This window comes from Pinus tabuliformis, chromosome 3_1 (genome assembly GCF_031772625.1).
Source record: "Pinus tabuliformis cultivar Carrire ecotype Pingquan chromosome 3_1, CPIR1, whole genome shotgun sequence".
NCBI lineage: Eukaryota > Viridiplantae > Streptophyta > Pinopsida > Pinales > Pinaceae > Pinus > Pinus tabuliformis.
This window is the reverse complement of record NC_142301.1, coordinates 275,655,041-275,727,129: the sequence shown is the minus strand read 5'-3', so window position 1 is coordinate 275,727,129 and position 72,089 is coordinate 275,655,041. Positions and strand designations below refer to the sequence as shown.

General features: G+C 36.6%; 2 pseudogenes; both read left to right on the top strand.

Annotated features, from left to right (window-relative positions):
- The first annotated feature begins 31,729 nt into the window (after positions 1–31,729).
- Positions 31,730–42,461, top strand: LOC149186864 (exocyst complex component SEC15A-like; annotated as a pseudogene).
- Positions 42,462–43,034: 573 nt separating this feature from the next.
- Positions 43,035–53,582, top strand: LOC149186863 (sucrose-phosphate synthase-like; annotated as a pseudogene).
- Positions 53,583–72,089: the final 18,507 nt, after the last annotated feature.

Genomic DNA, 72,089 nt, shown 5'->3' with positions numbered 1-72,089 from the left:
CTAGCCCACATAGTTAACTGGGGGGTTGGAAGGAGGGCAGAGCCCCCCCTTCTTTGCGCTGATTGCGTAGTAGGGGGAGTCATAGGGGGTTTGAAGGGTGCAGGTAACCCCACTCTATGGGGTTTGGGGCAGCGTCTCAGAAAATTTTAGTTTTGGACCCTATGTTAGGTTGGGTGGACCCAACTATGGTTTTGTGCATGATTTTCACACATGGTTTTGGACACGATGGTTTTTGGTCCATGGTTTTGGACATGATCGTTTTAGGTCCATGGTATTTGATGCTTCAGTATGTATAAATATGTATTGTAACATTGAAAGGAACATAATGAAAAGTTAAGCTGGTAGTTGCAGTTTTGGGATCTAGGGGAAAATCTCTGTGTATATGTGTTTTATGTGTTATGCTCTCGCATTGTTTATTTTATGTGTTTTAGTATTCGTATGCAAGTAATTTCTGTATGGGGTTAAAACCTACAGGGTGAGGGTCCTGAATTGTAAAAATCATATGTAGATGGGAGACTTTTTTTTTTTTTTTGAAAAAAAAGCTTTGTACACTTGCCAAAAGAATAGGGGTTGGTTTGGATGTCTAGCCATAGAGATGGGTGCCCCCTGATGATAGTAACCTGTGTGAAGATGTAATGCATCTATTGAGGGTGGGGGGGCTATTGGTTGATCTTCATGTTAGGTGGGTGGGTGAGGTGGTACAAATGGGCTATGTGATGTGGATGAACGATAGGCCGAATGTAGGATGTGGAGTTGCATCCGTTAATAATTGTGACAGGGCATGGGAGAATGCAGTGAATGCATAAACAAATGTAGCATAATGAGGCTAAAATTTTAGATATGTATGTGAGATGGTTCCCAAGCTGAAGTGAGTGGTCATGACTCCTTTGTGTGAAGAAGGATCTACAATGATGACGGGAGCCATTGGGGGGGGGGGTGTTATATCGACCGACGTGAATTCTTATCATGTACAAGTGTGAGATGGTGATAAAAATGTTTGAGATGTTGGACCTTATGGCACATTTCGAAGAAATGATATAGGGATATGAAAAGCATTTTTAGGGGGAAGCCTATCATGCTGGGTGGAAAATGATACCTACTCTCTTCTCTCTTGTCAAGGTGTTGGTTGAAGCTGGCCATGTGTGATATTCCTGAAGTGGATACAACCAAAATCCAAAGTGAAAGAATCATTCAAGACATATATATGTCATGAATGTTATGGACTTAGAGAGGTGGAGAAGTACTTGACATATGCAGTAGGTCTCAAAAATGACTTTTTGTGTTTACGAGAATGAAGGGTTCCATGATGAAGATGATGTGGGACTGATCTTTGTGTCTCTTCCATTTTTGTCAATGGAGATCCCAAGCTTCTGCAGTATTCCCAAAGGTATGGAAAAAATGGCGATATATAGGGATATGGGGCCCAAATATCAATCATTTCCATTGTTGAGCTATGGAGGTCAGAGAGATTTCCTAAAGCACTTCTTATCGTTGCAGTTAGCCTGTGTGCCGAGGATTTGCACCGTTAGAGACATGTAGAAGCTTGATCCAATACCTTTGTGATTTTTCAGTTTCCTTGATTAGGTAGGCCATACAAGCATCCCATGTACATATTTTTAGGGGAAAATTTGAGGACTTCTTGGGCAACTTTGGTTGAGTCGCACAATGTTCATGCATAACTGGAGTTATGCATGAAGACCTCATGTGAAAACGATACTTAGACACGCGTTGCATGCATTTGAGTTATGGGTCTGTACGATGAGCCCTGCAAGGGTTCATCACAACTTTCCAAGGAGTTTGCGCGTTGGGCACGCACCTATATGGGATATAGGTGTGCACACCGTGTGATATTATGAAGAACAGGTGCATGCACCATGAGCCTGTTTAGGAAATAGGCACACGATGGGGGAAAAATTATATTTTCTCCCCATTTTTTATCTTTTGAGGACCAGAGGGGTTCTCCTTTCTCACTTGTGACATCCTTGGTGGCAGGATGATTTGGAGAGAGTGAGAATGGAATCTTCTCTGGAATGTTGTGAAACAGGATGCTGGTGCAAGGCAGCAATTAGTGCAGTGGGAGTTGTTGAAGTTTCTTTAGAACCCACTGATGAGGTCACAAGATTGGTTCCTATGATATCTGGTTAGTTGTTTGGATGTAGATCACCAACTAATGGTTATCCGTCATACAGAACACCTGATCCTGGTAGAGGTTGACATATACTTTGTTATCGGGTTGATGTCATGAGGGGAGGTGCTTCCTTATCCCCTTCCTGGAGGTGATGCTGACATGAGGCTTTGGGATGATGGGCATTATCGTCCAAACCCTATTCTAGATGGATGCATGAAGATCAGTGGCTAAGGACCTAGACGGGCGAGAAGTGTTGGCTATGATTGTTAGACTTGTGGGGTCAATGTCCCCTAATCGATGCTCAGGGTCACATATTTTAGTTTTGCAGTGACTTCAGCCGGGGGAATTCTTTGACTTGGCCTGACTAGTCCAGTAAGGTATAGTGTCGCAACTTACCTAGGTTTAGCAATTGTCGCTGAAGATTTCTGGTTAGGGAGTGCGCTTTGCAGCATACTTTATGAGAGGGTGGTTATGCTTTGCCTTGTTCTTGCAGTACTGGTGAGACCTCCTTGGGAGCCTTACATGCACCATTGGGGATGGGCGATGCCTCGAGAGGGTGAAGGAGAGGTCGGTTGGTACTAGACCAACGTGGTACAACATTGGTTCGAGTCAAACCCCCAGCTGATATTGGACTACTTGTACCATGGGGTTGACTTCTAGGGAGATCCGAAGATGGGGCTCCCTCCAAGTGTTTCCTGGGGCTGATTAGGTATATGTTTGTTTATTCTTTATTTATATACATGTGTGTTTTTTCATGTATTTATGATTTATGATGATATTAACACTATGCTTTTTTTACTTGCAGATGCGGGGCCGCGAGGATGTCCATTGGCCTTTCTGGTTGGCCATGATCTGAGACATATGGGAGTTGTGACGGATGTGCCTATTCCTCAGAGATCCCAGGTACCAAGGCCACTGGTTGATCCTCAGGATGATTTATAGTAACTGACCTAGAGGCCTCGGCTGGAGATTGGTGGGCCCGTCAAAGAGGGGGCTATGGTTATAGAGATACTGGTCGCATGAGCTGAGGAGGTTGAGGCACGATGAGATGCAACAGAGGTGGAGTTACAATGGTACCGTGACTCTTGGAGATGTGTGGATACCTTGATCGAAGGTGTGTCCTTTGAGGGATTGGCTCACCTTCCAGAGGTTGTCGTTGAGATGAAGATGTCGCAGGAGCGAGAACATCAGGCAAATTTGTGCCATATTGCTTTGGAAGAAGTTATAGTTGGTCCCATCTTGGCTCCTGATGCACAAATGGCACCACCAGGGCCTTAGGGAGGCTGGTTATGTACCTTTGTTTTGGGTTGAGATGATGTATGCACCAGGGAAAGCACCCATTTATGAGGATGATCCCTTGTATTTTTTGATGACTTATCCTTCTTGGTTGTGGGCCAGTGATTTTTGTACTCATATATATTTTTTGATGTATATACGAGGCATTTTTTGGCGGCTCTCATGATGTGATATATGCATCCATACTTCTTGGTGTATTTTTATGTTTGTGTTTCTAGATGTATCTTGTGTTGATGTTTTTATATATATTGATGGTTATATATGTGTGATGCATCATGCAAGTCTAGGATTTGATTAGTGATGCGATTCACCATATGATTTTGATCTCTAGGTATATGTTTAAATGTGATTTGATCAAAATGTCTAGCTAACCTTTGTGCATGTAGATACTTGCGAAAAAAGCACGAATCATGGCCTTGGAACGTCCTATTTAACTAGGATACTATGAGCTGGGAATCAAGGAATACATGTTGATGACGGATACCTAAGTGGTGGGCATCGACCACGAGGCTTATGACGGCATCATGTTCAGCTTGATTATTGGTGGCTAACCTGATACATAGCCCATTGAAGAGGTGAGGTGCTCAGTCAGGAGAGTATATGGCCCATGGTACGGCAACGAGATTTTGCGACCATCAATATGCGCCATCAACGAACCCATGGTGATAAGCTGGCAGAAGATCCATCTGTTTACATGAGATGAGAGAGTGATTTTTGGAATACATCTATGATGAGGTGATCATCATAAATAGTAATTCATTGTACATACATGCTTACTCTAACATTTTATCAGTGAAATTTTTTGAGGTAGAGACCATTGACGAGGTGTTTTTAGGCAAGTCTCGTCGGGCTCTAATAGTATGTATGCCCCCTTGCAGAGCAAATGTTTTATGATGTGTCGGCTCTTCCATAGGGTTTCTAACTTTCCAGGTCCTATTTCTTCTTGGTCAACATCGTAGTGGAGGAATAATTCTCCCTCGGTGAATGTCTGAGGGGTGATATTGCGGTCAAATGAGGCCTTGACCCTTTTCTTGTGGGCTTCATTGTTTTGAAGGGATTCTCACCGATGTTCATCAACATGGTCTAGCTGGACTAATCTTTGTTCCAATGGTTTGGTGTCTTCTAGAAGCTTGAGATTGAGTGTAGCATGGGGATTTCACACTCAATAGGAAGTATTGCTTCTATACCATATATGATTTGGAAGGGTGTGAATCATGTGGATGCTTTTACGGTAGTGTGGTATGTGCACAGGGATGATAATACCACGTGGTTCTAGTTACTTTTGTGAGTGTTTAACATATGGTGTAACATGAATTTGATGACTTTGTTGACAACTTCTACTTGCCCGTTGGATTGGGGGTAGCATGGAGATGCAAACAAGTGAGAGAAACCAAGGAGTTGGGACAGTTCTTGAAATATTTTGTTTCAGAAATGCTTACCATGTTCTGACACCAACTCTTTGGGAGCACCGAACCGTGTTATGACATGGTTAAATATAATAGCTCTAAAAGAATTTCAATGGTGTTACGATATGAAAGTATTACTTCTTCCCATTTGGTAAAATAGTATATAGCTACTAAAATGTACTTGTGGTTGCCAAACAAATTGAGGGTTACAAGTCATAAAGTCGATGCCCCATTTGCAGAATGGGTCAGCCACTATAATTGGATGTAAGAGGGCATGTGGTGCACATTCCTTATGAGTGTATTTTTGACATCACTCACATCTTTTGACTACTTTTATACAATCATATAAGAGGGTGAGCTAGAAATAAGTAGCGCAGATGATCTTTTGGGTGGTGGCCATCCCGGAAAGATGGTGAGACATCCACGTAGGATGGTGTTGAAACCTTGTCGATAGAGGACATCTCCTAATAGGAGGTAACGAGGGGCTTGTTGGCGTATGCATCTTCGATCGTCATGCATAAGCTGAGGTTTGAACTTTTGAGTTTGTAAAAAGAGTAGGATATCACCGTACCAGTGGTCATCAGTGGAGACCAAGAATAGATGTTTGTTGGGAAGGGCCTCAATAACCAGAGATCCCAGATTATCTGTTGGGAGATCTGTGATGAATTTAGGTAATATGAGCACTTTTTTTCTCTTGGGGGTGATAAATGGAAGGTTAAACTCTTGTAGAATTACCAGCCATCGAGCATATTTGTGGTTCATCATGTGACGAGTATGTTGTGTGGAAAAATGCCTATGCAGGACGATCCTATCCACCTAGGGTGTGACAGTACCTTAGCAACAAACGAATACAGCTACTTCGGTTTCTTCCTTTATGAAATATGAAAGAGAGGAGATTGGTAGACTTACCGTTATCTTCCGGTTGTCCCTCGATCTAGATCCTCTCCTCTTTGGGTGTCCACAGCTACTTGCCTCCTCGCTCACTCAAGAGAACATCTACTCGATTCCCACGAGATCACAAGAGAACAACTACCTGTGACAAGAGAACAACTACTTGCGACAAGAGAAGGACAAAACACAAAGGCAAATATACATATTCATAAATGATTAAGGATTAGAAGTAAATCAAATATACTAATGCAAATCATACAAAATACACCAGCATATAGGAAAGAACCAAGAAGCTTTATTGATTGATAAACAAGGTTCAGGAAGAGATACAACCCATAGGGCTCCAACCCAGCATCTCCTTCCCAGCAGAATGGAATTCCTTCTTTAGCCCCTTTCAAAGCATAAACACCCAATGATCCAACCACAAACCAACAGCAATTCTTTGCAATCACAACATTCCCGCCTCCTTTGACCTCATGGAGAGAGATCTATATATAGGAGTTTTGGAGAGAGGATGAGTCAGCTTGAGGCTGGTATGAAACTGACTAGTGTCCTCTCCCACTTCAGTTCTTGAGTCCACTTGGAGTTTCTTGCTTCCACTTGGAGATTTGGAACCTCTTACTCATCACCAGTCGAATTCCTTGATGCAATTGTCATTTTGGAAGCTTCCTGAGTATTGACACCTTGAAAAATGAGCCTGCCACTTGTCCAGTTACGCTCAGCACAGGTAGCCTTTGTTGCAGTTGACATTCAACGCAGGTAGACAGTGGAGCAGTTGACATTCAGCGCAGATGCTTAGTGGAGCAGTTGACATGATCCAGAATTGGCTTGTTTTTGAGTGTTTTTATGTGGAGAACTTTTGTGAATTGTTGTGTTTGCTGGCCTTGTTCCTCTAGGGGTAGGAACAACATGTTTAGGGACTTTGGATCCCTTAAATTATTGACATTTCATGCTCAGTGATGCAAGGCACAAAAATGTCTATAATAGTTGCCCCCTAAAGTATGAGGCCGTTTATCGGGTGAAATGCTTTATCCAGGGGAGTCCGAAGTTCATCCATTTGCTGGGAGGAGACCTGTAATAAGATACAATACAATACATTATGATTCATTCTGCTTTCATGATCTAGCTAAGGCGGGCATTCCCATGCTCAGCTTTATAAATACATTTTGGTACATAGAACAGACGATCGTCTGATGGTAGACTGATAATTCTGGCGAAACTATCATCCTTTGAGTAGGATGATCATCTGCTGCAATGATGTACATGTCAAATGTCTTTATTTTCCTGAATATATACCACATCCCGGATGGATGAAACTAGATCCGGGGTCTTCAAACTCGTTCGATCTTCACTCTAAGTACAAGTCGATCCATGTGAGAATTGCGCTGAAGTCGAACATGGAAAGACATCGCTTGATTACCGGTCAATGATGTAAACCGTTAACAAGCGCGAGAGGAATCACCGATAATGATAATGACCCTCAAGGTACTGCAGTACAATTCACGTGGTGTGAATAAAGGACTTGGCATCGAACACCACGCAAAATCTCCTGGTCAAAGGTCATTGATGTATACCTGTCGCCGGAAGTGAGAAACTTGCCATTGAGGCATGCAAGCTTCAAAGTACTGAAGGGGTTGTTCCTAGATCAACTTCTTGGATAATGAGCTGATGTCGACAAGAAGCGATCCGTCAAAGGAGGGCCTTAATGAATCCCACATCAGTGACACGGAACAGAGCTAATGATTTTAATGGAGGTGAAAACGATCTGTGACATATGATTCAGGGTGGCGGTCATGAATGGATGAAGGATAATGTATGGCAGTGGATGGGATCCGGTTGACTCTTTCTGAACGACTTCTCTTGAACATATGGCGACACTGATGCGATGGATTGGTAGCATTACCCCAAATATGGATGGTGTGGCAAGACCATGGTGATGTGACCGGTGAATGAAACAACCCAAGCCGATGTGGTACGGAGGAAAAGTGTCATGTTCAAGAGCGACCTGTTACCATCAAAGACTTCTTGATTTTTCCCAATTTTTCCCCAGTCATTGTTGACCAGTACCTCTTTATTTTTGTCAAGCTTGAGGAGGATAACAGATGCTTGTTCTATAACCTGCCCTTCAGGCAAGCCCATCGCTATGTTTTAACGAGCCTAGTGATAGTGAAACTCGTTCTCGTCTAAAGACAAGTTTGTCGCTATTTAATGATTTTAACGAGTCTAACGACAAAGAAAACTCGGCCCTTTTCATTTTTAGAGAGTCTGAAAAGGTACATAAAGTTAACTCCAAAATTCCTTTTTCGTCATCTAATCCCTTAAGTCCGAAAAAGTATAAAACAATACAGAAGGGATGAGTTTTCGGTATTTTTTAACGAGCCGAACAAAACAAGCGCTCGATCTTTTTGTGCAATAATCCCTCAGGTCCAAAAAGATTAAAATCTAGAGGAGGGATAGCTCTTCCGGTCATTTAACGAGCTGGAAGGCCAAAACTCGGCAATCTTTTCATGTTTTACGAGTCAGTTGAAAAGAGCTTAAAGAAGACTCGTCTTTTGAGGAACGAGTGATGAACAGGGTTAGCAGCTGATTCCAGGTACAGGTTGGAATTTTCCAATCATGGCAGTGTCACAAGGATGGCTAGGTGAAATTACTCTTCGCAGCTGTTCCTCAAAATGGGTAAACAATCAAATGGAGGTAAATGATCGGCCAAATGAACGGTGGAGGTGACGGTGCACAAACACGACCAAGGTCTTTTTATGGTTGATCAGGTTACATACTCAATGGTTATTTACCAGGATGGGTTTATTTTTTAACGAGCTTGAATGCGCCGCTAAAACTGCTCAATCTTATGTTTATTTTTTAATGAGCATGAACTATGTGCTAAAACTGCTCGGATCTCGCTTTTCTATTTTTTAACGAGCATAAATTCCACGGTAAAACTGCTCGATTATACCAGTCATATGATAAGAGCGTCTCAATGGAGATTGCTATTTTTTATGGAGCTTCATCTCCTTGCGCTTTACTCCACATCCTTTCTTTATGCAAGCTCGAAGACGACTAATCCTACGATTTTAAAGGGTTAGACCTACAGGTTTAAAGGGAAGGACCTAAAAATTTAAAAAATAAATAGTCGCCCCTTGCAAGCAGTCCAAAAGGTTTGCATGCCCCCAGGCATAAGACAGAATTTCAAGGTTACCTCTACTTCTTTTCCACTAAAACTTTCGTTGTACTGGGAGAGGCTTACCTCTTTCAGGTTACCCAAAGATTGTCTCATTAGACAAAACACTTCCTCGACTTACCTTTTTCAGGTTACCTAAAGATTGTCTCGTTAAACAAAACACTTCCTCGGCATCCCGCCACCTCACGTAACTTTGACAAAAGAATCCTATTCTAGAACAACCCTCTTTCCTCTACGGACGGGGTACGGACTAGTCATATTCTCCCGCGGAAACCTATCTTATACCCAAAGTTCTTCTGCCGAAGCAGACTAGGATGCATGCCCCCTGGGTTCTAGTCATATCTTCCCGGATTACTCGCGCTCATCAGGAGGACGGACCGTGGGTTGAGACACTTCTTGCGTGAATAGACCATTTAGGGATGGTATATGACTATTTGCGATGTGTGATCTGGGAAACGAAAGTTGGTCCACGAGCTTGACCATTCTTCCTTTATGCGGAAAACACATTACTCTAAAGAGTGAGGAGACTATAGCTCCCATGCAATATATATAGTCTCGTCCAAGGAGTAGGTTATAATCCAAGGGTCCTTGAACGACCATCACATTCATTTGAACGGTCCTCCCTTTCAATGTTATCGGCACATTGGGGAGGATCCCTAAAGGGCAACTGGTTCCCTTATCAAAGCCTGATAGATTTCTCATTTCAGGCAAAAGCGTAGGCGAACCAAGCACTTTCCAAGAAATAGAGGAAAGGATACTCACAGATGCCCCTTCATCAATAACTGTACCAGCCATTACCATTCTGTATATTTGGACGATAATTCTGAATGGTATGCTAGCTGGCAAGCGGGGTCTGCCTAATTGGTTCCAGTCAAAGGACACAACCAGGTTGCTTGGTGGTGGGACCAAATAAACGGCCGGATAGTGCTCTGATGAACTTCCTTCCTGCGATAAAGGAATGGTGGCATTGCCCCCTTGATCATCAGAGTCAGTGCTGATGAAGAGAATTTGGACGGTGTCATCTTTATTCTCCTCTATGATGGTGTCATTCGAAGATAGAGCCTCTGAAGGCAAAACCGGGTCAACTGCCGTTTCAACCTTTAGACTTTCGTGAGGTATGGATTCAGAGGGTTCATCTTCAATGACAGGTGCTTCGGCTGACCATCTGGGCGGATCAACCGGATTCTCAACTAGCGAGGGACTTGGCAAGAGTTTTTGATATCCAGGAGGAAGATTCGCTCGTAATATCGGGCGATCTTCCAGAACTCTTTTCGCCTCATCTAAGAAGGGGCAACGATGGATGGCGTGATCGCCTTCACACAGTCTGCAGGGAAATTTAGCTTTCCCGCTCTGTCCTGGAGCTTCACTCCCACTAGTTGATGGTGAATAGTCGACATGGTTATCAGAGGTCGATGCTACCGAATTGTGCAAACGGGGGGACCAGTCTCTTAGTATCCGAGGGATACATGGACAATCTCTATGGAAGTGGTCTCCCTTGCATATGACGCATGGCGATTTAGGCCTTACGAGTGCTGTGTGTGGATTTCTGTCAGATGACACTTGTTTGCCCCCAGTCGCCTTAGGCTCCTTCTTCTTCTTCTCTTTCTGCTTCTTCTCCTTCTTCTCCTTAGGAACTCGGTTTTTTGATTTACCAGCTCCGTCAAGCGAAGAGGAAGGAGGAGAAGAAGATGAAGTAGAAGGCTGGGAGGCAACTCTTGTCTGATCTAACTGTTGACTCGACTGTTCAGGAATGGTGGTATTCTGAACGACATTTGTTGAAAAGAGCCAGACTGGTAGGCCAATTGTTAGTCCTGGAAGCGACAATGTGGCCATGTGGGGCGCACCAACATCTCCCCAAGAGGATAAGGGACTAGGATTTCCACCAAGGGGAATTCCTTGGTTGGTGTGCTCCATCTTTTCAACCTAAAGATCAACGCGGGAATAATGGGTGATTGTTCTGTTTAAAATAAATTGTTAACGACGCTTTAGACACAACTTGCTTTTTCACTTTTAAAGAGTCGAGAAAAAGCTAAAGATGACTCTAGTCTCCTTCGATGTTTTAACGAGCCCGAAGTGACAAATGCTCGGATGGACTTTTTCTGTTATAGAGTCTGAAAAAGGCCAAAAGAAACTGCTCTGGAGATCTAGGCAGAGGGTGTGCCAAACTTTTCGCAAAACCACAAAATACTTTTTACGGTACGGGTGGTCGATCTTCGTGAATGCTGTGTTCACTGCATTGCGATCAGTAGGGCGGCTGACACGGCTTCCTAAGGATAAAGGATATATGCCTATAGGGGTCTCCCAATATATACGCGACGGTACGTGGGAGCACAAGTCCGTACTAGTGCTATCGTCCCTCAGGAGGAATCACCCACCTTCTACGAGATCGACAGTCACTAGGCTTAACGACGCCGGAACACGTCTCTAGCCTAGACCTCTATGTTGTGCGTTATGTTTCAAAGCGTTGTTAGGTTCATTCAGTTTATTTTAAGTTGATCTTTTTAGAAGTTTGTCTTTCAGGATGACCACGAGATGTATGGTACAATTCCTAAATGCAGTCTAAGATGATAAGCAAGCTTTATAATCTTTCAACTTTGAAAATCCTAGCTACTAAGGGAAAAGAGAGCGACTATCTTTTCTCAAAGAGCAATCAGCACACTCTAATGCACTCTTCCTAAATCAAACATACTTATCAAAATGCAAATGCACAATGCAGGTGTTTGTTTTCACTTTCTTAGTATAAATGCCTACAAAGAAAGCTTTTTGTACAACTTTGAATTTGCTTTTAAATGACTGAGAATAGACAAGTTTACTTTTTCCAAAATCAACAAGGGTAGAAGAGATTACAATCACTTTGCGATTTTTCGAAAGGAATACTTGTTTCGACACTTAAAAGTGACAAATTCAAACCAATAAGCAAGAACAAATGTATAATCAAACTGCAAACAGCCAATGAACTCTCTCCTAAGATCACAATCAATCAATCAATCAGATCTGAATCAAGGGCTACAGGATGACTATTTCGCTCATGAAAAGGAAAACTGTAAATGACGCCACAAACACATAAAAACACTTATAGTCTTTTTGTACAAAAATGGGGCAGAATTCAAGCAAAGAAAAGGGGTTATCAGACTGGTACCTATGCTGGTTAAAGGCTGCAAAAAACAGAGATCAAAACAGGGCAAAAGACAGCAAGGAACCCCAGCTGCACATGCCACACTGGTTCAGCGCAAGTGTAACACTGTCAGTTTGACATTCAGCGTAGGTAGCCTTCACGGGACCTGCGTTGAAATGCAGACTGCCTTCACAGTGTCTGCACTGAAAGGAGAAACTCTCGTTTCTCTTGGTTTCCGGGTCATAAAATGCTCAAAAATCAACTATTTCAGGCCAAATCAGAAACACAAGCAAGGTATAAACATAGGGATGCTTTGAGAGGGTACTAAAGACTATCACTAAGGATCATCAAGTCATTTGTGAGTCCATTGTTGAGATCATAGACAAAAACCCAGTGAAGGATCAAAGCAGCAACATTCTACTTTGCAAAAGCAGTTCGATTGTTGCCGTTGAGTCTATGAAGTAAACAATGATGTAAACACAAACAAAATGACTAAAACAAAGTTAATCCCCAACAGAGTCGCCAATTTGTTGTGGGGAAAAATGCCTATGCAGGACGATCCTATCCACCTAAGGTGTGACAGTACCTTAGCAACAAACGAATACAGCTTCTTCGGTTTCTTCCTTTATGAAATATGAAAGAGAGGAGATTGGTAGACTTACCGTTATCTTCCGGTTGTCCCTCGATCTAGATCCTCTCCTCTTTGGGTGTCCACAGCTACTTGCCTCCTCGCTCGCTCAAGAGAACATCTACTCGATTCCCACGAGATCACAAGAGAACAGCTACCTGTGACAAGAGAATAGCTACTTGCGACAAGAGAAGGACACAACACAAAGGAAAATATACATATTCATAAATGATTTAGGATTAGAAGTAAATCAAATATACTAATGCAAATCATACAAAATACACCAGCATATAGGAAAGAACCAAGAAGCTTTATTGATTGATAAACAAGGTTCAGGAAGAGATACAACCCATAGGGCTCCAACCCAGCATCTCCTTCCCAGCAGAATGGAATTCCTTCTTCAGCCCCTTTCAAAGCATAAAAACCCAATGATCCAACCACAAACCAACAACAATTCTTTTCAATCACAACATTCCCGCCTCCTTTGACCTCATGGAGAGAGATCTATATATAGGAGTTTTGGAGAGAGGATGAGTCAGCTTGAGGCTGGTATGAAACTGACTAGTGTCCTCTCCCACTTCAGTTCTTGAGTCCACTTGGAGTTTCTTGCTTCAACTTGGAGATTTGGAACCTCTTACTCATCACCAGTCAAATTCCTTGATGCAAGTGTCATTTTGGAAGCTTCTTGAGTATTGACACCTTGAGAAATGAGCCTGCCACTTGTCCAGTTACGCTCAGCACAGGTAGCCTTTGTTGCAGTTGACATTCAACGCAGATAGACAGTGGAGCAGTTGACATTCAGCGCAGATGCTTAGTGGAGCAGTTGACATGATCCAGAATTGGCTTGTTTTTGAGTGTTTTCAGGTGGAGAACTTTTGTGAATTGCTGTGGTTTGCTGGCCTTGTTCCTCTAGGGGTAGGAACAACATGTTTAGGGACTTTGGATCCCTTAAATTATTGACATTTCATGCTCAGTGATGCAAGGCACAAAAATGTCTATAACAGAGTAAGTAGGTAACGTATGGGGTTGATGGTTGCTACGACCGTAGTGGTCCTAAGGATGATGTAATGCCGAAGCTTTTGTATAGTGTGTACGAGGGCTAGGGTTGTTTTTTCTTCGGGCTCATAGTTTAATGCAGGTCCAGATAAATTCTTGCTTACGTAATAAATTACGTGCTCCTTATTGTCTAGTCCATCTTGGACTAATACCCTAGCTATGGCTTGTTCGAAGGCTAATAAGTATAGGGTATAAGATTTTTTGTGGTTAGGGGGGCTAATCAAAGGTGCTTGGGATTAGGTATCTTTCATTGTGTCAAATGATTTTTGAGCTTGATCATCCCATTGGAAAGGGATGTCTTGATGAAGGAGATGCAGGAAACCTTGTGCACACGTGGCATAATCTAGTACAAAACGGTGTAAGAAGTTGTCTTTGCCTTGTAATATTTGTAACTTCTTTAAAGTTTTTTGGGTAGGTACCTTTTTGATGGCCTGAACTTTTAGGGTATCTACTATGATCCCTTGTTGGGAAACAATTAATCCTAGAAGTCTCCCAACATTGACAGCAAACACACATTTGAGAGGGTTTAATCATAGGTTATATTGGTGACATATTTGGAGCATCATGTGGAGGTATTCTAAATGGTTGGCACTTTTCTAGGACTGTACCATGAGATCATCCAAACATACAAGAATGAGGTGAGATAGATCGTGGAATATGTAGTTCATGGCCCGCTGAAAAGAGGCACCGACATTTCTAAGACCATAGGGCATGACTTGGTATGTGAATGTCCCCCAAGGGGTAGTGAATGTTGTTTTGTATTGATATATATCATGAATTTGAATTTGGTTGTACCCAAAAAACCCATTCATAAATGATAAGGCCTCATGATTGGCACAAGCATCAATGACTTGGTCGATGAATGGCATTGGGTAATTGTCTTTAGGGAATGCTTTGTTTAGGTGCCTAAAATTAGTACAAACATAGATGGTACCCTAGTTTTTAATGATGGGTATAGGGTTGAAAACCCAAGATGTGTAAAAAATTGTGTAGATAAATACAACTTTGCGAAGCTTATCAATTTCTTGCTTAATTGTTGTTGCCTTAAAAGTATGCAATTGTCATTTTTTTTTGTGGATAGAGTGGGCATCTAGCCATGTGTCAATATGATGTTACATTATTATGGGACTAAGGCCTGGCATCTCTGAGTAGTCCCATGCGAAAATATCTCTATATTGTTGAAATAGGGATATGTATGCGATTATTTCTTTGGGGGAGCATGATGTCGCTAGGGAGATTTCCTCGGTCTTGCCAGGGTTTTTTGTAATATTCACCTTTATGGTGGGTGAGATATTGGACTTGTTCCCTTCCTCAAATGAAAAAGTATTTTGTTTCAGTGGCATAAATGTCGTGGGTTTTCTTGCTGCAAGGGGAAAATGTTTCTTTGGGTAAGAAAAACAAATGATGATGAATGGAATCCCAAGGACACTCGTATTCCATCATGGCCTTGAGATTATCTTCATTTGGGTTGAAAATATTATCCAAGGTTGACTGGGAGTGGGCCGAGTCTTGAGATGTAGACTTGGTTGTGCTAGTGGACAAACATGAATATGACTCATCAGTTGAAGTTGTACCTCTGTTGGGGTGAACTTTGTGGTCTTGATACCAAAAAATGATGAGCAGATTGCATAGATCATGGTTCCTACAGATGAGGAAATAAATCTTATATGATTTTATGTGTCGTCAGCATTGGGTTGTGGAAGAATCCTAGTTATAGGTGGTTGCTACCTTTTTGGACGAAGCTCTCACTCCCTAATTGGTGCAGGGGAGGCAAGAGAAGCTTCTTCCATGGGATGCTGGTGTTGAATCCTAAGCTATCGAAATGTGTGTAACATAGGGCAGGATTTATTGGTATGAGTAGTGGTAGTACAGATTCTACATACTGGTCTCATTGTACCAAGTGTTGATACCTAGTTACCATATGAAATATCTGATCTATTTTGGTGGTGTTGAAGGGGGCTCATGTAATAAGGGTTAGGCCCTGTTGCTAGGAGTTGTTTTTCTTCAAACATGCACATAATGGACCTTGATGCTTCATTCCCAAGGGGAGGTGAATTTCTTGTTGGTTCGATCTCTACTCCGGGAAAATCTGAATTCTCTGTGATGAATCGCCGTATGCATCCTAACATTAGATGGAATCAAGAAAGATGGGGACAGTGTTGCACATGATGGTTGTTGGCACAAATTTGGCAAGTGTGATGCCTGTACCTTGATCTTATTGGTTGGGTGATGTGAGGAACTGGATACAATCTGTTAAATGCTCGTAACTCGAGGCATTAGTTGACTAAATGTTCTAATACGTCACATAGAGCACATGTAAATGATGGTGAGGTATGTGTCTTATGAGGGCACCTATGACTGTGGGTGGAGGTTGATGGACCTTTTGGATGAGAGGAGCAAGAGGCCTCTTCAATTACAATGTAGAAAATATTTTTGGGACCATCCTCTGTGGAGAGAATGGGGAACTAGCTTGAGTGAGTGTTACTAACAAATATTTGTATTGAGGCACTTCGGGGAAACTATGGGTATAATTCCCATACTCGGTGTAGATGTAACATGTGGTGCATAATTCTTTATAATGCATGGGTAAATTATGATAGAGTTTAGGTGGTTTACATGATTTTGTGGGGCATGTAGAATATCCTTTAGCCTCTTTAATTCAGGGCACTTATTGGTGGGGTGCCCTATAGTTTCGCACAAAGAGCAGGGTTGAGGGGTCTTAGAGGAGGAGGTGCCTAGGGCTTCCGTCTTTTTACCTTTTATATTATCCATTAGTTTTCATTTAGCTGGTGCTAGTACTGTCACTGCTTGTGGCATAGGTGAAACCTAGGTAGGTATTGTGTGGGGTGTCTTTTTGTCCCTAGGAGGAATAGGGAACACCCTTGTTGTAGTATAACCTATGCTAGTTGGCGTGGACTTGGGGGATAAATACCAGATTGGTATTGCGAGGGCTAGGTCAGAAAACATGAGTGTTGCGATGAATTGGTGTGAAAAAAAATTTGGTGGTGGATATAAGAAGGGTGTTTGCATAATTGTTGAATGTAAAGACCTGACTTCTTCAGTTGTAGGTGTAGAAGTCTCTGGAATTGATTATGATGTTTGGGCATTGTTTGATGAAGTCATCATGCAAACAAGTGCTCTAGTATTTAGGAAAAGCTCTTGCATTACTGGAGGATCTCATGGGAATGTTTCTAGGAGGTTTGATGGCTTAAACTAGTCTGGGCTGAGCTCAGTCTAAGTAGTAACCACTTCTTAGGATACTAAGGGCAACACACAATCTAGTGTGGGTGAAGTTGTCTTCTCATAGTACATGAGTCGATCAATGGTAATGATCTTCCCATCATGGGGGAATATCATGATTCTAAACACCTATGAGGCGACTGCGAGAATTTTGTACACATAGCTTCGACCTAGGAGGATGTTGTAATCTAATTGGGCGTCGAGTACATCAATGTATATTAACATATTTTTTCTAGCCAACATAACTAGAATGCTAGGGTATAGACTAATAGGAGTAGAAGGGAATCTGTCACATGCTTTGAGCATTATCTCATAAGGCTTAAGTTTAGGGGATCCTATTTTTTTCCAAATGGATTTGGACATGATTCATGTGGAAGCCACTTCGTCAATGATACAATGATGTATATTGATATTCTGGACTGAGATAGGGATTTGGAAAGTGATGGCTAAGGGCAGTCAAGGAGTAGCTTTGTCCAACTCAAAGACCATGAGGTGGGAATCAGATGGGACGATTGCGCCTAAACCAGAAAGTAGGGATTTCCACTGGTTTGGGCACGTTTGGAGGAATTAAAATGCTGACATAGATGATGGTGATTGAGCCAATTCATTGACTATGTTGTAACTATGGGAAGCTCTTGAATTGGGCCCTGTATGCCATAAAGGTCCTGTAACCATTTTGGGCATGACATCAATGGGAGGTTGCAAAATAGTCAATGGTCCATTAGGTATGGCCTTATCCGAGATGGAAGGATTGGGCTCTAGGGGAGCCTCATAAGTTTGATTCCTCATTTACAAGAGGATGTCCTCTCCTATCATGAAGATATCATGGTTAGGGGTATTGTTGAGGTTCCCCCCAGGTGGGTGGGATTGGGAGGTTTGTTGCATGTTAACAATTCCTTAATGGGGAAATGGTTCCTACATGACTGCAGTTAGTTGGGAACTTTTCCCCCTACTGTCTTGTATCCTTTTTAAACTGAGAAGTTGGAGATAGTGATGGCTATAAAGAAGTACTCCCTATAGATTACACATGCATGATTAGTCTGGAGACTAGTGTTCTTTCCCTATTTCTACCAATTCTTATTGGTCATACCCTGATTTTGATTCCACTTAGGGCTGTCCCTTCCCAATGCCTTTTGGGGTTGTTGTTGATTGCTGCCTCCCCACTAGGGCTCTCCCTTCGGGCTTATCTTTCATTTTTTCCTAGCATAGTTAGAAGGATTAACTGAATTCGTTTGTTCTTCTGATTGATGCAGTGAAGTGAGAGATGGTTGCACTAGATTTACCCGTGAATTGTTTTTCTTTGAAGGATATTCTGTTGCAGTGTTGGGAAATAAGAATATTGGTTCTCCTATCCCTGGTTAACATATTGGTTTGATGGAGTAGTCATTTTATCCATACTGTAGGAGGAGTATTGATTTCCCTATGGGGGATGATACGAGCCTCATTGGGGGGGTTGGTGTTGGTTAACCCTGCTACCTACATTCTGCATAGGTGTGGGTTGGCCATTATAATACCTTGTATTTTATAATGGTGGTGTAGTACCGTAATATGGGCCATTCATTAGATACACAGGGTATTAGAAGCTACTGATATGATGTCTTTGGCATAGGGCCCCAATTAATCCTTTAACAATATTGGATGTGCTTGCTATTTCTCAAAAAGATTGCAGGGGCAGGGCGTCTGGAAGTACGTGGTAAATGTACCCAGATTAGTTGTAGATCAGATCCAGTTGTTTGGATTTACTTATGGCTTCTTCCACACTTTGTGGGAATGTTTTAACCATGTCCTTTGAGATTTCAGAGATGACAGATCTCAAGAAAATGTCTAGGAAAACTTTATCTTCAAAATCAGTTTTGCACAAGCTACAACATTTCTACCATTCAGGGATATGGTCCGAGATGTGCGTAGCTTATGTTTTCTTGAGGTTGGTTAGAATTTCCAACCCAAAATTATGGTGGATTGGGAGTTGGAAGAAAGTAAGGAATGCTTTTTCTAATGAGTTAAAGGTTTAGTGAGACCCAGAGGGTTGGTCTATATACCACTTTGCGGCGGTCTTTGTTAGCGTGTGTTGAAATGTCCTTAATATAATAGTATCTTCTATGATATTTTTAGATGAATAACAAAGATGAAATTTCGTGGTGTGGTTCCCTGGGTCTTTGCCCTACATTCCCTAAAATTTTGGAATATCAGAAGGGAGATTTGTGGGTAGAGCTGGCCAGTTTTCACCATGTTCGATCAGGCCATTTGTGAGCTTACTTAGATTTGCGAGATTTAAAAAAGCTAAAAATGGGATATATGCATTCCTTGCCATTGCAAAGAGATTCTGGACAACTATATGCAGTGGAGTCCTCTGTGCGGATGTCATCGGAGGATTACCTTGATGGGTGGCTCGGGGAATGTCCAGAGGAGAAGTGTGTGTGCTCCCGAAGGAGGTAGCGTGAAGGGATCCTTCAGGAGTGGTGAAGGGTGTACCTTTCTGAGGATGAGTTCGGGGAAAAGTTGCACCAATAAAGGAAGATCCAATAATGGTGGCTAAATGATGTCATCTCTGCCTAAACGCTGAGAGTCCTAAATCACCGCCCGAGGATGGGGGGAGGTTTAGAAAATGCCTAGATCGACGGGGGGTCGTGGGGTCCCCTTTGGTGTCGATTTATATTGTGCATTACTTTAATTTTAGTGATGGATGGATATATATATATATATATATATATATATATATATATATATATATATATATATATATATATATATATATATATATATATATAATTGGATCACATACATAACGTAAAGAGAAAATATCAATGGTTTAATTTCCTATAATTAAACTATGTGACCAAGCAAACAAAAATGGGCTTTTGTTTGTCGCGTATGATAAATTGTCCTATGAAGACCTAATCATCCTATTAATGCTCAAAGTAACTAGGCCTTGTGGAGATAACCTCTGATGGGTCTTGGGGCAATGTCTTGAAAGAATTGGTGACGCCTTCTAGTAGCCAAGGAATCAACCAAGGTAGTGGTAATGAGGGTCAAGTGTTGCTTGCACTGTCACCTATAGGGAAGGATGCCCTAGATTTGGTCACTAAGTACCTTTGTCCCATGTGAGGATTTGAGTCTTTAGATTCTTGGAAACAGTTACCAGTATCAAGCACTAGATGGGTCAGGTAGCCCCAAAGAGTACCACATGCACTGGGCCTAATCCGAACCCCCTCTAAATCAGGTCTCTTCCATGCTCGGGGTTTCTTTTTCGTGGGATTGTTGAAGGATTTTTAAGCTCCCTAGAAAGTCAAAAAATATATTTCAATGGTGAAGTATGACCATGGTATCTTATCGGATGCCTACCCCCAATGGTCCTAACCTGAACTATAAATTGTTTGGTGGACCCTATGGGAAAACTTAATTTTTTCAAGTTATGGTTATTTTTAAAGAGGCTTATTTCACTTATGGGGTGACTTGGTAAGCAAAAATAGACTAAGTAACCAAAGATCCAAAGATGGATGGTCTTTGAGTACAAAATATATGGAGGCTTAGTGTGTGATGCAAGTGAACATACAAGTGTGATAATATTTGGATATGCGATGATCCTTTTCAATATCCTTTTAATTACACTAGGTGTTGGTTGTTCCTTGCATGGAAAAAGAAATTTGTTTGTGGATTATGGGCCACTTACTTTTTCCTATTAAACTATGTGGAGTTTAATAAGGGAGATGGAAATTCAAATATTTTCAAGAAGGTTTTCATATGCAATCCCAGGTTTATCTAGGAGATGCAAGGGAAGCAGGGATTACTCACTTTCTTTACTAACATTTGCTCCTAGTACTATTTTTTTTTTTTTCTTTGGTTAGTAGTAAGATTTGTGGATAATGGGCCACTTAGTTTCTTTTCTAATTAAGCTAATATGTTTTGAAAAAAAATAAGCGAAATAGTTTGTAAACATATGTGGATTATAGTCACTTACTTTCCTCCCTACTTAAGCTATGTGGGTATTTGTTGCAAATGAATAAAAAATAATAAAAAAATATAATTTCTTAATGAATTAAGGTTGATTCAAGCAACCAGGGGTACTAAACAAAAAACACAGATTGTAGAGATGAAGGAAATTCACTAGAGGCATCCAATAACCCGAGAAAACTGAAAAATACAAGACTTTTTGTTGTTTTTGTGTCTGCCACGCATGTTTTGTAGAAATAGACATGTGCTTCATAGTTTTCACAGACACAGATGCACTTCATGTCTTTCTGAGAAGAAAACACGTGGGCGAGAAAATTCTGAAAATTCTTCACTTCCACGGGCTTAGAACAAGTCCAACACGACTGTAGAAAATCCAGGTAGGTGAAGAGCACCTTGAAGGATGTTTGTGTAGAGAGGAGTTCCTACAAAAAATCTCTATATTAATGAAAAGAGATCAATATGGTCACCATGCATGTTGTAGTGTTTTTGGAGCATAAGTGTACCAAAAAACACCCCCTTATTAGTGGATTGTTACTTGCAAAGGATCACAGTCAAATTTGGTGATGTTAGTGGACAGACTTAATAAGCACAACATTGTAAATAATGGATACAATGCATACATAAACATAAACATAAATAAAGAGGTGCATGAACATAAAAATGCTCAAATGGAGCAAACACATCAATAATATATCGAAAAATATCCCTTTATCGATGATGGTAGAGGTTGAATACAATCATCATACTAAAACACTTGAAGAGAATCCCTTGAGCTAGGGAGCTCAAGAATCCTTGGCAAGGATGTTTCTTTTCCTCAATCTCTTTGCAAGTTTCTCCTCTCTCTCAAATAAGTGTTAATACTCTCTAAAGGGTTGATTACTTTTCACTCACTAAGATGTTGGGTTGCTTAGAAGCAATTTGGCCAACATGCTAGTGCTCTTCACTTCCTTGGTTCAATAATGAAATGGTGGTTTTATTACAAGTAATTTGGCCAACATTACAATGTCTCTTCTTTTGGCTCTCCCATGGCTTGTTTATGTAGAGTTTTTTTAATCGATCTTCCCTTTCTCGGTACATGTATGATAAAGACACATGAGTAGGACAAGAGGATTCCATTGAGGGTTGCACTTCTTCAAGGCGACTCGAATTCGGATGTACTAGGCTGATCTCATATCAAGACATTGGCTCCAAGTGTGTAGAGAGGTCTCAATCTACTAAGTCACCTTTTCTGCCACCTCACAACGTTTTGAGGATATGCCACGCACATGCATTTATCGAAGAAATCTACGCACTGCCTTAATTGATTTCCTTTGAAAATTTTGGACCTTAGGAGAACCTTTGATTTTTAAATATTTATATGTCCACCTGTGCATTCTGCTGGACACTTTTAATGTCTTCTAGATTGTACTAGAAGGTGTACGATTTTCTGGTGTTAACAATCTAACTTATTTTTTCAAACTGAGACTTTACAAGAAAATAGTTCAGACACTTCTAGAACCAGTTTCTTTGTCCAAGATTGAATTTTGTTGATCCTTAAAGGGTGAATGGTTAAGATATTACTAGATCCATTTTTCTTTCTTTTTAATGGTGACTTTATCAAATCTAATCCTGGAAAACAAATATTCTATTCGATTATCTGTTTTGTAACATAAATTTTCTTGAAAAAACCATCTATGTACTGTAAATCTTATATAAATTGAATGATGGCCCTGTGAAAAGGGATGGTGATGTTATTATAGTGTTGTTGTTGGTTTAGATTGGGAGGGTCAGCCCATTTTCTGGGTGTTGGACTCTTCCTCTCCTAGATGTAATAAGGAATGAACTTGATCAATACAAAGGTTCTGATCCCTGATTTTCATTTCTATGATCTATTCATATGAATGATTATTTCTCACTCTTGATTTAACTCTTCAAATAAGGGGTCCAGTTGGTCTAGTTGGGCCCACTCGTCCAACTCAATGTCTGCCTAGGGTGTGCACTAGCTATAGATTTAGCACTGGTATGTTTTATATCATTTATTGTTTGATTAACAAAATTATAATTGTGTGGTTAAAGGATCTCCTTACGCACTTCTTTGATTTCTCCTTATAAACGTGTATACAATGTTCTCATGACTAAAATCGAATGGAAATAGTTGAAGAACCTATAGTGATAGTGAAAGGTTCAACTTGAACGTTGGATCTAATCTTCCTCTCATGAATTGGGCATTAATGTATGGAGTTATGCTTTCATGTGATCAATCAAATGAGGATTTCATAGTGCAAGCGTGGTTTTATGTGTAACTATTAGATCTAGTCATGCATAATCTTAGTTGCCAGATTACAAGCTTATTTGTCATATTCCTTTATACTCATACTTGATTAGCCCTTGTTATTACCTTTGGTTTGTGTTCAAAGTGATGCATCATTAACCTTTGTTGTTTTCATGTTGTTAGGATATTTTGACACATAGGAAATAGTTAAGTATAACTTGGTCTAGTGTAGAGTTAGGTAAAGTGTGTTTCTTTACTATGTACTTTTGTAACTTACAATCTGATAGTCACGATATGTAGTGATCTGACGGTTCATTCTCTCCTCGGTATTACCGACACTTGATCAGTGGCTTAACACCTGATTGGAACATGATCTCTATTTAAAGAGCATGGAGGGTCATTTTTAGGGTAACCATTCATGAGAAAAGCTTATGTAAGTTTTTATTCTTTTATTAATAAATTGCCTCAAGTGGCCGTGTTGGTTTAGGCCATGGACTATTTCCCTCTTTAAGGGTTTTAACCATGTCAAAAATACTAGTGTATTGAACCGTGATCTGTTTGTGAGCAGTGTCCTTTGGTGTTCTGTCTGAGGAAGTTACCTTGTATATTCCTACATGGGATTAGAGCTATTTGAGGGCCACATCCATTTGTGATCCAAATCTGAAGCTAGTAGAACTGCATCAGACTGTCGTTTCCTAGATCTGTTGTTACTGACTGCTTTTGGGTTGAGAGGACTACTCTATTCTGTTAGGAGCATCTGTTTCGATGAGGAACCCCTTTCGTTTGATGTGAAAAGGTTTCTGGTAGCCCTAGCTACGTCATTTTTAAGATCTAGAGGTATACAGTGTTTAGTTACAATTTTTAGTTATTTTCTCTCTGTTTATTTTGGTTTATTTAGGTCTTTGTTTTTTTTTATTACCGGATCTATACCTTTCATTTTTGTGTATGCTCTTTGCCTCGCGACTCTGTGCGATCTGGGAAAATCAAAAACAGAAAGGAAGGATTTTTCTCATGTGTATGCTCTTTTCCATTGCACCTTAGTGTGATTTTAGAGAAATAGAAACATTGAGGAAAATATTTAGTTTCCAACTAAAGCTAACTTCAAGCCGTAAGGTTTGTTTTTTTTTTGTATGTCCATGTTGGGTTTTGTGTTTTTTGTTTTGTAGGAAAAAAAAGAGATTTCTCAAGTAAGCATGCACCCAAAAGCTTTAGTAACTAAAGTAAAGAAAAAAAAAAAAAAACCCTTCCTCTTTTCCAAAAATTACTAATGTTTTAATCTAGCTCACTTGGTCCAAAGCTACTTTATGAGAATAGAGGTCTTGAGTTCAAGTCTTTCTTTTGTTGAGCTAATTAGATTAAGTTTGGAAAGGGGGTAGATTTTTTTTAAATATAACATTATCATTCATTTCCACACGTTCCCGCACTTTGTCAGCATCTTCAAGAACTTTTCTTCAAAAAGCCATAACTTCTTCATCCGGAAGCTGTTTTCAGAGCTGTTGTTTTTTTCTAATCATCCTAATTTTTCGAGATCTTTCCATTGGAACACTTAGTTTCAGCATCTATAGCTTTATATTCTATTAAAATGGAAATTCCTTGCCAAGTTATTCTTGACAGTACCAACTACTTCCAATGATGGTCCTACATTGTGGATTTACTTAGAAGGTCTTTACATAATAGCCTTAGGCCAAGAAACCAAACCGAAAGATGAAGATAAGGTAGCCAAATGGGAAAAATAGGCAAGATCAAGCACGTGGGTTGATAGGGATGTCTATTTCTCTAGACCTTAGATTCCATATCGCAGAAATTAATACTCATAATGAAGCAGTGAAATAGATCACTAAAGTATTTGGAATTCAAAATGAACTTAGAGCCCATCAACTCAAAAACGAGTTGCTTACGTTGGACACCAATAATTTTTCTTCCATTGAAGATTTTTTGTCCAAGTTCAAGACCCTTAGACTTCTCATGGAAGGTGTTAAGTTTAAGAAAGAAGATGGTAACCTTATCTATTCCATTCTTACTAAGTTGGGACTAGCCTATTCTGTGTTTGTTTCCACCTTCCATTCTACAAGATAAGCCTTCATTTATCAAGGGCAAGACTACAAGTCCCCTTCCTTTGATCGCTTTTATGATTCTTTAATAAGAGAACAAGAAAGACTCCTACATCTTGGTCTTCTTAATCTTGGAAACTCTTCTAAGAAAGCCTTAGCCGCCCAACAGCAACCAAATTCAAAGAATCCTAAGAAGATATATCCTAAAATGAATGGTCCTAAACCAAACAAGGGTCCTAAGACATTTCAGTCTCAAAATGAAAAATCATTTCAACAAAATGATAAGCAAAATAAAAATAAAGGGAAGAAGACTGATAGATATTGCCACTTTTGTAATTGAGATGGCCATGTAGAATCCAAATGCTTTAAGAAGATGGAAGCCTTGGAAGCAGCAATGAAGAAGCATAACATCCATTTGGAGCACTCAACAACTTCTGCTTCATCTTCAGGAATATCACATTCTGCATGTGGTTGTCAAGCATATCTGTCTAGATATGCACTAAATGTATCTTCTTCTTCTCATTCTCATGAGTGGCTCATTGATTCTGGAGCTTCTTACCACATGGCCAAAAACAAAGCCATGTTTTCTTCTCTAAATGACTGTAACACCAAAAATATATATGTTGGTGATGATAGATCTCTTAGTGTTGTAGGGACTGGAACTATTCATATAAAAAATGTTCAATTCAATGATGTATTATGTGTTCGAACCTTATCCTACAACCTTCCATCTGTATATCAGATAACTCATTCAGGTGAAGGTAAAATCATTGAATTTTCACCTCACGATGTTGTAATTAAGGACCTAAGAGATCCTAGATAGATTTTAGCTACTGGCATTACTGATGATTCTACAAGGTTGTATAAGTTTAACAACTTTGGGTCATCAAATCTTCCCTCGGTATTAGTTGCTCATAATGATGATGTGAGCAAACTTTGGCATGAGTGATTTGGTCACTTAAACTATCGCTCCCTTCAGAATCTATGTAAAGAGAATATGGTGATAGGTCTTCCAATGGTATCTTGTAGAGATGGTGTTTATTCTAGATGTGTACTCAGAAAACATCATCGGGATACTTTTAGAAAACGTGCCTCTTGGCACGCCTCTACCCCTTTACAGCTTGTGCATAGTGATTTATGTGGTCCACTTCCAGGTGTTTCATTCTCTGGCTACAAGTATTTCTTAACTTTCATTGATGATTTCTCCAGATGCACTTGGGTATACTTCTTAAAACTCAAGAGTGAAGTATTCAACATGTTCTTGGCCTTTAAGGCCTTTGTTGAAATCTGGAGTTCAAATTCTTCAGCTAAGATCTAATAATGGCAGAGAATATGTTAACAAAAATTCATCAACTTTTCCACTAAGAATGGAATTCAAATGCAAAATATTGTTCCATATACTCCACAACAAAATGGTGTAGCTGAAAGGAAGAATCATACCTTAAAGGAAATGGCTAATTGTATGCTTCAATCTAAAGGACTTAGTCTTATTTTTTGGGTAGAAGAAATTAACTGTGAAAATTACATAATAAATCGCACTCCTACTAAGTTTTTAAACAATATCACTATAAAAGAAGCATGGAGCTCAATTAAACCAGGTGTAAGTCACTTTCGTGTTTTTGGAAGTGAAGCATGGACCCATATTCCAGATGAGAAACATAAAGCTTTAGAACCTAAGAGTGAAAAATGTAGTTTTTTGGATATTCTGAAGATGTCAAAGGATACAGAATTATTCCACTTAAGTCCAAAAATGTTATCATTAGAAGAGATGTAAAGTTTGCTGAAAATATATCGGCCTACCTCCCTAGTTGGGCAGATGTGCCACCTCTCTCTATCCCTTCTACTTTTGAAAATATTTCTTCTTCAGATGATGACAGCGAGGATGACAATCCTCCCCCACCTTCTCAGGATCCTCCTTCAGCTCCTCAACTTCCAAAATGGGTCTGTGCTACTTGGGATGTAGCAGGTGCTCTTGCTGGTGATCTTGCAAATCAACGACGTACACGTTCTCAGTTCGATAGAGCCTTTTCTTTACTAGCTCAAACTTCAGTTAGTTATGATCCCGACAACTTTGCAGAAGCTTCAGGCCATCTAGATTGGGATGCAACTATGAATGAAGAATATCGTTCATTATTGGCAAATGATACATGGGATCTTGTTCCCCTTCCAAAGGGATGAAAACTTGTTAGATACAGATGGGATTACAGAACCAGGTATGGACCAGATGCAATATTTGATAAACATAAATCTTTTCTTGTTGCTAAGGGCTTTTCACAAGTTGAAGGCATTGACTATACTGAAAACTTCTCTCCTATTGCCAAAATGAACTCTATATGCCTTGTTCTTTCCCTTGCTGCCTCTTTCAAATGCGAAGTCCATCAGATGGATGTTAAATCTACCTTCTTGCATGGGGATTTGCATGAAGAAATCTATATGGAACAACCTACTGGCTTTATACAAATAGACTCCAGCCTTTTATGTCATCTTAATAAATCCCTTTATGGTCTCAAGCAAGCTCCTCGGGCTTGGTATGCCAAAATGGATAGCTTTCTTTTAGAAACTGGATTTTCTAGGTGTCATTCTGACAATACTCTCTACACCAAGAAAGTTGGAAAGTCTCTTATCATTCTTGTTCTTTATGTTGATGATATTATCCTTACTGGTATTGATCCCAACCTTATAAACCATGTGAAGTCCAACCTTAAAAAGAAGTTTGAAATGACACACTTAGGACACTTGCATTATTTTCTTGGTCTTCAAGTCTTGCAATCCAAGGAAGGTATTTCCCTTTCCCAGTCCAAGTATGCATGTGATCTTCTACACCATTTTCACATGGAAGACTATAAGACAACCCCTTCTCCCTTTTAGTCTAGAGCCAAACTTTCCGTCACTTGTACTTCCCCTGAAGTTGATGCTAACTTATACCATCAACTTGTAGGAAAACTTTTGTATCTGACCCATACTTGTCCTGACCTTTCCTTTGTTGTTGGCCTTATTGCTCGGTTTATGCAAAACCCACATGAAATTCATTGGAAAGCAGTTGAAAGAGTACTTCGTTATGTTCAAGGTAAAATTCAGTTTGCGACTCATTACACTGCAGAAGCATCTCCTCTATTGGCTGGTTTCACTAATTCTGATTGGGCTAGTGACCTTGATGATCGGAAGTCTACTGCAGGTTATGTGTTCACTCTTGGTTCATGACCTATTATATGGGCTTGCAAGAAACAAAGTGCCATTTCTCTTTCTTCAGTAGAAGCTAGTAAGGATGCCCTGTGGCTTAATCAGATCCTGTCAGAGTTTGGCTTTCAGCATCAGCATCTAACTACACTTTTATGTGATAATCAAAGTGACATTCAACTATGCAAAAATCCAGTCCAACATCATCGCAACAAACACATTGAACTGCACATGCACTTCATCAGAAAGCTCATTGATGACCATGTTCTTGAAGTGAAATATTGTTCAACAGACGATCAAGTTGCAGACATCTTTACAAAGGCTCTCACAGAGGCGAAGTTTACTAAACTTTGAATTATGGTTGGAGTTCAGGAAGTTGTCACTAAGGGGGGATAGGCTCTAAAGCCTCCTTCATTCTCCTATTGTGTCATATTTTTACATCCTTCAATCCTATCCCAAGTTGTTCTTAAGGGGGGATGTTAGGATATTCCGACACATAGGAAATAGTTAAGTATAACTTCGTCTAGTCTAGAGTTAGGTAAAGGTGTGTTTCTTTACTATGTTATTTTGTAGCTTACAATCTGATAGTCACGATATGTAGTGATCTGATGATTCATTCTCTCCTCAGTATTACCTACATGTGATCCATGGCTTAACACCCGATTGGTCCATGATCTCTATTTAAAGAGCATGAAGGGTCATTTGTAGGGTAACCATTCATGAGAGAAGCTTATGTAATTTTTTATTCTTTTATTAATAAATTGCCTGACGTGGCCGTGTTGGCTCAGACCGTGGATTTGTTTCCCTCTTTGAGGTTTTTAACCACGTCAACTATACTGGTGTATTGATCTGTGATATGTTTGTGAGCAGTGTCCTTTGGTGTTCTCTCTGAGGAACTTACCCTGTATATTCCTACACATGTTACATGCACTAGATCTAGAATATGATTAAATTTTGATCACAAGCATCTTTTTCAATTGTTGTTGACCCATTATTCAAGGGGAATTGAGTTAGATCACTTAGGGAACTACACAATATCACCCAGGTTTTGATACACCTTGATAATTGTGCTTGAGTAACTCTATGCTAGAGCTTGCCTAGGGTTTCTTGACTTTATAGAAGGAATGTTTGATCTAGGGTATTCACCGCTTCTACAAATACCTTTGATCCCTGCATATTCAATCCCGATAGGCTATTGGATTTGTGCATTTCACAGTGCAAGAATTGCACTATCTATAGATAGTACACCAAGTACAGGTAGTTGTGTAAAATTGGGAGTAAAGATTTATTTCCTTACACATTAATGTCTTGATGATTTCTTTCAGAGTCCTTTATTTTCATTTCCTTTCACAGCACCTGTGAATATTTGGATTTTATTAATAATGGTTTTTAGGACATTTAATTATGAGTTGTGTGGATAAATGTATATGAAATTAATGTCATTATGAGATATTGTTTTTGCACATAGTGATTTCTTTTCAATTGATGGGTTTATAATACACTAATGTTTTGTTAGATAATTTTCTTAATAAAGTTTGGGGACTTTTAAAAATACTTGTGAAAGGCTTTCATCTACTTTCAGAGAGAGAACTTTGATTTATTTGCATGAAAAAGTAGAAAATAGAGCATAGTGCAGGAATCCAATTTGGAGCTTATGCATTTACTAGTAGAAAATGAGAAATTATTGACTAGGTGACTAAAAAAAGTTATTCACCACAACGTTTTTTAGTGAAATATGACCAAAAATGAGAAATGTTAAGTGAAACAACTAAAAATGACTAACATGAATGACTAATTTAGTCTAGGAACAACAATATGACCACCTAAAAATTACTACATTAATACTAATTAGTCATTTATGTTAGTCATTGTAATTGTGTATGGAAAATTCAAGATGATGGATGAAGATCCATGTGAATAGAGCCCAGCAAATAATATTTTCCTAATAAAAATTGAGAGTGCGTTTGGGTTTGTAAAATAAACACATGTCAAAACTTCAAAAAAAAAAAAACTTAAAAGTGTGTCTGGATTTGTAACATAAGCCCATATCAAAACTTTATATGGTGATAAATTTAACGTTTATCTTTAAATATTCTTATGGCCACCTTAAGGTACTAGGAAAACTCTAATATGATTGATGCAAATATAATTGATAACTTCTTGTCACCATGTAAATTCAACCCTAATTCGAGAAGCCCAAATAGCCATTAGAAAATGATGTATAATTTTTTTAAAGAAAACATGTAGATAGATTTAAGTTTATATAATGTAAACACATACTCTAACCTCTTGGTGCCATGAATTTGAACCTAGGGTCATATGTCAGTATGTAAACTCAAGGCATTGGGAAAAGAGCCATGTGAATAGAACTTCATTCACTCCAAGACCAAATTTGATATTGAGTAAACTCAAGGCATTGGGAAAAGAGTCATGTGAATATAACTTCATTCACTCCAAGACCAAATTTGATATTGAACTTAGTAAGTGGATCTCAATGCGACCAAGTGATAACCTATTTTAGTTTGTAGTATTTAAAATGAAAGAAGACAAATGCTCGACAAACACTTTCCACTCCAATGACAAAATACAAATAAAAAATGGGTTGACGCATTTAGAATTAACTTAAATAAAATACAAGTTGCAAAATTAACTTAATCCTTTCAAACTTATACATTTAAGTCAATCCTTAAAAACTTTACATAATTAATTAACTAATAACAATAATATAATTTAAAGTTACTATTAAGCTAGAAACCAAATTGCTATATAAAATCCATTTATTCCTAAAAGAAAGATAGTCTAATATTTAAAATTTATGGAGATATACATACTAGGCCAATTTGAATTTGAACCTATAACATTGTATGATATATCTAAATAAATTATTTTATAATATAATAATATAATATATCATTTCTTATCAAATTTATAACAAAATAATGCAACAAAATGAGGTTATTTTCCAAACAAGTCACATCATTGAATAATCATCTAAATCCACTAATTCTTAAAATAATTACATGGTGGAAAATTTGTGATGTATATTGTTACATTCCAATTCAATAGAAAAAGAAAACAATGAAAAATACTCGATTTTCTATTTCTTCATGGGTTAGTTAAAAATGATCAAACTTTTCCTCATGATTCTCCCCCCAAAAATAAGTGTTTTCTTAAGCTATCGTATTTAGCGTCAACATTTTTTTGATCAGTGAAGCAACCACAATGATCATGGATTCTTAACCAAACCTACAGACCACCAAATGTTGGAAGGTGCCAGGTAGGTAAACGAGAGAGGGGAGGAATAGGGGTATTTAGTGGAGTGGTCACTGAAATCTCAGACACTTCTTAAAAAAATAGGTGGATGCGCCAGGTTTTGGGTTTGAATTATGTGTACGGGATACTCTACCTTGTTGGGTCAGTGAAAAAACCAGCTACCCAAATGGAGATCCAGGTAATAGTTAATTTCTCTCACCTCACTGATGATAGAATGTGGTTTCATTCATTACAAACTCATTAATACAGGGTTTGAAACTTTGAATGAAATATATCTAATGAAGAAAGAATTATTGTTTTGTGATTTTTTCACCTATTTTCCATTCAGCTACAAGGGGGAATGATGTTTGGGGTTTTTAATGGAAAATTATTGAATTTTCTGAACCAACATTGATGATCAATTAACCCATTCAGATATGAGGGTGAGGGATGTTTGGGGATTTTAATGGGGAAACTATTGAATTTTCTGGACCAGAATTGATGACCAGTTGACCCTTTTGAGGATTAATATTATGCACATAAGATAAAGTGCAGACTAAAACCAAGAGGACAGGCATGGTAGAGAATGGAGGTGAAAAACGAGAGGAATTGGACTTAGCCTCTGCAATTAGCAATGGAGAGGATTTGGGTTCAATAATTAGACAAGAATTTGAGGTTGGGAAGCCAGAATCCCTATTGCAACAACTCAAATATTTTGTCAAGAAAAAGGAGATTGAAATAGAGGACTTATGTAAAGTTCATTATGAGGAATTCATCCATGTAGTGGATGAGCTCTTTGGGGTTTTAGTAGATGCAGATGAGTTAAAAATGGGATGGAAAATGAGAATTATCAGCTTCAACAAGTGGGTAATTATCTCCTAGCTAAATCTGAAGAGATTCTAGAAGCTTATGCAATTAAGAAGAACTTAAAAGAAGCGATCCAGTCATCGAAAATATGTGCACATGCCATGGAGTTATGTGTGAAATGAAACCATGTTATAAATGATAGTTACTACCCCACATTGAAAACTTTAGACTCGATAGAAAGAGATTACTTTCCCAGAATTCCAGCCAAGGCGCTTCAACAAATGCTAGAAAAGAAGATCCTTGAAATCAAATCCCACATTGATAAAAGAGTGAACAGGAGTATCATTAAATAATTTGGTCAGTTGAAAATTGGGCAAGCATCTTTAGCTCGACAGAGAGAAGAGGAATTGCAAGGCCAAAAAAAAGTAGGCAGAGGAATAAAGCAAGTCAGGTGTAAGGGAATGTGTATATGCTTTATACAATAAGGATACAAAAGATGCTGATTCTATTTTGAAATTCGACATCACTCTGCTTTATAGCGAACACCATAACCAGACTTGCCTTGGGCTTGAAGACCAATTCAAAAATTACTACTATACAAATCATCAATTGTAGCTTAATTCAAATTTGCAAATCTCATCAGTGAAACACTTCGTAGAATCACATCAGTTATCTTTGCTCAGATTGTTGGGTTTTTCATAGTCGAAGACCATGTCTTGAGGATGACTGGAGGATTAATCTCCACTTCCCAGGAGGAAACGATGTTGGATACAACTATAGCAAAGATGAGTTGTATCTTAGAGGATTAGTTTTCGCATATGCAGGTTGCAAGCCATATTCTCCTTATCAAGGACTATGTGAGTCTACTTGGTATGACTTTGAGAAGATATGGCTACCAGATGGGTCCTATGGTTGATATTTTGGACAAGAAAAGAGACAAGTGTCATGAACTTCTTCTAAATGAATGCAAAAAATAGATCAATGATGTCCTTACTAATGACAAATATGAGCAGATGGTGATGAAAAAAGAGTATGAGTAAAACATGAACATGTTGGCATTCCATTTATAGACATGAGATATCATGCCTACTTTCCTTGCACCATTTTATGCCACAATGCCTAATTTCTTTTGAATTGTGAGGTCTTCCATAGAGGATTATGTGAGCTATCTATCCTATGGAGGTCACATGGATTTTTATGATGTCGTGAAGAAGTATCTAGATAAGATTTTGATCAATTTTATGAATGAGGATTTACTCGAATTGATCAGCATTTCCATGTTGGGGGTATCTCATTCCATCCATACTGTTGCCAACATGATAGTTTTAGAGTGAGCTTGTGACATTTTTATGTAGCATGCTGCCCAATTTTGTGGCATTCATATGCGCTTGGTAGAAAGGTTGCATGTTGCATTGTTTGCTCGAACTAACTTGAAGAACTCTGAAGATGTTGCACATGAAGCAATGTTGAGGCTAGTTAAGTCTAAGGTAGATGATTTTATGTTGCTACATGAAAACATCAATTGGAACCCAGATGAAGTTCCACAAAAGTAATTTAGTTGGAGATCTTAGTTTCTATAGTACAGAAAAACATCACCATTGGATGCTTTAGAGAACATAGGAATAGGGGTGTTGACGCACATATTAGACTACCTCATGGTGTTACTTATGAGGGACAATTTCAAAAGGTTCAATATAAATTCTATAATGGGTATTGATAATGATTTAAGAGTGTTAGAGTCCTTTGTCGAGGAGAGATTCGACAACGCTAGCTTGAGTGAGATTCAAGGTGCTACAAGTTTGAAGGGTTCCTTGACAAAAGTCCAAAAACTGATTAATATTTTATTGAACAACCAGCCAGAGAACTTCATGAACCCTATTATAAGGGAGAAACAATATAGTGCTTTGGATTATAGAAAGGTTGTAGTGATTTTTGAGAAATTTAGAGATGCACTTGAAAGGTTATTTGGAAGCTTGCTCAGTAGGAATTTAAAGCAGAATTCCCTGAAAAATTCCATGGATACATTAGTAAGGAAATTGAAAGATTTCAACTGGAGGATTGAATGGTATGTTTCAAGTCACTACTAGAAACATTGGATATTTAATTTCTATTCATGCTTTTGTTTCATTAGATTAAAGGTTGTTTACATGTTACAAGTTTATAGAAATATGCTTTCTATTTCTCAGAGTGTTTAGGAAAAATAAAATTTGTTGTATGGAGTATTTGTCTAGCTACAAAAGTTAAAAGCCTCGGTAAAATCAACAAATTAGCCCATGAGACTTAGGTGAATTATATCATTAATAAAGAAATTCTTTATGATATACTATGTCATGTGCAATATTGTTTTTCCCCTTGCAGTAAACAAGTATCCTCAAGCAATGAAACTGGGCATACAGGATGCCTATAATTTGTTAAAATATGTGTAAACTTGGAGAAATTAACCATTTTATGATTTAAAATGAAATAAGGTACATAATACAAAAGATACTTTAGAAACCTTTGATGAAAGAGGAGGCAATGTTTCTTGAATAATGCTTGATTGGACACTAAATTTGGGATGATTGAAATCTGTGTTTGTATTTTTTAGAGGGTAAAAGGCAGGGAGTTTCTATTGGTAGAACATGGTTATTGAAGCTATATAACTTTCAATAACAAGATTTGCAACTTAGTTAAGAACTGAAAAAAATGGTTGAAGCTTCTCTCTTCATGAGTATTTCTTTTCCTAGTCTTACCTAACCAACATTATTATTTGTCAGGTATCTTTTAGTTACAGATTTTATTGTGTATTAACATTGTAATTTTGTATTTAATACCTTGTAATATAGTTTTTATTTGAAATAATATAAAAAGGATAGAAAATTATATTGTAATGATGATGTTGTTATATGTATAAGGTCATGATTTCTAGTAAAGGGATATAATGACCACATATACAGTGCCCTGGACTATGGTAAATCACCATCCAACTTACAAATACCAAATAGTATATAAAAAAAATGTCCAATGTGGACATTTTTAGGATACAATGATGTATGAAATTGTTATCAAAATGAAGGTTGTGATTTTGAAATTTCTTAGGAAAGGCAGTGGAACCCCATTTGCTATCTAGTCCACTACTCCCAATTTCACATCTCTTATTTCCTAGTCTTAAACTGTGTAGATTTTCTTGTATCCTTTTCACTCTTGCCCATCCTTACTTTTCTTTGTATGAAGCAACTTATGCTTCTAATCTATGCGTCATTGCACCTCTCTTGTCTTTGCCTTCATGCCCCTCTTACATATATAACATCCTCACTTAGCAATTACAAGCTAAATACTAACCCCTCTAGCTCAAGATCAAGAAACCACGTTTGGTAAAGATCATCGAAATCTTATTTCAAGGAGAAATTATTGGTACATGATTGTTGCTTTCTATTCTATGTTTCACTGCTCTCCCTTACTGTAACCACCTTTCTCCACTATTTTTGAGCTACCCCGTGTTCTCACTTATTAGCAGGCCTTCCCATCCCACACTAGAAGAGGGGTTTGTGGGGTTATGATAAGAATAGAATACCTCATGCTCAACTAGGCCTGGATTTCATGTAGGTCCTATGGAAAATTCAAATTGGAAAAGATACTATAATAATTTGTTCAAAGTATGCCTATCTATTTTCATGGCATTTTTCGTTACACCAATCTTCCCATTTTGATGGTGAATATTTACTTGAAAAATGCATGCTATCCATGATTGTCAACAAAATCACAATTTGTTTTTTTACACCAAAATCACATGCTTACTATAGTTAAAAGATTCAACAGAATCCCTAATTTTGTGGTTCCAACTTCCTGCTACAACAAGGCATACCTAGCTCCGTCTTTAATTTCAAATTTCAATTCCATGAATCCATAGTCTAGTTTCATAACTCTCAAGTAAATTTCTTTTTCCATGGTTCAATATTTTATAAAGATCATTTTCCATCTTCATAAACTCCTCTCTTTCAGTTAATTGACCCTCTTTCATTGAGTTTGAATAGTTTTGTGCATTGATCAACTTTATCAGCTTCACAAACAATTCTGTAAACAAATCTTGATTCTCCTCTCTTGCCTCGTGATATTTCAATATGTTTTATACTATTCATTGCAGGGTGATGACACACTCAAAATTGAAACATAAAGGATGATCACTGCAAGGCATCGATACCTAAAAGCCTGAAATGTGAAAATTGTAACCTTTTTGCAGGGCAATAACTACTGCAAAAATTGAGATAACTTGGCTAGAGATGAATAATTCCAACACTCAAATATATATATATATATATATATATATATATATATATATATATATATATATATATATATATATTATGTATGTTGAATAGAGTCACAATACCTTCCAAGTATCTATATAAATATGTATTCAATACTTTAAGTGTTTATTATACACTCACTTGTTTGTTCAATGCAATCTTTTCTTTTAGATTATCCCATTAGAGCTAGTTGATGAAGGTGAGTAAACATGGAATCATGTTTGGACTAAATTTATTTTCTAGAGTTTGTCGGTGAGGAGAGAGGGTGAAAGTTTTGTCAATGGCTTGCATTAGAGGTTTGTCAATGATTTGGACTAGAAACGATGGGCACACAACCATGCCCTCCCAACATGGGAACAATACAATGAAACTTCATCTAGTGATTGATGTTCCATTGAGGGCACTGAAGGGCTTATGGCACACAAATGATTTCACGTGGATTGAGAGCTTAGGAATTTCATTTGTAGATTACCTCCTATGCATGGAAGTTGGGTTTAGTACTGATTGGAATTAAACTTGTGGTTAGATGGGTTTGTACTAGTTTAATCTTCCCTTTTGACAAAACCTAGAACTCAATTCATTTGATTCGATACATCTAGTTCTTATAATTATTTTAGGCATTATCCATTATTTTCTTTGTTTAATGGATCCACGTTGAGGATTTTTAACAGTTTAGTGTCTCATACACTCTAGGATACTAGGCACCCTCATATCATGCCAATGTACTAGTAAACTTACCTTTACAACATCAAAATGTAGATTGCTCCCTTGAACATCCTCCTCCCCATAAGCCATGCTTTGTTTTTGGCCTCTTAGCCACTACCATCCAACCTCAACACCGAGTTATAATACCATGTTAAAAATCATAACTTCTATGAAGCAATATGGCAATTTTCCCTAGACAATTGGTTGGGAAAACACTATTGTCAGGGGTGAGAACTACATAAACAATGTGACCATTATAGTAGACAAAAGATTATTACTCTAAAAGGATGTGTGAATTAAGATAAGATAGTATTATGAATTTTCAACAAATGACAAACAAATATTTCAATGGGTCTAGAGAGGGAAACCATAGATCAATAGATTATGACAGTGTGAACATTCCTAGATTCTAAAACGTTAGCAAAAATGTTATGAAACCAGCTCAAGAAAAGATAGAAAAGATAGATCAATGCCTTAGAATTTAGTCTCTTCGAGGGGGCAACCTCCTTTACATTGCATAAATGAACAATTCTTGGATGATCCAAATGAAAAGACCTCCTTTCTATATATAGTAGTCTAAGGGGTCATAACATAATTAGAGCCGACATAACAATAATAATGTAAGGGCACAATAATAATAATAGTGGGCTTCTATGGGGCACAATAGTAACAATATGGGCACTACATGGGTACTTCAATATAATAAGTGGGTTGTACTAATAACAGTAAGGGGTTACACTAGTAGTATAGGGGCCTAACATGCCCCTCTCCTTCAAAAAGCGTTGTCCTTAACACTTGAGTAGTTCTTGATGCTTCTATATAAAATTCTTGCCCTCCAATGTGGAATCTTCAACGAGTAAGTTCTTCCACTTGATGAGATACTCTGAAATTGATCGATTTCGTAGCTGTTGGGTTCTTGTTTCTATGACTACTCCAAGTTCCAATATGATTTTTCCTTCCTCTTTAATTTCTGGCAATATTGTTTGAAATGGGATCTTTTGCAACTTTTGAATAAGTGGCCATACTTCTTCATCCTTCTTCCATTCATCCCTTGCTTCATTTATCCAATCTGGTTGGATAATAGAAATAGCACAAAACAATGCTTCCACATCCTCATCCTTTCTTGAGAGTGCATCTACCTGTTGTTTCATTTGATTTTGCACCAAAGTGGCGTTATCCTTTAAAAGTTGGAGAACTTGTTGTTGATGCTCGATGTGATCTTTCACTGCCTGAACCTTTTTCTTCTTGATATGTCCTTCTATCTCTAGAGTTTGAGGAGTGGTAATTTCTTCCAATCCTTTACAATATATGGTCAGATTCATTTCTTGATGCTCGATGTGATCTTTCACTTCTTGAACATTTTTCTTCTTGATATGTCCTTCTATCTTGATAGTTTGAGGAGTCGTAATTTCGACCAATGAATTACAAGATATGGTTGGATTCATTTCTTCTTTCTTGATGTGATCTTTCACTTCTTGCACCTTTTTCTTCTTGATATGTCCTTCTATCTTGAGAGTTTGAGGAGTGGTAATTCTTGCCAATGCTTTACAAGATATGTTCTGATTCATTTCTTCTTTCTTTGGGTGGGGCCCTGGCGTATATCCTCTTCTTTTGATGTTTCTTGATCCTTTTCTTCCTCCTCTTCATATTCTATGTAAAATAATTTCTTCTCAGCACACTTGTGACCATTAGTGCATTTGCTATCACAATTATAACAAAGCCCTTTTTCTCTTTTTTCTTCCAATTGTTGTCGTGTAACCCTTGTAGGTTGTGGAAGCCTAGGAGAAACAACACTTCCATCTTTATAGTTGTGAGGGGTATGCTTCCTGGTTTCGATAATTTTGCTTTCCACTATGTCACAAAGCCTTTTTACTCTTTCCAATTGTTGTGGTGTTGCTCTAAAGAAGGTATTGCTCTTTCTGTCCTCATAATGTGCTATCATTTCCTCTGTGAAAATTGACCATGTAACAAGTTGTTTACGAGAACAAAGCCCTTCATACCATAAAAATTGATCTGGTTCTAAATATGAAGATGCAATACATACCTTTTGTAATAGTGGTACACAATGTAGATCAAAATATTGCTCCATCTGAAGTATCCAATTTACCGGATCCTTGCCATCAAACTTCCTCATCTTGCTTTTTCTTGATTTTAGGAGCTTGATCTTGAAATGACTGTAACTCTGTCCTTTCAAATCTTTAAGTTTTGAAATTACGATCTACAGTAGCCATCTATGTCCTCTTTCCAACGCCACCAGTCTGATCCAAATTGGATTCTCCAAGGAAGAGTTATGCGAAATCTACCACAGTGACCTGATTATAGACTAGTTCAGTAGAGTGAATTTGTATGATGTGCCATGAGTCACTGTTTTGACCTTTTTCTCTGAAAGATATACACAAGAAACTAAAGTCCGTCCTCTTTCTGTGCCTTCTTATGAAATTTCAATCCGATTCTCAGAGAGAAAGTTATGACAATTTTCCCCAGGTCACCTGTTTGGAATGTAATTCAGGAGTCTATAAAAAGACCAACTTCCTCAATCATATCTCTACAAATATAGTGTGAAAAGCTCTGAAATTTGGACCCGAGGTTCAGCGCAATTTCTTCTCAAATGGGTTTTTTTTTTAGCTTCTGAAATGTCGTAGAAAAGAAGTTATAGCGAAAATGCCACGATGACCTGTTTGGAGCAGCGAAACCCTAGAATCCAAAGCTCCGATACCAAATGTTATGAAACCAGCTCAAGAAAAGATAGAAAGGATAGACCAACGCCTTAGAATTCAGCCTCTTCAAGGGGGAAACCTCCTTTACATTACTTAAATGAACAATTCTTGGATGACCCAAATGAAAAGACCTCCTTTCTATATATAGGAGTCTAAGGGGTCATAACATAATTAGAGCCGACATAACAATAATAATGTAAGGGCACAATAATAACAATAGTGGGCTTCTATGGGGCACAATAGTAACAATATGGGCACTACATGGGTACATCAATATAATAAGTGGGTTGTACTAATAACAATAAGGGGTTACACTAGTAGTATAGGGGCCTAACAAAAAATTGTTGAGGCTAGTCAAGTATAAGGTAGATGAGTTTATGTTTCTAACTGAAAACATCAATTGGAACCTAGATGAAGTTCCAAAAAATGGCAGTGAGTATCTAAATGAGGTGGTAATTTACTTGGAGATGTTGATTTCTACAACTCAACAAATATTACCATTGGATGCTTTGGAGAAGTTAGGAAGGGGGGTGTTGAAGTGCATATCGAACTGCCTCATTGTGACACTTATGAGGGACAATGTCAAAAGATTCAATATAAATGATATAATGGGTATTGATAATGATTTAAGAGTGCTAGAGTCCTTTGCCGAGGAGAGATTCCGCAACACTGGCTTGAGTGATCTTCAAGGTGCTAAAGTTTGAAGGACTGCTTGAAAGAAGTGCGGCAGCTAGTTAATATTTTATTGAGCAACCAACCAAAGAACTTCATGAATCCTATTATAAGGGAAAAATACTATAGTGCTTTGGATTATAGAGAGGTTGCAATGATTTCTGGGAAATTTAGAGATGCGCTTGAAATGTTATTTGGAAGCTTTGGGGGTAGGAATTTAAAGCAAAACCCCCAAAAAAGTCCATGGATACATTAGTAAGGAGATTGGAAGATTTCAACTCAAGGATTCAATGGTATGTTTCAAGTCACTACTGGAAACATTGGATGTTTAATTTCTATTCATGCTCTTGTGTCATTAGATTAAAGGCTATTTACATGTTACAGGTTTATAGCAAAATGCTTTCTATTTCTTAGAGCATTTAGCAAAAATAAAAATAAAATTGTATGGATTATTTGTCTAGCTACAAAAATTAAAAGCCTTGGTAAAATCAACAAATTAACCCATGAGACTAAGTTGAGTTATATCATTAATAGATAAATTCTTTATTATCTACTATGTCATGTGCAATATTTTTTTTCCCCTTTCCCTTTAGTGTGAACTGAACTTCTCTCCTAACAAAAAAGGTTGAGGGAACGCCTTGATGTAGCTGAATGGAAATGTTAAATGAAATCAGTATATGTCGTAATTGTAGAAAAACAACACTTATGATGAGAAGAGGAGCTTATTCGAGGTTTGAATTTTTTCTTTTATAATTCTTTTGCAAACAATTTTCTCTGCTTTTTCCTTGTCCAATATTCCATACTGAGAATAGAAGTGTTAGATCTAAAAATCCTCATAGAAAAAATTACTTTGTTGAATCTGTTGTTTGTGATTAAAATGCCAGTTTGCATGGCCTAGTAGGAGGGGAGAAGATGGAACTTTGTCCTAATTCCGATATAGGTGGACAGGTAAATTTATTACAAAAGATTTATATTTTTTTTATTTGTCTTCACCTACTTCTACAATATTGAATAGTTGCAGTCAAATTTCTCACAAAGGAATTTAGAGAAGTAGGGGATTGAACCATCATTACCTTATTCTATTAGGAGTATAATTGGATTACCACCAAGTGAAACATGTGTTCATTTCTCATGCATGTGGAATATGTTTTAGAGTTTCCAAAATCACTTGCAAAAATGCCAGACATGTCTAGAGTGGACCTACTAACATGCCTGATTTGTTCTCCTAAAGTGGATTCTAGCAATGGAGATCCAGCGGAAACATTGACTTTTAATCAAGATAAGGACATTCTAGAGGGTGTAGGGGCATACATAATTTTAATCCCTTATGGATGCAAAGAAAAGTATATTCCGAAAGAATTATTATGGCCATACATTCCAGAAATTGTAGATTGAACACTAGGTCATATTTTTAATATTTTCAAAGAATTGGGAGATCTGATTAGAGAAGGAACATTTGTATGGACATATGTAATCCATGGCCACTACGTAGATGTAGAGGTGTTTTTTCCTTCTTTCTGGTAGTTTGAACATTCCAATGGTTTTGACAAGTCATTCTCTAAGCCGAAATAAACTAGAAATGTTATTGAAATGAGGATTGCATTCCAAGGAAGATATCCATGAAACATACAAGATCATGCATAGGATTTCTTAGGGCCTGGATCTACCTCAGGCGGAAGAAAGGTAGGTCTAGGGTAACATCAAACCACGCTTAACTTGGTAGCTAGCCCTACCAGGTCGGGAGAGGGCTCTCTGTCAATCTCAATTAGAATATGGCAACTAGGGCTTGAGATGACTAAAATGAATGCTAATTTTAGGCTAGGTATATGGATCAGAGAAGTTCTTTTGATTTTAAGTTTTGGTTGGTAGATCAATTGGAGAAGGCAGCTTGGGTCTGGGAAATCAACTCAGAGATATAGTCATGTTCTGTGGGGTAGGGTAGAAAACAACTTATGTACTAGCAAAGGAGTGAGATGGTAGAATAAGACTGCTAAGGAGTTGAGGAGGGCACAATAAATTATGAATCCTCTTCAAATAGTGAAAAAATTGAAAACTAAATGCAATCCCAAGACAAAGCACTGCAAATCTAGTGTATTTTGTCTATTCACCTTGATTCATTCAGTTTAGAAGAAAGAGAGAGATGCGGATACATATAAAACATAAAAAAAAAACTCATTTACAAAGAAGTCACAATACATAAACTCACTGTCACAAGAATCCCACAAAAATGGCTGTGAAACCCGGTTCTATTCCTTGCCAACTGTTGATACAAAATGTTCGGTGAGTCCAACACTTCTGCCAAAGTCCAACCTTTACAAATGATTAAGAAATTACATAATATAGGCAAGGAAACCACTCATTCTAGCTATCAGGGTCGAATCCATGAGAAAAGGGGTGGTTTCAACCATATCTAAACTAAGAGCAGGAATATAGGTAGTGGAACAACTTGCCTCTAAAACTTAGGAAACCAATTCATTATAGTTCAAAACCACTAGGAACTTGATGTATCTACCCTATGAGGTGATTTTCATCAAAATTTACATCAAACACATCGTTTAAAATGCATACATTTACTAAGAAAAGAATAAAAGTCAACCACAAAAGAAACTAGGCGAAATCCTGAGTTTTTAGGCAAAATTAGCAAAAATGTGTCTGATGCGTAGTGCCCTGTTCCTATGCACAATGCCAACTTCAAGGTGAGTTTTGACTACCTTCTCGATGTTTCAATTGGGTGTGTGACAGCTCCTTGGAAATCTTGTCAAGTCTACTTTCTAGAACATCTTGAAGTTTTCAATTTGGAGTTCATTTTCCCTATCAAAAGTCAAATCTCCCAAGACTGGTCAAAATGTGCAAAATGAGGCTGCCTGAATGCAGAGTGCTGTTGCAATCAACTTTTTAAGGTCTTCCTCAACTCCAAATTGAGCTCATGATAGCTCATTGGAAATATATTTGTGTCTAGTGACCATGTTACTCATCAAGCAAGTCATTTGGCCAACCAGGCTAGGAGAAATCTTGATTTTCCGAAGGTCACTCCAAAGGTGCATCAATCCTCCTGAGGCCAATGATGTTTTCAAAATTTATACCAAACAATAAAACCTATGTAAACAATGAAAGAGGTTTTTCTTCATGGGTTAGTAATGGACAAAAACCTCTCTCACATTTATCAAATTCATCTTTTCTTGCTCCGAAACATAGTTTTAAGAAAACCTATCCTGATATGTGGAACAAGGGGATTTGTAGAAATGAAGGGAAATGAAGGGGATGAGGGGTTTCTAAATTATTGAGAAGATTTTGGGAAGTAGGGAGGGGTTTTAGGAAGCAGGGGAAAGTGGAATTTCAAATATTTAGTGAGGTCAAGGGGTCAAAAAGGGCAAAACACGGGCCTAACCTAGAAAATTGTCAAATTTTAGCAATAAACTAGGGTTTGTGGGAAAATGATGAATTTGAGGGATATGAGTGATGGGAAGCATTTAAGAAGGTATATTAAGGATAGGGGAAGGTGTATGAGAATCAACACACAAGTTTTGTTGATTATTTGACCATCCAAGAAAAATTACCTTCAAAACCCTAGGAGAGGGAAATGAGGCTTACCTAAGTACAATTGAAGCACGAACAAGGTCTGAAATGACCCATTGGAACCTGAAATGATGATGACAACTCTTTGAATGATGGTACACTAAGCTGAATGGTGACATGGACCAATACTTGGAAGACTTTTGGAGGAGTGAAAACAACCCTAGACCTAATACCTAGTGACCAAATTTTACTTGAAGACTCACTGAAATGACAAAATTTGACTTTGACACCCTGAGACCACTTTGTAAGAGCATATTTGATCAATAATGGAAGGCTTCAAAGGCTGACACTAACATTGGCTCCATTGGGGATGGTAGCTCCTCGGAGGTGCCAAGAAAACTATAGACCAAGTACCCTTATGCATTGGGCAAGGAGTAAAAAACACAAACTGAAATGGATGACTGAAAACTAATGACTCAAAGACACAAACTGACTTGAAACTGACTCAATACTAAAACACAATTGAAAAACTAGAAAATATGCTCAAAATTGAGCTTATTCAATAAAACCTACTCTAGCTATTCCATTCATCACTTGATTATGTGAAATGAAACAACCAATGCAACCAATTAAGCATTCTAGTTGTTGTTTGAATTCTCCGCAAGCGCTTTCTTATGAACAATAAGAGAGAACTACTAAAAGGTAACTTCCATGAAAACTTGTAAATTGCTCCATTGAATAATATGGATTCTCTATCCAACTCCAAAAATACTGCATATGGATCTTAAAATTCATGTGCACTGGGACTTAGCTCATCCGATGAATTACTTTTCTCCTCCTCGTATCATGAATGCAAATTTTCATTTAAGCTTCGTGATGAGACTCCTACTGAAAATGACAAAGAAACTAGCTGCCAGATCACGTTTGTATCAATACGTGTTTCAATATCACAGTTAGCTAGTGGAGAAGGACTTTGACTGTAGAAATCATCCAACACATCAACTATTGGATCATGAAAAACTTGAAACAACTATTGCAACCCACTTTCTATTGGTTCCAATGAGATTGCATGATTTTCTATAGGCTGCTCATCCTTTATTGAAGATATACTATGCAAATTTCCTTTCAAATACTTAAATGATCCAAAATAGAATGGAACGGAATCATCTTGCATCATTTGATCATATGTTCTAGCTTCCAAATCATCATCTACAACTTGACAATCAATGGCATTTGGGGGCTGCAAATCTGGATATGAAAATTCTTGAGCAAGGATTTCATTGCCCTCAAGATGGTCCAGATCAAAACTTATCGACGTTGATTTTTGATTGCACAACAGTTGTCTATGATGAATTGAAACAAAGAAAAACAAAAATGCAAACATCCTTCACTTACTTCAAAATTTGCTGCACTTTCCTCCTTACTTCCATAGTTGATATGCATAAGTTGATCACTATATTCGAGCTGCTGAAAATGAACTTCCTCCTCCCACAAACTAGCTGCTGATTTGTTTGCAAGATTAGCTTCTATTTGGAGAACATAATCATCATCATACTGATCAAACTGAGACAAATCATCAGTATAAAACATGTCATCAAGTAGGCATGTCATATCAATAGATCTCTCTTCTCCAAAATGACCTATAATACAATCATTATCATATCTATGACAACTGGGATCAGAAACAAAATATTTTGGATGAGCAACTTATTCTTCTTCAATCACCGAGCCATGGGATTGAACATTATACTCATTCCTTATGGTGATCCTTTGCATCATCTCTTCCAATGCACTTACCAAAATGTTGAGCTTTACCTCTAAAGATGTGGATTCCTCTGGATCTATGTTCTTCATCTCTTCTTCCTTTAGCTTTTCCCTTCTGATCAACAAATTAGCCTCTACATCTACTGCACTGTTTTGCATCTCCTCAAATGTTGCAAGGTTCCTTTCTCTTAGTTGAAACTCCATTTCTAGATCAAAGGCATCTAGGTAGTGCAAGAGAGTGGATACAGGAGGAGGTCTTATATTGGCAGGCATCGAACAATAAACTTGGTTAATTCTGGCAAAAAACTGTTGCACTATCTCCCTTGGCTGTCTTTTCAGCTGGTTATATTCTTCTAGAATCAAGAAAGGGTTTTGGCTGACCACCCACTCGTCGAGGAAAACTTTGATGAACTGCTGGAAATCTAAGATTCTCGCATCAGGCAAGGTTTTGTACCAACTCTTGACTTTGCCTTACAAAGAAAGAGCAAGAAGCCTAATATTGACATCCTCTTCATCAACTTCAAAAAGGTCAAGAAAAGACTCAAAATTCAGTACATGTCTCTCAGCAGAGATGTTGCCACATTCACCATCAAATCTTGGTAGATAGAGGTCATGATTTTTAGGGAAAGCATGGGATATATGAGGTAAAATCAGAGGCTTGTATCTATTTGGAATTTTACAAGGTGTAGGAGTATATATAGAAGGTATAGAATTAGTATTGGTCTCTTGAGGATCATCATTTTGAAGACAATCATCATAAAATTCAGAAGAAGGGTCTTGATCAAGATCAAAGGCATGCACATATTTTGTATCCACAATCTTCAAAGGGAAAGAATCAAATGTAGGTGTAGGATCTTTCCTTGAATATAATATACTTTGTAAAACCTTCTTGATATTATCAGGAAAAGAGAAGAAGTAATTTATAACGAATAACATAATGTCTTGGATGAAATTCCAACTTGAATACATGATATTTCCATATTGTCCATTCATGTTTCTACTGGTCAGGCTCATCCTCTAGTGTAGTCCTTGGATCTAATCTCGAAAATTATTTGGAATCACCAAGTGAAAGATTTTGGCCTTACAGTGTCTGATCGTTGTCCACCATCAACAATTAGATCTGAACTTGATACATTTTGTTGAGGAACATAAAACTACATTCCCCAGTATGGTCGCCACTATGTTAGGGCCTGGATCTACCTCAGGTTGAAGAAAGTCAGGTCTAGGGTAACATCAAACCATGCTTAACCTGGTAGCTAGCCCTACCAGGTCGTGAGAGGGCTCTCTGTAAATCTCGATTAGAATATGGCAACTAGGGCTTGAGATGACTGAAATGAATGTTGATTTTAGGCTAGGTATATGGATCAAAGAAGTTTGTTTGATTTTATGTTTTGGTTGCTGGATCAATTGGAGAAGGCAGCTTGGGTCCAAGAAATCAACTCAGAGATACAGTCATGTTCTGTGGGGTTGGGTAGGCAAGAGCTTATGTACTAGAAAAGGAGTGAGATGATAGAATAAGACTGCTGACGAGTTGACGAGGGCACAAGAAATTAGGCATATTCTTCAAACAGTGAAAACATTGAAAACTAAATGTAATCCCAAGACAAAGTGTTGCAAATCTAGTGTATTTTGTTTATTCACCTTGATTCATTCAGTTTAGAAGAAAGAGAGAGATGTGGATACATATAAAACATCAGAAAAACTCATTTACAAAGAAGACACCATACATAAACTCACTATCCCAAGAATCCCACAAAAATAGCTGTGAAACCTGGTTCTATTCCTTGCCAACTGCTGATACAAAATGTTCAGTGAGTCCAACACTTCTCCCAAACTCCAACCTTTACAAATGACTAAGAAATTACATAATATAGGCAAGGAAACCACTCATGCTAGCTATCAGGGTTGAATCTGCGAGAAAATGGGTGGTTTCAGCCATATCTAAACTAAGAATAGGAATATAGGCAGTGGAACAGCTTGCCTCTAAAACTTAGGAAACTAATTCATTATAGTTCAAAACCACTTGGAACTTGATGTATCTACCCTATGAGGTGATTTTCATCAACATTTACATCAAACACATCATTTAACATGCATACATTTACCAAGAAAAGAAGAAAAGTCAACCAGAGAAGAAACTGGGCGAAATTATGAGTTTTTAAGAAAAATGGGCAAAAATTTGCCTGATGCGTAGCGCCTTGTTCCTATGCACAATGCCAACTTCAAGTCGAGTTTTGACTACCTTATCAATGTTGAAATTGGTCAGGTGATAGCTTGTTCAAAATCTTGTCAAGTCTACTTTCTAGAACATCTTGAATTTTTTAATTTGGAGTTCATTTTCCCTGTCAAAAGTCAAATCTCCCAAGACTGGTCAAAATGTGTGGAATGAGGCTGCCTGAATGCAAAGTGTTGTTGCAGTCAACCGTTGAAGGTCTTCCTCAACTCCAAATTGAGGTCATGATAGCTCATTGGAAAGCTCTTTGTGTCTAGTTACCATTTTACACATCAAACAAGTCATTTGGCCCACCAGGCTGGGAGCAATATTGATTTTCCCAAGGTCACTCCAGAGGTGTATCAATCCTCCTAAGGCCAATGATGTTTTCGACATTTCTCCCAAACCATGAAACCTGTGTAGAAAATAAAAGAGGTTTTTCTTCATGGGTTAATGATGGAAAAAAAATTCTCTCACTTTTGTCAAATTCATATTTTCTTGCTCAGACACATAGTTTTAAGAAAACCTATCCCGATATGTGGAACAGGGGATTTGTACAAATGAAGGGAAATGAAGGGGATGAGGGGTTTCTAAATTATTGAGAAAATTTTGGGAAGTAGGGAGGGGTTTTAGGAAGTAGGGTAAAGTGGAATTTCAAATATTGAGTGAGGGGAAGGGGTCGAAAAGGGAAAAACATAGGCCTAGCCTAGAAAATTGTCAAATTGTAGCAATAAATGAGGGTTTGTGGGAAAATGATGAATTTGAGGGATATGAGTGATGGGAATAGTTTAAGAAGGTATATTAAGAATATGGGAAGGTTTATGAGCATCAGGACATAAGTTTTGTTGATTATTTGTGTTGGCATTATGAGATAAGTGTTGTCCTTGATGGCAAACCACACTGATGACAAATCATAGTGCAGAAGGTCAGCAGCAAGGAATTGATGATCAGACTATAAGAAGAAGAGAAAGTTCATACACGCAGGTTCATTAAGCCCAAGTTGCGTATACAAGCAGGTTCACTATATACCAAGTCGCGTATACGCAGGTTCGCTATATACAAGTCGCGTGTACACGCTGGTTGGTTTCAGTAAAAGCGCGTGTATGTGGAAAACTTATCTTTGGTCCACGGCGGTTATTCCTTGGAAGTTGTGCCTATGGTTTTGGACCTTGGTGTCTCGACGGACGTGTTGATCCCTAGTTTTTGAAGTTGATGGTATTGGATTTCAATGGTTTTGGCTCTTGGTATTGAACAGGGCCTAAGGCTATATAAGGAGAAGGAAATCATTAGGCAAGTGTATCTGAAAAGTCTTGAATATCTGAAGAAGTATGAGATCCAGTATGCAGGTTATGGGTTGATGATGCATTGCTTGATTTGAGCTAAGGATGGATCTCACCGGCTGATTGAGAACAAGATCTAAGGACAGAACGGGATCAAATGGTTTGAAATGAACTATCTTTATGATGCTTATTCTAGATCTACATACTGACGCACGTATTGTTCTATAAGTGTTATGAGTATGACTGATGTCTGGTACAGCTGCAAGTTATGAGAAATTATTTTTAGATCTGTATGCGGGTTGGCTTTGGCAAAAGCGCGTATACACGCGGGTTTGATTCATCGAAGTAGCGTATACATTGTAAAGCTTGATATTTGAAGTTGCAGATGGGTCTGATGGTTATTACAGAGTTCTGTGTTTGCTCTGTGTTCTGGTGACGGTGTTGTTAACAGGGTTTCAGTGATTCAGAGTTTGATGATTGTTTTGAACTTCAATGATAGTTATGGGTCCAGTATGAAAATTGGATGAAAAGTGGCCTTTCAGATTATGTGTTGTGCTTCAGTGTATCCAGTCTGAAAATTGATGAAACGTGGTACCTGGAGGAGAGAAGATTGTAGGCAAGCACCTACGTACTAGTATCTAAGCTAGTACAAAAGCTAAGGGAGATCTTTGGAGCATTGTAGTAGGTAGCAGCCTGTGTACTAGTAAATGGATTGGCTAGTACAAGAGCAAAGGGGGTTGTAGCTCCCGTACTGGTATAAGACTGCACCAGTACAAATATTGTAAAAGGATTTTCTTATTAAGAAGAAGATTTAGATGACTTGCAGCAGGTGGTTTTCACCCACATTGGGTTTCCACCTTATATCTTTGTGTTCATGTGTGTGGCTTTTATGTGATGATCTGTTATGTTATACTGCACCTGTTTACTGTTAATATGGTTAATAATGTTCTGATGCATTTACTGAAGATAAGCTAACTGAATCATAAGATTTCTGGATATACGCTAGTTTCTTTAGACACAGCAGCGTGTACACGCGGGTTCACTTAACTGAAGTAGCGTATATGTTTTTGAGCATTGAAAAAGTTTTAATGATCTGATAATACTGATTCACCCCCCCCCTCTCAGTATTATTTCCAACAATTTGACTATCCAAGAAAAATTACCTTCAAAACCCTAGGAGAAGGAAATGAGGTTTACCAAGTACAACTGAAGCACGAACAAGGTGTAAAATGACCCATTGGAACCTAAAATGATGGTGAAAACTCTTTGAATGATGGTACACTAATCTGAATGGTGACATGGACCAATACTTGGAAGACTTTGGGAGGAGTGAAAACAACCCTAGACCTAATACCTAGTGGCCAAATTTTACTTGAAGACTCACTGAAATGACAAAATTTGACTTTGACACCCTGAGACCACTTTGTAAGAGCATATTTGATCACTAATGGAAGGCTTCAAAGGTTGACACTAAGAGGATTCAAGCTGAATAATTGTGCCTTGATTTTGTTGAACTTGTGGTCACAAGTATAAGGAAAAAAATTAAAGAGCAATGGGGCTTGCATGATGGTTTTGATTTGGGATTGAATAGAAAGCTTAGACATCAAGAAAAACATGTTGGCAATTATTATGGTTGTTACATGACTAAAATGATGGTGGATGCAAAGAATAACAATTCTATTGAAATTAAAATTCCTTTTTTGTTAATTTGTTGCCTAGGGATTTATCCATCTACTTATTTAACTCTATAGGCAATGTGTTTCATTATCAAATGTGGAAATCCTATTTTGCATTGAGAATCATTTCGTGAGTTATTAGGTCAAAAAAGTACATGACATTCAGGTGGTGGGGCCTTTTTTTACATATATATAATCTTTTGTAGGTCATACCTCTTGGAATGGACTTTAGTAATGTTGTAGTGCAATATTAGAATTCAGATAAGGATTTAGATAATGAATCTATTAAATTTCCCAAGTCTCCTTTACGGGGTGAGGTAAGTATCACTGCAAGGTTTAATTCCTTTTCACCATTTAAGATTTCACATACTAGAAAAATTGTATCCCTCGTTGCACATATGAGGGGCATAATAATAGTTTGTAATTTTAGATCCCAGAGTTTTTGAAAAATCCTTCAAAGCCCATAATTTTGGCTCTTGCTTGACCTAATCCCAAGAAGAATATGGCCACTTTAGTCAAGGCTTTTGGTGAATGTATCAAATTGAGGAAGCTGGAAAACTTGGTATGTCTTTTCTTGGTTCCTAAATTTAGCTTTTTCTTTAAAGGTATGTTTTGCGGCTTTGCCCTTGTTTGATAAGTTGATAACTAATATTTTATTTATCCGTTGCAAAATTGTAGATGTTGATCATGGGCAATCAAGATGATATTGATCAAATGCCTACAACAAGATCTAGTGTGTTGAACAATGTCCTGAAGCCTATTAACAAATATTATCTATATGAAGAAGTGGCATATCCTAAACATCACAAATAATCAGAAGTTGTTGATATATATAGGATTTCAGAAAAGAATAAGGTTTCATAGAACCTCATGTCAAACTATAAAATAAACTGTCCATTCTTGCACTTCTAATAGAAAAAAAATTTCAACTGTAGTTTGTGTGGGTGAAAGAAAAAGAAAAACAAATATTATCTATGTAATTTTGAAATGATGATGTTTGTCTGTGTAGGGTGTTTTCATCAATCCAGTCCCGGTGGAACCCTTTCATTTGACTCTCATTGATGTATCTTGACCAAGTTCTTTTTCTTTCTTCAAGATGATTTTTTTTTAAGAAGAGACAAATGTATCAAGTTTTAATATTAGAATCATTCTCGTAGTTTTGGAGTATTTTGAATATAAGAGTCCAATATATATTATTTTCTTTAATATAAAGACATACTTAAATGCTTCTCTTTGAAATGCTCTAAGACTAAATAGAATGGTCATAATATCAAAACTTGAAACATATGTATCTTCTAGATTTAAAAGAATATCATTTCTTTTATGTTTAGAGGCATGATATACAAAAGGATGCTTCGATGTCTAGTATATTTTCTTCTTAGAACTATTTCAAATTTCAATTTTATATCTTTGTGTGTATTTATGTATATGTATGCATATATATCTATCCAGAAAAGAACAATATTTGCATCAAAGTACATTTTTTTTATTATCTTTGTTTAGTTATGGAGCATTTTAGAGAGAAGAATTCAGTTACAAAATAGTGAATTGCATTGCAATTTTCAAGGCATTCTTTCATCATAAGGAAGAAATTAAATGTCTTAGCTTTGGTAGTGTTTTCAAGGTTATGTTCTCCAAATTTCACAAATAAATTCAGAAGAAGCCTTCCACAATTTCATACTAGCAATTCGATCTAAAAAAAATTGGTTGTGTAAAATGAGTAACATATGTCATGCTTCCAATTTGTTCTAATGCAGGAAGTTGCACATGGATTACCTATGGTTGCCACAAAGAATGGAGGACCTGTAGACATTCAACGGGTATATTGAAAATTTTGCTATCTAATATAAAAGTTTGATTGGATCTTACATGTGATTGATCACTCAAATTGGTTTATTGTTGTGCAAATGTTGAATAATGGTATGTTGGTAGATCTCCATAATAACAAGGAAATTGTAGCTACTTTGTACAAACTAGTAGTTGATAAGAACCTTTGGGCTGAATGCAGGCAAAATGGTCTATAGAACATTCATCTCTATTCTTGGCCACAACATTGCAAAATATATTTTTTAAGAATCTCCCAATGTAGAATGAGACACCCGCAATGGCAGAGTGAAAATGACCAAAATGAAAATATAGATTCTAAATCAAATAGTGGTTCATTCAAGGATGCCCTCGATACATATCTTTGGCTCTCATTAGATGCAGATAGGCCTTCTCACTCTAGTTCACTTAATAACCCCTTTGATCTTGATAAACTTCTAAAAAATGAAGAGAACATGGGAGGTATTTCAGAACACATTAGGATTATCTTAGAGAAGACTTAAGGACAATCAATCTAAATTGTGGAAGAAAAATGACATGAGTTCATAGGAAAAACAAAGTATATATCACAATATTACCATAGTTTCTTCAAGGAAACTAGTTCTCAGGACAAGAAAGTGGCTATTTGTGATTGCATTGGATTGGTATTATGATTTTGGAGAACATCGTGTTAGTATACAAGCTATTATCATGCAAGATATTATGAATGTAGTTCATTCTACTCGAAAAATTTCATCTCCTAGATTCATTTTATCTACTACGTTAACAGTTTTACAAATAATTTATATTCTTCATTCTGTTGGAATCAAAGTGTTTGCATTTGATGCTCTAATTTGCAACAATTGGAGTCAACTTTTATATACATCTAGTGACAGTTCATATTCACACATATATCTGGATCCAGACTATGATTCTCATATTGATTAACACTGGGGTGTAGAAGGACTAAGGAAAAGAATGAAAAAATTGATAGGTCCAAATAATTCTCGGTTCCTAGTGGAAGATATTGAAGAATAAAACTTCCATTGCTTGACCTATCAATTCAACAACATATCCACTATAATTTTTTACTATAGATGTCATTTTCAGTGTCTGGAGCATGTTTTATGAGTGGGATTCAACATCCTGAAAATCCAAAAAAACATTGGTTGTTGATTTAGGCACTTCTTTACTCGTTCCAATTTGATGACATTAATATCCTATTGTAAAAAATTAGAATGGAGTACATGAACTAGCTTTATTTATGTTAGATATTAGGAATCCATGACAACTATTAGCAGGATAAAAGCAAGATTCGAGAATATCATTGAATGTTAACTAGTCTTGTTAGCTTGTCAACATTTTACTTGGGTACTGTTTTTCGTGGCTCCCAAAGTAGATGAATTGAGGAGGCAACTAAGAATGAGAGGTTTGATATGCCCTATGGTTTACACTCAAATTGTTCCTAGCTATGTGTGATGCCTCTTCATGCTTCAACATCTCAAGCTTTAAGGAGATAAAATTGAAGACAACTCTTTTGCCTCTAAATTTAATTTGATGATTTTAGTCTTTAATTTGAAGATTTTGGACATATTATGAATAGTTCACCAAAATTTTCCACAATAACATATTGTATCCTTAAAATAGTGAAAATTGTTACATCCCTCAAAATAATCATATAATGACTCCTTAAATAATCTTGGATACAAACTTCGTGGCACAATGACAATCACTACAAATATCAAATTCAAAGCCTTTTGGTTATGTGAATAGATGACCTGTAGCTAATAAACCCAAAATAAAAGACAAAGTTATGAATTTCAAAATTTATGCTTCTTGTCACAATCCTTCATCATTGTAATGTAGCATAAATTTCTTGTCCATTATATTACCTTCACCATTCATTAGTTGCGCCAAGCTCTCTAAAACCATGTATATTTTTGTGATTGCGGCTATGATTCAAATGCTTCAATCGATGCATGGACCCTCTTATTTATCTCAATCGCAGTACACCTTGGAATTATTTTTAACCCCCTATGGTTTAAAATTGTTCTCTCTTTGACTACATCAACCCATCTTCCCGCCGCAACAAAGAGGTTTCATACCAATACATAGTTTCCTTTATTTTTGGAGCCTTACTCAAAAATCCATTCTTGTGCCCATTCTCCTAGCTCCACATTGCAATGAGTGTTGTAGGCACCAAGTGAGGCATTCCATAAGGTAGAATTAGGTTCTATTGGCATCATCCTTATAAAATTTTGATACTTGTAAAGATGTTGAGCACAACCAAGAATGTCATCCATGCATGCATATTGTTCCATCCTATGGGTAATTCCATAACCTTGACTAAATTAATGAAATCATTTCCAACTCAATTCCACTAAGCTTGCCTGACTACATACATACAAAAGACAAGTAAAAGTGATATGATATGGTTTAACTCCCATTTGTTGCATTTGGTGGAAACAACAAAGGCAGACTCACCACGACCATGATTCCATACCCATCAATCATCATTTTCCATGCAACCAAATCTTTTTCAGACATATTGTCAAACATCTAGTGAGCTATATCTATGATTCCACACTTGCAATATATGGTTATGTCGGTAATATCTAGACAAACATCCAATTCAATTCCTTTTTTTAGAATAAAATCATGATTAGAATTACCATGTTGAAGGGTTGCTAGATACACACATCCATGGTGAACAACCAAGTTGATGACTTGGTTAAGTTTCATAGTTGTCATTTAAATCAATTAAAACATGTCAATTCCTCACTAGCATGTCCATTCTACATGTATTCTTAAATCATGTTACTCATTAAGATAATATCCGTCTAGGAATTTTGTTAAAGAATTGGTGTGCATCTGCACAATTTCCACACTTTGCATACATTTCCAGAACAAATACATGAAACTGAAATCCGATTTTGACAAAATGGGCTTAGATCCTCTCCCTTTCTCTTAGAACAGCCAATTTGACACATGCCTAAATAGCAAAGGAAAAAAATGATTATATTTGGTTGTACACACACTCCATACATTTGGTAATATGGAAAGGTCACATCCTCATAAAGACCACTTCCCACATGGCATTTAATTGTTTCATTCCATAAGAAAACATTTCTAATACTAATGTTGTCAAAAAAGTTATGTGCATTCTCCATGCTATTTCACATGGCATACATAATCACAATCTTGGGGATAATGTTTTGATAGAGTTTAATCCTAATCATGTAGGCATAAATCCATTAATCATCTTGCAAAACCCCTAAGTGTGCACACACTAGAAACACACTAACCATGACAACAACATCATGGCTCACTCTTTCTGGCCTCAAGGCCTCATTGACATATTCACTCTGAGCATAAGAAAAAATCATGGTACCAAATGAGATGGCATCTCGTTCATGCCATTGGTCACACAATTGACGTGAAAACTCCAAATTCCCATATTTGGCATACATTATAACAGGTGAATTATCCATTGATGTATTTGACTCAACCATGTTTGATCACATGGGTGTGAATCTTCTTCCCCTCTAGAAAAACATGGAGCTTACTACATGTCTTGAATACAAAGAGAAATGTAAAATTATCTGGCTATCTCCTTGTACAATGCATTCAGAAATAGAATGTGAGAGCTTCCTTGTATAAACCACTTGGGATGTAGACTTTGACCATCAAATTCCATAAGAACATATATTGTTTATGAATTTTATGAAACAGTCGGCATGTTTTCTCCATACTACTGCATGTGGCATAATTTCTTACAAAATTTGTATCGAAAATTATATTCTAGTTAAATGCATGTATGTGTATGTGGTCATGGACTTGGTTCACTACTTTTTTGTCTCTACATGATTGCAACAAAGAATTATACAGATCATATCCACATATAATAGCTTGTTGTCCCAAGTCCTATTTTAGTAATATGAGTCCATCTCTCAACATACAATGATATACATCCTTCACTGCTCCCTGTTTTCATATCTTTTAACCGAAATAGCCATTACTTAACTTCACATAGATGGTTTTTATCATGCATGTGCATCATTATAAACTGAGACAAAAAGGAATTACATTGAGGGTAATATTTTGTGTTCATGGGAGTTTCATATTTCATGTTTGAATTGATACACATTGACGTTTTATTTCCTTTGTTTATAAAGGTCATTTGGCCACATAGTGGCCACTATCGCCCAACTGAAAAAAACTTGTTCGAGTTTCTTTCTTTTTTGGGGAACAATGGCATTGACATTGCTGATGTTGAGGTTCATGTCATATAAATAATTTATAGTCTACATTATTTTATATTATATAGTTCATCATCTTTCATGTCTTATACTTTTCATTGTATCTTCTTTCATCTTTAGAAGAGGAACTCATGAGTATTGATGGTAAGAAACAGGAATTGAAGAGAGAGGAGAACAATAACACTATAGCGACAAATGAAGAGAGAAAGAGAAGAAAAAAAATTTAGTGATACCCTTAAAGCCAATATCCTACATGAGACACACACAGATAGACTGATGGTCAAGTCTTTAGAGTAGGTGAATTCACCTACAATGCCTTAGCAACACAATGCTAATGTTTTGAAGTGATGAAACAATATTTCATGTGTAAAGTGTAGTCCAACCAATATTATGTTGGAAACTCATATTGTAATACTTTGACATTTCATATAATATAATTTGTGGTTGAAATTATTTATAGTTGTACTTGATATTATTTAGTATTGTAATTGACATATGTGACTTTGTGTTTTCATATTTGATGAACATGCACATTGTATGACATTTTTTTAATTTAGTCATAAAATCGTACTATTTAATTTATGTTGATTAACAATGAACATATAAAATCAATATAAAGCTAATAAATTAGTAGTTTGTATTGATTAATGATGAACACAAATAAAATGAATATACAATGCCTAAATTTGTTATTTATAATGATTATTAATGAAAATAAATGAAATGAATTTAAAGTACTAAATTATTCATTTATATAATGAATATGCAACTACCAAAAAAGATAAATGACTATTGTAAATGATACATTTGTGACTACAAATGATGACTAAATTTTGTATATATATGACTATTAGCAGCTAATTTATAGTATCTTAAAACATGACCAAAATTTAGTCATATTTCTTTGGTCATTAATTAATTTCAAATGATGATTAAAATTTGCATATATATGACTATTAGTAGCTAATTTATAGTATCTTATAACATGACCATTATTTTTGTCATATTTCTTTTGTCATCAATTGGCTTTCTCAAGTGATCATGTAGTAGTATATTTTGTTGTGTATTTGGTCATTAATTGTGCAAAATAATGACTAATTCAATGACTAAATTTACAACTATATTTATGACAAAATTTACAACTAAATTTACTACTAGACAATAAAATTGAGACAACTAATTAATGACTAAGCTAAATAGGACTAAAAGTTGGTCGTGTTATATGATACTGTAAATTATCCACTATTTGTCACTGATTGAAAAGTGATCATTTATACGCAAATTTTAGTCATTTTTTTGTAACTAATTGTCCATTTTGTGCTAGTGATTGCTCTTTAGATTGATTTTCTTTTTAAATTGTCAGAAGCTAGGGTTTGTTTTCAATTGATCAACAATTAGGGTTGTTTTAAAACGATTGCAGGATTAGTTTTTATGTTTTAAAAGTTTCCCTTGAGTGTAGGGTTTGAATGTTGTAAAGAGATCGATGTGAAAATTAGAACTTGATTTGCAGGTTGCTAGAGGCTCTCCCTAGCATTTCAAGTGTTAGCCCCTGGCATTTCAAGTGTTGCGCCTCAAAGTTTACGAACTCCTAGATTGACAATTAAATTTCATCTTGTTTATTACACCCAATAATTTGTGCATTAGTGAAACACCTTGTTAGTGTTTTTTTCTACTAATTTGAGAATAAATAATGATCGATCATTATTTTTGTTACATTATGTTCTACCTCTATCTCTCCTACAAAAATTTGATAGGAATTCCAAACAAGTTACATATGATCTTGGAAAATACATGAGATAAGTGGATATTTATGTGCAAAGTGTAATTTGTTCAATAATTTGTTGTACAACTTATATTTGAATACAGGTGTTTTACTTGTCATCATTTACTATATACTTTTTTGTGGAAATTACCTGTGATTTTTTTGCTTAATTTGTAGATCATTGTCATCTAAATAAATAGATAAGGGAGATATAAAGTATGGGAGGAAACAAATTCCTTGGCTAATGTGTGAAAAGAAAATGTATAAACCTATAACAATTTTCAATTCACAAGAACACTACCTCATACACCAAGTTGGGGATATTGGAAAGTTTGGATCTGTACACTCAAGATCAATGTGGATGGTTGAGAGGCACTTGAAATCACTGAAGGCTTTAGTCAAACAAAAATCACGTCCTAAGGGTTATATGGTAGTGGGATGTATGGGATATCAAACCATGGTTTATATTCATAAATATAGTACTGCAATAGGAAAAAGTATTAATGTATTGGATCACATTTGGGATGTCAACTCCATGAAAAAATTTGAAAAGGAGCACCTATTGGGGAAAGGTACGTTGAGGAAAGTGAGATGTAAGTAGATAGTGGAGATTGATAGTACATTTGACTTTTCTATGTTTATGTATATCGTACTTATTTAATTTTTATTATTCCTTCATACTCCATTATTATGAAGGTATAACATGGTAACTAATTATATATATTTTAATTGTTTTATTTTAATACGGTCGGTTGAGAGTGGGATGCAATACATTTATACATTGCGAACAATGTTGATTGGATGAAGGTATGGATTGAATGATGCAAACAAGTTAATAATGGTATTTTATCATGGTATGGTGTGTACAAATTGGTCAAATAATTTGAACATAGTGGAGATACAACTACCACACAAAGGCGAATTGATTAAGCATATGATTTAAAAGATTATCAGGAAAGCATATTCACCCATACTACTTAGTTTTTTTTATAATTATATTGATCCATATGGCATGTTTTTTTCTTAATCCACAAATTTTCCATGTATAAATATGCTTATCAATTGACAATGCATTAGTTATGTGTCTGGCATAGTGCAATTGAAATACCACAACAAAATGTGGTGGATTGGACACAAATTTGCATCAAAAGGTTGGATGAAAAGATGAAAACTTATGATTGTGGGATAATTGCAGTATTTTAGGCTATCAACTTTTCTTTTAGAGGTTACATGCATCTAGAAGTATCTAACAATCGATACGATGGGTATCTACATGATATACTTGACTATGGCTTTGAATTCTTCAAAATAGTTGTGTTCGATGTCAAATGGTTTAGGCTATGATTCCACGAATGTGGCCTTGACAGAAATATTACTGCACATGATAACATAATTACCATGGTTGATGGAAGGAATTTTGAGCCAAGATAAGACTCCTATGTTCTTCTAAGACATTGCAAGCAAGTATTTTACGTAGAGGTTCCAGGTAAAGCGAGTTGGTCATATATTGTGATATATGATCCAAGAGGAAGGTTGGTAAAGTACAATGTAGTGGAAGAAGATAAAATTGAAGAATATGATGACATAAAGGAGTAGGGGGTTCATGTGCTAGACAAAGGCATCGAATAAGTTCAAGGATATGTTAATCGATATAATGTTAATTTGGATGAAATAAAAAATATATTTGACATTATGTTGGATGAATAACTTCAAGAAGTTGAACCAAATGTAGAAGAGCATGTTTTGGATGATGATGTGAATGATGATGATGATGATGTTGATATCACAAATCCTTTGAACATCAATTTTGAATTGGATGATCATATGATGAGTTGGATGAGGAAGAATATTATTGAGATCAAAATTATGAAATGTACAAGGTATGTATTTATATGTTTTTAGTTGGTTTGTTCTCTTTCATTCAGCTTAAATTTTTATTCTCCTATTTTTCACGTTCAATTGTTACTATGCTTCTTTCAAATATATTATAGTAGATAGATTAGATATTGGGGACTTGAGAGTGATGTGCGGGTGGGTGGAGGGGGCATATCATATTCTATCTTCATGTGGTTAGCATCGTTCAGTAGAGAATATATTATTCTTAAAATGAAGAGAAGCTCATTTAGGTTTATACCGTCATCTCTAATTTTAATTTTGGTTCTTCTAATAATTTATAAGTTTTTCCATTTAATATTAGTGGAAATTATGCTTTGACCCCACATAGAGTGATCTGTGAATGGGTAGAAAGACAAACCTAAGTTCAAATGACTAATCCATAGAATTCATAAATGACAAACCTAATTTCAAATCAAAATGACATGACAAACATAAGTTCAAATCATTTTCATTATCATCATCTTTTTCATCATCATCATCATCATCATCTTTTTCATCAACATCATTATGAAAATAAACAGATCATCATTGTCATCATTATCACCATATAATCACATATTTATCTTCATCACCATCATCATCATCATTTTCATCATTGTCATCATCACCATCATCTTTTTCATATTCATCAACATCGTCATCGTCGTCATCATCGTCATATTTTTCATCAACATCATCATTAACATCATCATCATCTTCATCATCATATTCATCACCGCCACCACCACCACCACCACCACCATCATCATCATCGTCATCATCATCATCATCAACAACAACAACAACATCGTCATCGTCGTCATCATCATCATGGTCACCATCATTAACATTGTCCTCATCATCATCATAATCATCATCAGTGTCATCATAATCATCATCATCATCATCATTATCATTATCATCATCATCGTCATTGTCGTCATCATAGATAATGGTACTACTAATAATATTATGCCTTTTTACATAATGGGAGAAACTAGCTTATAATGTGCCTCATAGTCTAAAGGTTGAGAAAAATCCTTACCCTTCCATTTGAGGAAACTTCTTACCTCTCATAGTTCAAAGATACTTTTAATGTCATTGGTTTAAGTTATTAAGATTTTGTAGTGAATTTTTTTCCTAATCATTTTTTCTTCATAATTATGTTTACGTCAATTTATGTAGGTTCATGATTGACTTTCATATGATCTTATGTTGAATTTTCACTTTATAAATAGTGATGTTTTTTGTACATTATTTTTTGTAGATTAGGGAAGGTATTTCCCTAATTAGAGATGTAACACATTTTTTACCAACTAAATCTTATGTCTGAGTGTCCTTTAAGATCAATAATGCTTGAAACCAATTCTTTTTTGTGTAGATTCTAGATATTTCAGATGTCAATGTCATTAATGACAATTACCTACTTGGGATGCCATATTAGATTTGTTCTTTGTTTAAACTTCCAATATTAACACTAATATTTCCTATTATCCATGAATTATGGACTTTATAAGCTAATGCATTTGAGAAATTATTGTGTGTTAATTGTTTGGTGGGAGAGATGATATCATATTACATTGCTTAGTATTGATTAGTATTGGGAGCTGAGTGGTGTTTCACTTCTTCAAACATAATAGGGTTGATATTAATGGCTTCTATGACATTTGACATTCACTAAAGGAGTTATCTCTCTATTTTCACGCTTTGTGCTATCCTAATTATGTTGATAATATGTAGAAGTTCCTAATAACATATACTAGCACCTATGCCATCCTAGTAAGGAAACAACTCTCTAAATTTTGGTTTAATAAATCTTTAAAAACTAAGACTTGATTAACAATGTCCCATACAAATTTTCATGGTATGAAAACTTTATAAATATTTATTAGTATTATCCTACTATATCTAATTCTAATGTTCACTCTATTGATCACGTAGAATAGTTATTCAAGGTTTCATTAAAAGTCTAACTCGTGATTCTTATAACCACTCAACACTAACACTCAACCTTAAAATCATATAACCCTTAAACTTAACTGTTAAACCATGATTCCTATAACCACTAAGCACTATCACGCAACCTTAAAATCATATAACCCTTAACCTTTATTATTATGACCCTTTACCTATTACCACAATTAGATTTTAAAATTATAACATTTAATGTAGCCTCAAAAATTAATTTTTGACACTTACAACCCTTTAAATACAACACCAATAAACTTTATTAGTAACCATTAACCTTCGTATTCATTAAATATTATACAAAATAAGACTTCTAACCCTAAACACTTAAATATATAACATGTAATATGCCCCTTAACACAAATAACCTAATTAAACCCTTAGACTATGTATAATTATCCTTAACCCTAAACTATTGTCACCTTTGACCCATATACCAATAATCCTTATAACCCAAGTCATTATAAATTATATCCCTTATAGCCATACTTATTGTAACCTTGATATTCCTTAACCCTTTTATTTGATCACTAAGTCATATAACATAAAACTATGAAACTCTTAATCATGTAACTTATATAATCCCTAGCACTTATAGAGCACATCTTTAAGCCCTAACCATTTTCGTTACAACATCTTCTATCATAGATAATTCTTGTCATTGTCACTTTCTACCCTTATTATCCCCATCATTAGTAACTATAACATCCATAAACACAATAAACTATATCTCTTATTTACCAAAACTATATACCACTAAATAATATTACACATATATATTCACGTGTGAAGCTCCAACTGTGATGATTATTCTTCAAAAATATTAGGTGGAAGGACATGAAAATAGTGCACTAGATGAGTGAGAGTAACTGAGAATCATGAAGATGAAAGTGGTAGTCCAATCAGAAGAAAAAAATGAGTAGGTGAATATGGTGACAAGAAAATGACAACATAGAAGAGCATTTAAAGACCAACAATGTGAGAGTTCATTGACGGACACACTTTATCAAGGAAGTGGACTAAGGATTAAAATGCAACATTTGAGGCATGATGAAATATCAATCAATGACACATCATATATGCATTCATCATGACTAAGCAATGTAAGTTACCTAAGGGATCTAAGGATGTCATGTGGCCAACATGCATATCACAACTACCAAACTTTCTCTAATCAACTGAGGTTGTTCTTTGTATTTACATGACAAAGATAGGAACCAAATTTAGTGTCATGATTAGACCTCCTAGATTCTTGACAAGGGGGGATATTTTGTAATTTTATATAGATTGGTTGTGTCATAGGGATTAGGGGTCGGGAAATTTCACATTCAAGGGAACTTAAGTATACTATAGCAACTACTTTTTCTCCTGGATCCTTAATATTAAGAAGTCAAATTCATGGCCAATATCTGTAGAAGAATTCTATCTAAATTTTTTAGGAATAATATGGTTTTATTATGTAATTTAAATTGGTTCAATTTTATATTTCTTATATTAATTTCTTTGGTTAAGAGATTCACATGTTCCTTGTATTATTTTATTAACACTAATTTCTTCTGTATGCTATAAAATAGATATTTCTTCTTGTTATTTTCCTTTTAATCAACATCAATCCTTGGATTCCACATAAGGTTTATTCTAGAATATGAATCCAATAAACCTATGTGATAAGAATTTGTGTGTCAACAAACTATTCTATACAGGCACATGTTCCTTCACATGTTAGATTAGATGAACTTTCCTTATCAATTTAGTATGGATTTATTTTTTAGAATGGATTAATTATTTTCCCTTCTACAATTAATCTATAGTTATAAGTTGTAATTGTGAATACCTCGAGTCATTCTATTTGATAAATTACAACTTTGTTTTATAGTTTTCTCTTACTTTGTTTCTTTGTAGATCAATTGTTGAATTGTGTTTTAGGGAATGAGGACTAATCTTATTTAATTTTGTTGTTCCTATTCTTTCCCTTTCATTATATCCCATCAAAACTAGTTTCCAAGCCATATAATCTGTAATACTCACCTATCCAAAATAGGGGAGAGTATAATGTGGCCTTTATTTTGGGTTGAGTCCCTTGAACTACTTGGCAGTGCATTATTTCCCTTCAATAGTTATTTTAGAAATATAAAGAGGGCTAAACATATGAAACATTTTATGGAATATTTTGACACTCACAATGTTCATATAAGACTACAAGGAAATGAATATGAATTTGAGGTCCCAACTCATGAAGAAAATATTTTTCAATAAGTTACATGCTAATATGCCAAGACACTTGGCAATCTTCCATTCACTCCTCTCTTCGTTCACTATATTAGGAGAAGTGTACCTAAGAGATCATAGAGAGGCTATATCCTGCCTACCAATGTCAAATATATGGTAGATCTATTTTTCTTTAATATACATTGCCCTATGAATTATATCCCTTCATTTCCTATAGGCCCATTTAAAGTAGAATGTTCTAGAGAGGAAGAAAATAATAGATATGACTAGATATTACTAATCTAATAAAAAATATATAGGATTGATTCCCAAGATCTTGAAAAAGAGATTTCATTTTGGGGATAACATGGGAGATTTAAATCATCCTTGGTTGGCCAAGGACACAATTGCAATCCTTGAAGTAATACATAGTTTTTCTAAACATATTGATAGGATACTACCCAATGTTGACCAAGATAAATTCATAAAACCTAAGGATCATAGTAAGAAATTCATCTTGGTCATTTAATTGATGAATTCACAACATGAGAACAAAACATTTTGGCTACTTCCATACACCTTTGAGAATAATATAGTGTATATATATATATATATATATACACACACACACACACACACACACACACCTTTAATATATAATATATATTTATATATAATCTATATTACATATTACATATATTACATATAATATATAATATATACAGTGACGTGTTTTATTTAGTAAGAGCATCCGAAATGCCAAACATTTAAACATTTTGTAAGTAGTTTACCAAGGGAACTGTCAAGGCGGTCTGTCGAGGGCACAAGGGTGTTCAATCATTTGAAAAGGATAAGGTTTTCATGGCTATAGAGTAAGATCATTCGATAACATGAAAATCGGTCTTTTGTGGGGATGAAGGAATTCAAGAAGGAGTAGGGCATGAGGGAATTTGAGAAGTGGGCATGAAATTTTTCAAGTAGGTGGTGGGAGGCAGTGCAAGTGGTGCAGCAATGATACCACGTGTGATAGAAGAGCCACTTATCTCCATGAGCAACAAATATGGTGGTGAGCCTCTTGTGGCTTCTTAGTTTATTGATACTTAAATATATCACAGTGATTTTAGTCAAATACCTTCACATTCATCCCACACATATCACTCTCTCTCATCATCATGGTAAAAAATGGGATACCAATGGTAATTTCCTACCCTCATACAATCACCCCCAAGCCTCCCTGATATGAAGAGCAGGAGAGTCACCTACACACACACCTCGACCAGGTAAAAAAGGTCATTAGGTAATCGAGAACTCTAGCTTGAATCCTCACCAATACCTCCACACCAAAAGAACCTAATAAGAAACTCTCTCTCACCATTGGGATAGCCATTCATGACCCATTCCCATACCTAGGCACTCACCTAATGTCTCGCTAAATTAGGGGCATAAGGGCTAAGGCCAAATCTAATAAGGAACAAAAATATCACCAAGGATGTGAAAATAAGGTAAGGCATCATGACAAGAAGAATTATAGCCAGAATAGTTTAGGGCACAACCAAGAATAATCATGATGCAAATGATGCATATATTTCATTGGAACAGGGAGGGGGGTAACTCCAGACCTTGAGGGTGTGTCATAGTGAAATCCATGCTATCTTAAAGAGTGGATTTCAAATCAAAATATGGTCATAGTCTTTCAATATGATGGGGATATGTTGATCTGAGTTTTCAACCTTAGACATGTCTCGATGACATGGTGTACGAGGTCCCCCAGGATCTCCTTGATTTGGAACCCCAAAATTTCAATGTCTGTGTTGTACATGATAGGGTTTGCAGGGTCCTATGCGAAAATGGGTGTATAACATCTCAAGAGCCTTTTATCTTGACCCATTAGTGATATTTCTTGATGCTTAAAACATGGATCATATTTCAATGATTCTTTGATGATCCAAACAATAATACTTTTTCCAATATATAATTTTTCTACTCTTCTTTCCTAAACTGTGATCATGTGCTACCATAGGTAATAAAGTTTTTCACTCCAAGATACTTGATATTTCTAGAGACTCCCTTCCAATTCCAAACAAGAATATATGTTTCTTTTTTCCAAATCTAGTTAGTGTTACTTGTAGATGCTACTACAGGTCTTCAAACGTTTTCTCACTATGGATCCAAGTCTTAATGGACTTTCTTAATAGTTTTAGTACCTAGTAAATATTAAAGACACATGTAGCCTTTTGTTTCTACTATGATCCTCAAGCCACGAATTTCAACCATCACAAATGATTTTGAAATGCCTCCTCAAAATTGTAGTTTTGATTCCTTTTCAACATGTCATCATAAGATGAATGATAGGGATGTTACCAGCCTTAGTAATGACTGATAATATTCCTTTGTTTAGTTATTTTGTTACTTATTGAAGTAGACCTTGCAAATAATCCTAATGCGCTTTTCAAAGAATGATATTTTATTGAATTTTCTAAGATAATTTTGTCATTGGATTATGGTCAGCGTCTATGTCATTGTAATGTATCAATCTTCCTTATATAAGCATCCACATGACCTTATATTTTTAGATTTCTAAGACTGATATTAAGGAACTAGAATTTTTACATAGTACTCTTAGTCTTGAATATCTTGCTTCTTCTCTAGATTATAGGAATACTTCTCATCTACAAGAGACACTTTGAACTTTTGATTCGGTCACCTTATGATGCTTGAATCTCTGAGATGATGTTAAGACACTTGTTATTATTCTCATGAATTCAGACTTCTTTATAGGACCCTCAGCCTTGTCTAGACTTCTCATATTATTTGAAAGTGATGACAATTGATGTTTAGATAATGCTTCTTGGCACCTTCACTATATTCAGCCTTCTAGCCTATGTTTGCATCCTAAACACTATAATTTTGGTTTGTAATCAAACCCAGAATTATGTTATTAAGCTCAATATTGCTATAATATGTCTTGATCTTTAAGGAAAGAGTGAAGAATTCTCTTTTGATGCATTTTGAAGCCCTTTGTCCTTTGGACAATGATCTTCTAGCTACCTTATGCCATTTTCCTTAGCTTTGATACCATGTTGAGAAATTATTAGGGAAACAGTTAGGATTTCTTATTAAATTTATTTCTCTATTCTTAACAATTACCTTTGATTCTTTATTACTTCTTTTGATTCTTATGTTCTTATCATCAAGATAATTTCGAAATAGTGGAGATCACAAAAAAAAATATAAAGAGAGACACTAGAGATATGCCCCAATCCAGGGAAAAACCCCTCTAAGGGGAAAACCCAAAAGAACTTCTCTCGTTATAAAAAATAAAATAAAATCAAAGGTGACTTCCAAGACCCAAGATCCAAGAACAGAGACCTTCACCAATATCAAGCTAGCCACCAATAATTTATTTCAAGAAAAGATAATGCCACCAATGTTAGCAAAGGAAGATTATTCCAGAGTAGGAGCTTTGGAATTAAAATAGAGGTTATAGTCTTCCTCCACCTCTCAGACCTGTGGAAACCCTAGAAGCTTCATATATCTTGCATGTGTAAGCTATGAAGAACAAATTAAGAGATCCAAGACTTCCCAAGATTAATTTTATTCTTTGTTATACCCCTCTCCCTCTTCTAAGTCCTTGCACTATTCTCTTGCTCAGAGATCAAACTACAGATGTGTATGTTTTTCTTTTCTCTTCTAGGAGGTTAAAGTACTCCTCTTTATATATTCTTCCAATGACTTGACTCAGCCTCTCTAGGTAGACTTCATATTTGTTGGCCGAATTGATCTTGGGGTCTTTATAGACTCTTATAAACATTAAAATGCAACAAAAATATTTAAACTCACTAATATTTTCTCTCATTTGATGGAGTGTTATAGGATTTTCAATCAGACATGTATTTTTCAGATCTGTCTTCGTGTCTGGGTTCTGGTGCATATAACTCTAATGGTCCCTCCTTTCATACACAAAAATTCCATATTTGTCTATTTCCATCACTTGTAAGGGAATATTTATGAAGAGCACAACCCTAGTGAATAAAATCAACTGATAACACCTTAATAACTCAATATTCATTGAAAATCTTTTGCTCCATTATAGCTCAGTGGTGAAATCTAAGTGATTGCACTCTCAAATCCAAACCGGGGTGTCTAGTTTCAACATTAACGTCCTTAGGAAAAATTCAGTTCCCTTTATTAAATATCTACCTTAATTTGAAACTCCACTTTCATAGACAATCTTCCAACATTTACATGAAATGAACTCAAATTGTCTTCTCTTATATTCGAACCCAAAAAAGGTGAAAAATTCAGTTTGGAATAAAGGAAAATCATCGTCCCAGGGTTTTGGTTCCCATAAATCTAATGGTCCTTCCTTTCATACACAAAACTTATGTATTTGCCAATGGCCATCACCTGTAAGAAAATAATTATGAAAAACACAACATCAATGAATAAAATCAACTGATAACACCTCAATAACTCAATATTCACGAAAAATCCTTTCTTCCACTGAAGCTGAATGGTGAATTTGAGTGATTTCAATATTGAATCCAAACTATGGTGTCTAGTTTCATCACCAAATTCCTTAGGAAAATTTCAGTCCCATTTATTCAATATTTCCCCACTTTATCCTATGGGAACCACTTTGGGCTAGTAGAATCTGTCATAGGAAACCTACATGGTCAAGGAAATTACATGTAACATCTTGTATATCTTGTTTTCACTACGATCAGATATATTGTGATAGGAAATATCCATAACTAATTTATAGTCTATGAGTTTGTTTTCTCGTTCGACCGCAAAAATGAGGGAGATTGATTTTTCTTCCGTTGAAACTCTCCACTTGTATAGACAATCTTCCAGTGTTTAGGCACAAGGAGCTTGAATTGTCTTCTCTCAATTTCACACCCCAAATGGTGAAAAACTTGGCTTGGAATCAAGGGAACTCGTCCTCCCAGGTTTTGGCGCATGTAACTCTAATGGTCCCTCCTTTCATACACAAAACTTCCATATCTTTCCATGGCCATCACTTGTAAGAGAATATTTATGAAAAACACAACATTAGTGAATAAAATCAACTGATAACACCTCGATAATTCAATATTCACTAAAAATAATTTGCTCCATTGAATATTAATGGTGAAATCTACGTGATTTCACTCTTGAATCCAAACTAGGGTATCTTGTCAGGCCAGGGTAACTCCACATTGAACGAGAGACAAAACTGATTGATATTATTCATTAGGTAACTCATGTTTATATACAAAAATAAAAACGGATCAGTTCATCTTCTAGATGACTGTCCAGTTCACCCATCTGTTTCGGATTAGGTGTCAACATTCCCCCCCTTAATCTGAAGGGATGTTGGTGAGTCCAAGCATCGTTCTGAATCTTTCAAGCTTTTCTCTTCCAAGCGCTTTGGTGAAGATGTCTGCAATTTGCTCGTTTGTGGAACAATGACGGAGATGGATTGTTTTGGCCTCAATATGATGTCGGATCAGATGATATTTAGTATTGATGTGCTTAGTACGATCATGGAACTTTGGATTCTTGGCCAACTTTATTGCAGATGTGTTATCAATCATGAGTGGAGTTGATTGTATTTGTTTTACCTGCAAATCTTCAAGAATTTTCCTGAGCCACACAATTTCTTTCGTTGCTTCAGCTGCTGCCACATATTCTGCTTTTGTTGTGGAATCTGCTGGTACTGATTGTTTGCGTGATCTCCAGGAGACAGCTCCTGATCCAAGACTCATAGCATATCCTGAAGTAGATACCCCAGTTTCTTTGTCTCCATCGAAGTCTGAATCAGAGTATCCAATCAAGTTGAAGTCGTCCACCTGTGTATACTTGATTCCAAGGTCTTGAGTTCCCTTCAAGTACCTTAGAACTCTTTTTGCAGCAGACCAATGTCCCTCACAAGGCTTTTGCATAAACCTGGAGAGGATTCCAATAGCAAATGAAATATCTGGTCTGGTAGTAGTAAGGTAGATGAGACTTCCTACAAGCTGTCTATACTTTGTTGCATCCTCAAATTCCTTTCTTTCAATAGATGTGAGCTTCAAGTTTTGTTCCATTGGAGTAGAAAGGGGATTGCACTCTGTCATGCCAAATCTGTTTAACAAATCTCCAATGTATTTCTTTTGAGAAAGAAATATGGACTTTGGATGTTGGGTTACTTCAATGCCAAGATAGTAATGAACATAGCCCAAATCAGTCATTTCAAAAAAAATTCCTAATTCTTTCTTTATGGATGCAATATAGCTTTCATTGTTCCCTGTCATTAAAAGATCATCTACATATACCACAAGATATACAACTGTTTTGCCAACTTTCTTGACAAATAAAGTTGCATCATCAAGATCAAAATGTTTGAAGTTAAGTTTCAGAAGATGCTCAGTTATTTTTTCATACCAGGCTCGTGGTGCTTGTTTGAGGCCATACAACGACTTCACAAGTTTGCATACTTTGTGTTCATGTCCTTTCACAGCAAATCCTTCAGGCTGGGACATAAAAACATTCTCTTTTAGATCTCCATTCAAGAATGCAGTTTTTACATCCATTTGATGGACTTTCCAACCGTTCTGAGCAGCTAGTGCAAAGAGTATTCGGATGGTGGCCCATTTTGCTGTGGGAGCAAAAGTTTCCTCATAATCGACCCCTTCCTTCTGTGCAAAACCTTTTGCCACAAGCCTAGCTTTCTGCTTGTCAAGTGAGCCATCAGCTTTGTACTTGTTCTTGTAGACCCACTTGCAGCCAATTGGTTTGGTTCCAAATGGAGGATCAACCAGCTTCCAAGTGCCATTCTTTATGAGGGCATCATACTCCTTCTGCATCGCTTCTTTCCATTCATCATGAGAAGCAGCTTCTTTGAAGGAAGTTGGTTCAAAATCTGTAGACAAGTTCAATTCACAATCATAAGTAACATCCATATCAACAGGTGAATTAGAGTTATCTACATCACC